Source organism: Triticum aestivum, chromosome 1B (assembly GCF_018294505.1).
Source record: "Triticum aestivum cultivar Chinese Spring chromosome 1B, IWGSC CS RefSeq v2.1, whole genome shotgun sequence".
In the NCBI taxonomy this organism is placed as follows: Eukaryota; Viridiplantae; Streptophyta; class Magnoliopsida; order Poales; family Poaceae; genus Triticum; species Triticum aestivum.
Genome location: NC_057795.1, coordinates 206,752,671 through 206,824,759, shown reverse-complemented (window position 1 = coordinate 206,824,759; position 72,089 = coordinate 206,752,671).

Genomic DNA, 72,089 nt, shown 5'->3' with positions numbered 1-72,089 from the left:
CAATTATTTTGGGCACTCAGAAAATGGAAAATGAATTTTTTTGTCCAAAGAAAATAAAAACTTCCTTAGGCAACATTGTTTGTCATTCCAAGATGCACCCTTATGCATAATATAAGATCATTTGAACAAACTATGTCATGAATGTGGGCATAAGATTGAGCATTTGGGTTGAAAGCCATACATCTTCACACTTGATAGCTCGTTTCTGAGAACATTTTTTTAAATAATTGCCGTATTACAATTTTATAATTTTTGCTGGTAACTTGGCCATATATAATGACACAATGTGAAGGTTTTCCAATTTTTTATGCCCGTTTCAAAATGCGGTCAAAACGGCGGGAATAACCGTTCCTAGCTAGTGGTTGAATCTTGGAATTTTTTGGTGTTTCTCTGATTAAATAGATACTTATGTATCTAGAAATGATTTTTGGAAAAAATAAAGAGCAAACTACGAGGTAGCTACAGTTCAAATTTCACCCGCTTCCAGCTGAATCGGAGGAAATTTCTCTTTTTCATGAGAGGTGGATCGAAACTTTTGACACCCAACCATTTTGTCAGTTGTGCATTAAATATGTCCTAGTATTTTAGAAAATTGATTTGGTCCAATTCTGCAACAAATATATGGTATGCCCTTCACGCAAAAAATTATTTTGGGCACTCAGAAAATGGAAAATGAATTTTTCGTACAAAGAAAATAAAAAATTCATTAGGCAACATTGTTTGTCATTCCAAGATGCACCCTTATGCACAATATCAGATCATTTGAACAAACTATGTCATGAATGGGGGCATGAGATTGAGCATTTGGGTTGAAAGCCATGCATCTTCACACTTGATAGCTCGTTTCTGAGAACAATTTTTTAAAATAATTGCCGTATTATAAGTTTATAATTTTTGCTGGTAACTTGGCCACATATAATGACACAGTGCGAAGGTTTTCCATTTTTTTGTTTTTTTTTGAAATTTTTATGCCTGTTTCAAAATGCGGTCAAATCGGCGGGAATAACCATTCCTAGCTAGTGGTTGAATCTTGGGATTTTTTTGGTGTTTCTCTGATTAAATAGATACTTATGTACCTAGAAATGATTTTTGAGAAAAATAAAGAGCAAACTACGAGGTAGCAACCATTTTGTCAGTTGTGCATTAAATATGTCCTTGTTGAGAAATTTGTCTTTTTCACGAGAGGTGGATAAAAGCTTTTGACACCCAACCATTTGGTCAATTATGCATTAAATATGGCCTAGTATTTTAGAAATTTTATTTGGTCCAATTTTGCAACAAATATATTGTAAGTCCTTCACAAAAAAACTCATTTTGGACACTCGAAAAATTATTTTTAGTCAACTACGACCAATTTAGATGGTCATAACGTCGTACCACATTCTGATTGGTCTGTGGACATATCACGTGGATCATGCATCAAACACTGTCGGATGCTCGCGGATCCAACGGCCGTCCTCAACCCTTCCACACCAACCACGAAACCCTAGATGGTCATTTTGCATCCACCCCCCCCCCCCCCCCCGCCTCCTTTCTTTCCAGTTTCCACATCCATCTATTGATCCCCTTCCAGATCCCCCATCTCCTCGCTGTCTCACCCGATGGAGAGAGCTTGCCTCTTCCCTTCCAGATCCATCGCCGCCGCCACCACCTACCTCCGGTGGAGCTCGCCGTCGTTCATGGCCTCCCCAACGCCCTCCTCCTCTCGCCCCTCCCCTTCCCTCATCACCCAACCGAACCAACCAGCCCACCATGCACCCTCACCTCATTACCGACACGCCGCCATCGTCACCCACGAATGGTGTCGTCCCAACCAACCAACCCTCCTCTCCCCATGATTTGGATCCCCACGAATCAGCCGCTGGCGACCGCGTCCACTCCGCCACCGGTCCCCACCTCCCCTCCCTCCCCTCCTCTCCCTGGATAGAGATCCCCTCCCCTCCCCTCCGACGATGCTGGCCCGAACAGGAAAAAGCCTACCTCCTCTCGGACGTCTCTCCACCCCATGAAAAAGTGAGAGACGGCCACCGCCGCTCGCCGACCACCAGTAGGCGGCGCCGATCCGGAGCCACCGGTTGAGGGGATGCCGCCGTACCTGTGTGCATGGCTGGGAGCCGGCGGCGCCGCCACCGCCGGAGAGAGCGGTCGCAGCAGGCCGCCGAACCCTTGCCCCCGCCGGCACCAGCCAGCCTTAGCTCCAAGTGAGCATGCTCGGCTCGCGCACCCTTACCCTAACCTTGCTCTTAGGTTTCTCAATCCGAAGCTTATTGAAAGAATCTAGCTTGTTGCTGCCCGTCCTGACTCCTGACAGCCATGGTAGGCAGCAGCCATGATCCATGTTAGGATTTTTTTTGTAGGAATGCATTGTTGTGTACTTATTGAGAATGATTGCAATGCCTTGGTTTCTTTCTACATATAGAATACAATTTTTAGTTACTATAGAAACTTTATAAAATGTTTTGTGTGATGTTCACCTACAATTTTGTTTAACTGTTCATGATTAAACTTCAGTCGCTCCTCTTCTTTATACACGTGAATGTGTAGTTCACCTACAATTTTGTGTGCTGCTCACAAATGAGTTTTTATCTCCCCAAATAGGCCGCAGAAATGGATCCTGTTGGGTGCTAATTCTAGTTATTTTATATGAAGAAACACTTACCTTGCAGCCATCTAATATGCAATTCTAATAATATGTGATGCCTGATTTTTTTAGTTGTATATGCCATTCATGCATGAATTCCTGTTCTTATGTACCAACTCCCTAATCATGTTTTGTGTTTTCAGTTCGCTATCTTAGGAGAACCTGGTGTGCTATATGGGAAAGCAAAGCAGCAGCCCACAACTCCAACTTGCGACTCCAAATGAAGGCACCAGGACGCACCATGCTGCTCCCTTGGAAGGTCGATTGAGCGACGCGGTAACGAAGGCAGTGAACGAGCTGCTTCCGTCAGGCGCCTCCGGCAACCTGAGCAGCCTCTGCTCCTGGGCCAACAAGGTCAGGTTCAGGTAATACTGGTCGGTGCCGCTCCACTTCATCGACATCCCCGACAACGTCTGCAGGTACTACTATGTCAATACGTAGCAATTAACCAACACTCTGTTTTGTTGGACTGAAACTGACTGTAGCATAATGGTCTGTGTGTTGTCTCAGGGGACTGCAAGGACGAGGAGGGCGTCAAGGGCCACTGCATCACCGGCGCCATCGACAACTACACCTCCTAGCTCCTCACCTAGGGATCATCATCGCCATCGCCATCTTCTAAATCTTCCGGCCAATGTAATGTTCAGGTACATCATATGAACTTCAGCACATCTCTTCTGGTTGACTAAATCAGTACTAAAGATGCCATGTTTTCCTGCATAGAATACTACAAATAACCTGACGGAAGCGCTCTTGTTCCTATCAAACTTCATGGGCGACATCCACAAGGTAGTACTCCTGCCAAACCCCAAGTGCCAGATTTTTGCAAGTGTTTCTGTTCCGGGTTGCAACTTAAGCTGACGCTTCTTGTTTATGTAGCCACTACATGTGGAGTCCTCCGAAGTCCTTCGAAAAAGAAGGGAACACCATCAACGTCCACTGGTATAGAAGGAAATCTGTACTCCAGCATGTAAAAATGGCTAACTCTGGACCTATTCACCCCACTATGCAATGCTAGACTGTCAAGTACAACATGAATGCCAGGGTTGGTAGATGATTTACACTTGAGGAGCCCAAGGTGATCTCCATCTTTGAATTACCCATGTAGGATGTTGTATCATCGGAGTGATCATTTGGTATACATCCTGACATGTACTTATAAAATAATATGTTGCTTTACAAGATAATAGAATCCACTTGATTACATGCCTTGTTGTTGAACTAATATCTGCATGCCATATCTGCGTGTTTTTTTGCAGATTCATGAAGAGGGACAATCTGGTTTTGTGAAGGAAGGGGCCAGCCATGGAGAATATCCCGCAGGCATCATATTGTCCATGGCAGCCTAGGAGCAGCACCACCTCAGGTTCATCACTTGCTCCTCCCCTTCTATTCTCTTCTTCTTCTCTATCTCAGCATCTGATCCATCCATGCAAATTTTTGCAGGTTGCTCTGATCTAGTTGTGTGAAGGGGAACAAGCAAGGCCAATCTACTCCTGCTGTTGTGCTCCCCTTGAGCGATCTAGTGAAGGACAAGTTGGTCCATAGGTCCTCCTCCCCTGCTATCTCTCTCTGCTGCAAAGATAGGTTCAGGTTTATTTTGTTCTCATTCTAGTCTAAGCATTTGCAGATTCTAGTAAGTGTCTATGCATGTGGATCAGAACTCAGAACATTCTAGTTTCGCCTCACTCTAATATGTATTTGCTGTGTGTGTGGTTATATACACTTGTTTATGTTGTGTCTATGCTGTTGTGATACCTGATAGCATTGTCTGGTGTATCAATTTGTTGTTAATGGAAATGTTAAGAAATCATGAAATTTCTGTCCATGGAGAATGCTTCATATACAGTCTGAAATTTTTGTCAACTAATTTACTTTTAAGCCACTGTACGATTTTTCTGTTTTGGTGTGAGCCTTGTAATTGTATCTCTGTGGTTTCTAACATGATTGTTGGAGGCTACAAGATATGTCTCTGTCGGTTCATCTTGCTGTAGAATATGCCCCTGTTCATTCATTTATGTGTATTGCAATTTTCCTCTGGTGACATGTGAGAAGCACTCATCTATATGTTTCAGTGCGAGCCTTGTAATTGTATCTCTGTGGTTTCTAACATGATTGTTGTACGCTACAAGATATATCTCTGTTGGTTCATCTTGCTGTAGAATATGCCCCTGTTCATTCATTTATGTGTATTGCTATTTGCCTCTTGTGGCATGTGAGAAGCACTCATCTATATGCTTATATTTTGAGCAGCTGGGTACAACTACAGTTGCAAAATCGTCCAGCCAAGTTTTGGGAGGATGGCATAAAAGATAACATAACCCATGCTTTTGAAATCATGGTAAGCTTCACAAGCTTGTAAGGTGTTTTCTATTTTCAAGCGACTTTACATCAAGTTACTGTTTCTCAACAGAAATACTAGACTGTATAGCTCTTTATTGTTCTCTCCACTTATTTGTACAGCCAAGGATGCTTACTTAACTATATAGCTCTTTATTGTTCTTTTCCAGGTATTCTATTTATGCTCCATCCTGAAATCTATTGTGCACTGCCAAGTCCATGAGGTGAAGCACTCACTACTTGACCATTTCTTTACTGAACTAGGAGCAACAGAGGCATGATATTCAAAACAAGTTGAAGTTCTTTCGATTCTTGATTTCTAGCATACACATGCAACCTGATTGGTGATGTTACTGTAGATATCATGTAGGTTTAATGCTTACTATACTTTGTTGTGTTGCATGTTACCTTCGTTCCTGTCTATGCCTTCTCTAGTGTTTTGCCAGCTAACTAGTCTATTGGGTGTTTTGAAATATGGAGATGCATATAAGAACTGTTGCTGGCAATCTGGCATATCATATCAGTCTTATCCCTTGTTTTGTCACTAGCATACACTAAAGTTTTAGATAAAAAGGGGGGCATATAATTTTCTCTATAAAATTGATTGTTTATTAATTTATTTGGACTTGCACACATTAGGTAACAAAGGATCGCCAATCTGGGTGTCCAAATGATAGTAAAACCTAGGCTCCTGCATGGATCTCAGATTTATTGTTAGCATATATTACCCATATTGAGACTGAACATGTGGCTTTTCTTCTCATCTACAAGAGAGTTATATGCTGATTTTTTTAAGAAGCTGGAAGTCCAAGTCAACGACTTGCTTTATATGTTTGTTGTAATGCCAAATTTTCTGGGAATTTGGATGTATTGTTGATCTTGCTGAGAATTTGGTGTAAGTTTGCTTTCTGAACTTATTATTCAAATGCTAGGATATATGTACAAATCCTTGGAATATTATTCTATGTTTACTTGAAATGTATTCTTGGATTGAAAGTGGTCAAAAAGAGAATATATTGGTATTGAATTTGGGTTGATTCTATGTTCGTGCTGTAAATTGTATTTGAAATAAAGAGGTGTGGCCCAAATAAAAAACTGGCTGAAATGTCTATTGGACCAAATAAAAAACTGGTCGGAATGGCTACAGCCCCAAAAGAATTGAATTGCAAAGATGCCAAGGCCCAAAAATTAAATGCAGAGGCCCAAATTTAAAATGGACCGCAAAAAGCCCAAAGCAGCTAACCAAAATTGGCAGGAAAAAAATATAAATGGGCTGAATTAATGGGCTTGGCCCATATAGACACCGAACTGGACCGGGCTGATTCTAAGTTAACGACCTTTTTCAATTGGTCGCAATTTTGCCACGTCAGATTGTCATGTCGAATCCGATGTGGCCTAGGTAGACAGCCAGTGACCAAACAAAAGGTCATGGGTTCAACGACCTTTTTTTTGGTCATAAACATCTACGGCCTTACCCCGAAGAAGGTCGTTAATTTCAGCTTACGACTGCCAGCTTTTGACCTTCTATTTTTGGTGACAAGAAGGTCAAAAATGGAAAACAATGACCATTTAGTAACCAATAGTGGTGGTCACAAGTTGACATATTTCTTTTAGTGGCCATTGTCAATGATGACCTTGTTGGGAACTCCAAAATGACAAACTAATCCTTTAAACAACTTGACGGCTGACTGTGTTGTCACCTTCCTCACCGGCTCTACTTCTGGCCACTTTGTGAACTTGTCGATTACAATGTACAAGTACTCAAAGCCCCTGACAGCGCATGGGAAGGGCCCAATATATCGAGCCCCCAGACCGAGAAGGGCCAGGAGAGAGGGGTTGTTCGAAGAGCTTGAGCTGGTTGATGTGACTATTTGGAATGGAACTGGCATGCTTCACAGTTGGTTACTAGCTTAGTTGCATCCTGGAGGGTAGTGGGTCAATAGAAACCTTGCCAAAAAGCTTTGCCGGCAAGGGCCCTTGATCCTATTTGAGAGCCACATATCCCCCCGTGTATCTCCACCAACAACTTCGGTCCATCTTCCCAATAAATACACTTCAATTTCACCCCATTTGGTCTCTTTCTATTTATAGGTCGCTGCCGACAAACTGATACACACTGGCTTCACGGGCTACTCTTTCAGCTTCTTCCTGATCTTCGGGAAGTTCTCCTGTTTGAAGGAAATCGACAATCAGTTGCACCCATGCTGGAGCCTGCGCCTCGACAACAAGGACTAAAGGCATTTCCTCAGCCGTGGGAGCGCTTGTCTCAAGAGTAAGAACTTCGTTGTTGCCGGAGCCCACTGCTCACCAGCAAGCTTATCGTTGTGTCCGACAACATCCTTGCTGGAACCTTCTGGGAGCTCGGCAGGAAAATACTTGCTGGAGTTCAACTTTCTTCTCTTGTTTTGTCCGACTGATGGTGTTATGGATGGCTGAGTCAAGTGGAGCACAAAAGTCCCTGGTTCCATAGGTAGCTTGAGCGCGGCATGCTTTGACAGATCATCTGCAATTTTGTTCTCTACACGAGGAACATGCTCTATTTTCAATCCGTCAAAGTGCTCGTCTAATTTCCTCACTTCATCAACATATGCCTCCATCAATGGACTCTGAAATCCTTATTAACTTGTTGCACAACCAACTACGAGTCGCCTCTGACGATAAGCTTCCCGATTCAAGATTTGTCGCGATCCTGAGTTCGGCAAGCAGTTCTTCGTACTCGGTAGTGTTGTTTGTCGTCTTCTCCCTGGAGAAATGCATATGAATTACATACTTGGGGTGCTCTCCGGTGGGTGCAACAAACAATACTCCAGCACCGGCGCCTTGCAGCTAAAATGCCCCATCAAAGTACATAATCCAATCCTTAGTTGTTTCCATGTCGGGGAGAGAGGTTTCTGGAATTTCTTCGTCTGGCGTTGGTGTCTGTCGGTCTAGTGGATACTGAGGTACCACGGCTCATCTTCCTACGGCCCAGGAGGAGGCCCTCGCGGCCCAAAAAGGTCGTCCCAAGCTGGGCCCCCTGCAAAGCAAGCCACCTCACGGGAAGCCGGCCTCACGAGGTGACCCCGCTGGCATGCGAGGCGAAGCAACTTTCACCATGTCCTTGGCAGCCTCCCGAGGCCAGCTCGCAGGGCCGTCTCGTGAGGCCCATCTTGCGAGGTTAGCCTCGGGGCTCCAGTCGGGAAGCCTACGCCCGTCACATGGGTGACACCCCGTTGTCAGGATAAGGATGGCAGGGTATGACGGAGAGCAGTTTCCACTTTGGTGCTAAGGGAGCAGCGGTGCCAGCCTCCCTAAAAGCAAGTCCCAAAGCTTTCCACTTTGGTGAATGAAGACCAGGGTGGCTCGGCGTCCAGGACATGCATCGCTGCCGAGCCCACACCAACGTCAGGATAGCACCTTTAGTAGGCGAAGACCACCTTTGTCCAGGATAAGCATGCGCCCTTGTCTCCCTTCAAACTTGCCGCCCTATGCACGCCCTTTTCCCGCTCATATTTCTGGGGAAGAGGCCCTAGGCACTATAAGAAGGGAGGACAGCCATTGTAAGAGGGTATCGACTCCTTCCTCACCTCACCTTGTAGCTCCAAGCGCACCATTCCCCACCAGAAATCCCAACCAAGCAGGAGTAGGGTTTTACACCACCATGGTGGCCTGAACTTGGGTAATTTGTGTGTCCTTGCCATGCTCTACGCTTGTGTGTGTGTGTCCCGAGCCCTCGCCGCCGTCCACGTCTAGTCGAATAGGTTGCGAATTAGAGCCCCGGTGTTCAAACCTCAGTTCATCAGCAAGTCCATGGACGAAGGTCCCAAGACTCTGACATTTGGCACGTCAGGTAGGGGATTTGTTTTCGTGCCACCATCTTCGACCTCAACATAGATGAAGTCACCACTGCTCGCCTTGCGCGCGCCCAGCACATGGCCTCCCAAGCTCACCAGGCGCCGGCCAGCGACGCCAACCGATGCCAGTGCGCTAGCCCTGCCACTACGCCAGTGGGGGCTGGAGAGTGACAGGCTTCCTCCCAACACCCGTCGGTGAACCCGGAAGCACCTCACCACACCTCTACCGCCTCCTCCCTCACGCGTCGCGAGCCACTAGACCCGTACACTGCACTGCTTATTGTGCATGAGCTACTGCGCTACCGCCCGGCTAACGACGGCTACAATGCCTGGCTTGCGCGCGTCACCGAGCTCGTCGATGCCGCTAGGGAAGGGGACGGCCCGGCGCCATCGCGCTCCCTGCCTCCTTCCTCGTCGCATAGCGGACGGGTAGGGCGTGACATGGCGCCTCCTCATCCGCCTCTGGCTCGTGAGGCGGCTCCTCACCACTGCGTCGCGCCGGCTCTAGAGCCTTCCTACGGCTCATTCTCGCCACATGCCAATGGCGACAACCGCCATATCGTCCACAGTAGGGCTCCGGATGCGCGTGTGCTCCTGGAAAAGCAGCACAACCACCACGCCCACGTCCTCCACGAAATCGCTCATGCCAGGTGCCAGAAACAATGCCACTCTTGAGGGAGGCGCCGTCACCAATGGGGGCTGCCTAACCCTTGTGCCTGCGCTACATCGCGTGGTGTGGCCCAATAAGTTCAAGCCCGAGCTCCCTTAGCGCTACGATGGCACCACCAAGCCCATTGATTTCCTCCTTCTATACACCATCTGCATCTAGGCAGTAAAGGGAGACGACCGGGTCATGGCGAGCTGGTTCCCCATGGCCCTGAAGGACTCCACGCATTCTTTGCTCATGAACCTCCCTGAAGCGTCTGTCTCCTCATGGGGCTACCTGTGCAAGCAGTTTGTCTCCAACTTCGTGGGCATGAGCGATCGTCCCCTCACGATGAAAATGACATGTGGTCCTTGTGCCAGTGCTCTAGTGAGACTCTCCGCAAGTTCATCTAGTGCTTCAGCCAGGTGCACCACAAGATTCCCAAGGCCTCCAACGCCGCAATCATCTTCGCCTTCACCAACGGCGTCACTGACGTGAGGATGTGCGTGAAGCTCACCATCAAAGACAAGCTCAATGCCACGGCCAAGCTATTCGCTCTCACCGACCACTGCGCCAATGCCTAGGAGGGACGCTTCTTCCTCCACAACGACCCCGACGTCGAGCTTGGTGCCTCCAAGCTCAAGGCCAAGGACGCCAAGCGCAAGGGCCCCTCCGTGCTTACGGCCGAGCCCGAGCAAAAGAGCGGTCATGACTGTGGCAAGGCCAACAAAGACGACCGCCCATTCTCCGCTTACCACAATGTCAGCTCCCACAACAATGAAGACTACCACGAGCTCAAGCTGCTTCACGAGAACCGTCCTAAGTGCCACACTAGTCGCAGAGAGCACAGCAGGGGCCGCAGTGGCGACCGAGGTAGCGACCGCTAGGGAGATCGCAGGGGCAACAACGGCCACAATGACGACTGTCGCCGGGACGAGCGTGACCAACCGCGGCAGGCCAGACTGCGAACGAACACCAGCGGGCCCCGCGCCCCCAAGGGTGACAACGACTAGCCTGCCAAGAATAGCGGAGGCTACCAAGAGCCTCGTGGGGTGGTGGCGTGCATCCTTGGTAGATCCCAGACCCCTCCCTCCAACCGCCACTTCTAGCAGTTCTCCCGCGAGGTCAATGCGGCCCTTCCACCGGCCGAGTCCATCCGGCATCTCAAGTGGTCGGAGTACCCTATTGTCTTCGACTCCAATGACCACAAAAAGTCCACCAGAGCTATGGGGATCGTTCCTCTGGTGTGCACTCCCACCATCAGCAATGTCGCCGTCACCAGACACTCATCGACAGAGGCGCCGGTCTCAACGTGATCTCCGTGGAGACTTTCGAGACTCTCTAGGTGCCCTACGAGTGCCTGATGCTCACCAGGCCCTTCACAGGAGTGATAGATGGCTCCAGGCTGCCTCTGGGGAAGGTCCGCCTTCCCATCACCTTCACCACCCACAAGAACTACCGCACCGAGTTCATCGACTTCGACGTCTCCCACATTGGCCTACCATACAACATCATCTTGGTCTACCCGGCGCTCGCCATAATCATGTCGGTGACGCATCATGCCTTCGGCCTCGTCAAGATGCAGGGCTGCAGCGGCACCCTCACCATCCGCTGCGATGAGCAAGAGGCATTGTGTGCCCTCGAGCGCGCCTACAAGGTTGCTGCCACCATGCGCCCCGCTATCAAGGATGAGGCGGAGCCTGTCGACCTCCCGAATGTGAAGAAAGAGTAGTAGGTTGAGTGGCTCCAGGATGCCGGAATCGTCGGCAAGGTGCCCCGAGAAGTCGCCCACCCAGTAAACACTCCCAACCCCAGCGTCAACTTTAGTGTTTGCGTCGACTTCACCTCTCTCAACAAGGCCAGTACTCAGAGCCCCTTTTCGCTTCCAAGGGTCATCCAAGTTGTGGGACCACCTCACCACGGCCGCACACCTTTCAGCCTGGAGAATGTGGCGGCTACCTTCCAGCGGATGATGCGCCTTAGTCTGGGGCTTACCGAGTCACCAAGTGTGGGAGCTGCTTGAAGGAGTACACACATTGTGCACCAGTGCCTTCCTTGTTTATATTTCTTCCATAAATGAACCTAATTTCTTAGTATTGCAAGTGAATCTCATGTGGTGCCCTCACAAGAGTTGAGCTCTCATGATGTCGCCCATGTGTGTTACGCGGCCAGGGATAGGCATGGTGCATGTGCTCGGGTCAATTCCAGCAACGCTGAAAAACCCAAGTGACTGAGCTCTGGCTTGCGGGCCCACTCCCGTGCACATCACATCACCAAAAGTCCTTGGTGCTTATATCTTATCGTGTGATACCCACAAGCAACCTCGCGCGCCCTCACACACTAACTCTCTATCCGCAAAAGCTTCGCGGCGCCCTTCTCTACTGATGCAGGATATCGAAGACCTCACAAACAACCCTCGCAAGTAGCCTCGCGAGTGCTGGTTGGTTCCTTCCCCTTAGTAAGCCTAGCCGGTGAGTTTCACAAAATGCGCCCGTGGGTGTCACCTCACCAGGGTTCAATGGCAAGCTATGCATGTCTAAAGAAAGCTAAGTCAAAAGTGACCCTCAAGCACTTTAACACCCGTTAAATTCTCCTCTATTGGTGTACCTCTCGAAGCATCTTTGCCTCCCTGGCATGAGCTGCGTGCATGTCAATGGGGGATCCTCGAGCATCGCGTCTCAGGAGCTCCAGCAGCCCAAGGGCCCTACACCATCTGGCCTTGTCGAGCCCATGCGCTAGCATACCAGCAACGGTCGTAGCCCACTCAGGGGCTGGGTCCCAACGATGAAGGGAAAAAGGGCAATGTAAAAGGGGAAAGGGGGGTTTCAAAGGGAAGTGAAAGCACAATGCAAGCATTAAAAGGTACATAAACAAAGGTGCCAAACGATTTCCTTACGCCCCCGCGTGGCCATACCTACTCGATTATAGATAAAAAGCAAGGAAAGGAGGATCTAGGAAGACGGCGCGCCATCATTGCCACCTCGTCCTCCAGAAGCCTCGTCGCCTACCTCGTCGATGGGCTCCACCTGAAGCATGAACTGCTCGATGCAGCCGGCCACGTGGTCCTCCAAGTTCTTCTCGACGTCCTCACGAAGCTCTGTTGGGACGAATGTCACCACTAGCCTGAAGTCGAAGCCGGCGTCTAGGCAAAGGACGTTGCCGAAGAGCCGCATTATCACCTGGACCAGCAGATCACGGCAGGCCTCCTCAAGGGCAGCGTCCTCCTCCTGCATCTGCTGCTTGAGGTCATCGGCTTGGATGCGGCTGTCGCGAGCTCGCGCTCCCGGATCTCGTCAGCCCCCTCGCAGGAAGTAACCATCCCCTGGCGCTTCATTGTTAGTCAGGGACTAGAGAGGGACTCGAGAGAGTTTTTTTATGCTGCGTACTACCTGCAGCATTTTCTGTCTTCCTTCTTATTAATAGCAACCAAAACAACGGAAACAACGAAAGGAGGGGATCGCACCCGAGCTATCCGGCCGTGCGATCCCACGACCAACTCACCACGCCCTCGATGCCACCATGCACGTTTGATTCGTGCCATCCCACGAAACACGCATGGATACCTAAACTACCTATCTGCTACTGAAAGTTCGGTCAAGGCACAAACAGGCTCATGCACTTGCCGTTTTATTTGCTAAGCCTGAAACTAAAACTAAAATACTAACAGGCGACAGGATTACAAAGTCAACAATTCTCCCCTTAATCCTGGCGCCCTGAAGAGACCTCCATGACACCGAGCTTGAGTCTCATCTCCAGGAACTTGACACGGCCCAGTGACTTGGTTAAAACATCGGCAAGCTGGCCATCTATGCTGATGTGCTCGATGTCCACCCTGCCCTCCTCAATGCATTCACGAATGAAGTGAAAACGAAGATCAATATGCTTATTCCGCTCGTGGTGCACTGGGTTTTTGGCCAGCTCGATTGCAGATCTGTTGTCCATGAAAAGTTTCACTACTGCAGGTGGCTGTCCAAGCAACTCACCCAGCAATCGGCTTAGCCAGACTGCCTGACAGGCAGCGTTGCAGGCTGCGATATACTCTACCTCGCATGAGGAGAGAGCAACCACAGCTTGTTTATGTGAAGTCCATGTGATGATGCTGGAGTCGAGGAAGAAAGCTACCCCAGTGGTGCTCTTCATGTCGTCGACGTCCCCGGCTAGATCACTGTCGCTGAAACCCACCAGTTTGAGCTCTCCACCAGAGCTCTCTTTGTATCTGCAGCCGTACCCAGTTGTGCCCCTGATGTAGCGCAGAATCTGCCTCACTGCCGCCCAATGCGACGCCGTGGGTGCCTGCATATACCTGCTCACCATCCCGACTGCATGGGTGATGTCAGGACGAGTGTTGCACAGGTAACGCAAACTTCGGACGATGCTCCGATAGCCCGTGGCATCCACCACATCGCCAGCTTCCCCCTTGTGCAGCTTGAGTCGATTCTCCATTGGCGTGTGGCAGGGATTGCACTCCTTCAGCCCTGCCGCCTCCAAGATCTTGCGGGCATACGCGCTCTGACAGATGGTCATCGCGCCCGCCTCCTGTTTGACCTCGACTCCTAGGTAGTAACTTAGGAGTCCGAGATCGCTCATAGCAAACAGACTATGCATCTGCTGTTTGAATGTGGAGATGTCGTTGGCGTCCGTGCCCGTGATGATTAGGTCGTCCACATAGACGCCGATGAGCAGCGTCTTCTTGCCCGTGCTCATTCTGAACACAGCATGCTCCAAAGGGCTTCGATCGAAGCCCAGAGATGTCAAGGACGCGTCCAGCTTGGCATACCATGCCCGTGGAGCTTGATGCAGTCCGTACAGGGCCTTACGCAGTCGGAGCACCTTGTGTTCCTCGTCGGAGACGATGTAGCCGGGTGGTTGGTGCACGTAGACCTCCTCCTTGAGATCGCCGTTAAGGAACGCCGATTTGACGTCCATGTGGTGCACTTGCCACCCACAGTGAGCAGCGAGAGCGAGCAGCAACCGCACGGTCTCCATGCGAGCCACCGGCACGAAGACCTCGTCGAAGTCCACCCCTTGATGTTGCACGTATCCCTTCGCAACTAGCCGCGCCTTAAGTTTGATCACCTGTCCAGCAGGGTCCTTCTTCACCTTGAAGACCCACTTCAGTCCAATGGACTTGTGCCTGGCGGGGAGCATGGTGAACTCCCACGTTTCGTTGCTACACATGGAGGCAAGCTCTGCGTCCATGGCCTCCTTCCAGCTTGGCTTGTTCAGAGCCGTGTCCGGGGATGCAGGCTCCTCCGCAGCCACCAGGCACAACTCATCGTCGACGAACTCCTCCGCATCAGCCGTCAACACGTAGTCATTGTAGATGGGGTTTGGCTTGACAATGCCGCCGCGTGCACGTGTGATCATCGGCTGTTGTGGCTGGCGTGGTGGGGCAGCATCCTCCTCGTCCACGCCTGCAGGTGTGGGGGAGAAGATTGGTGCAGAGCGTGGCGTCGTTCCTCCTGAATGTTGGAGTTGCGAGTGCACGCCACCGCTCCTGGGTGTGGCCACGGCATCTTGGGGCGTCTGTGTTGCTCCAGCAGCACTGTCAGGCGTCGAGTGCCGCCCAGCAGGATTTTCTGCTGCATGCTCCATGGTGTGGACGAAAACCTCGACTTGGAACGGCCCCGCCTTCCTTTCTTCTCCAGCCTTGTCCCAATCCCACCGTGCACCTTCGTCGAACACGATGTCGCGCGAGACATGCACACGGTTCCTGACGGGGTCGTAGACGCGGTACGCCGCTGAGCCCGGCTCATAGCCGAGCAGCACCATGGGGATGCTCCGGTCTTCAAGTTTGGCCAGGTTCGGCTTCGTCACCTTGACATGAGCTACACAGCCAAACACACGCAGGTGACTCACGTCGGGCTTGTATTCATGCCATACCTCAAAAGGAGTCTGCCCATCGACGCTCTTTGTGGGCGACCGATTTAGCAAGTACACCGCCGTGGTCACCGCTTCTTCCCAGAATCTCGCAGGGACTCCCATCGACTTCATCAGGCTGCGCGTGGTGGAGATGATCGTCTACTTCCGGCGCTCCACAATGTTGTTCTGCTGCGGCAAGTACGGCACCGTCAATTGACGCCCAATGCCCTCGTCGGTGCAGTACGTGCCGAAAGTGGCCACGGTGAACTCCCCACCACGGTCCGTCCGGAGCAGCCGCAGTTTGCGCCCACTCTCCACCTCGGCTCCCGCCTTGAACTTCTTGATCGCATCCGTGGCCTGGTCCTTTGTTTGCAGCAGTGTGATCCACATGTATCTGCTCTTGTCGTCGACCAATAACAGGAAGTAGCGTTATGGGGCCGCAGAGGTCACCATGCACCAGATCAAGCACTCCCTCTGCCCGCCGCTTTGCCTGCAGCGGGAAGGACGCACTGCGCTGCTTCCCGACCAAGCAGCCATTGCAAAGCTACTCGACATGCTCGATGCACGGGAGACCGCGTACCATACCGAGACGCCCAAGCCTCCGTAGTGCATCAAATTTCAGGTGACCGTACCGTGCGTGCCACCTCCAGGAGTCGTCCGTGTGCACTGCTGCTAGGCTCGCCGGCTTTGCGATGTCGAGGTCGACGATGTACAGCCGGTTGCGCGCCTGTGGCACCCTTGCAAGAAGACGCTGCTATCTGTCGAACAGCCTCAGGATGCCACGGCCGATGTCGATCCGACAGCCGTTCTCGTCGAGCTGCCGCAGCTCACGATGTTGCTACGGAGACGGGGAATGTAGTACGCATTGGTGAGCGCGCGGTGATCACTGTTGTGGCAGCCGAACAGGATCGTGCCTCTCCCCTTGATCTCCACGACGGATCCATCCCCAAATTTCACTGTGCCTCCAATGCTGGTGTCCAGGTCGGCGAAGACATCACGCCGCCCGGTCATATGGTTGCTGGCGCCCGTGTCCAGAAACCAGGTGTCGTCGTCGTGGTCGGAGGAGGTGAGGAAGACACGTTCTTCCACGAGGTCGACGTGCGTCCCCGCCTACGTGCCGGTGCTGGCAATGGTGGCCATCATGAGCGCTGGCCCATCGTCGTCGCTGAGGGTGCACACCCGCGCCAGGTGCAGCGCGGGCTGTTCTTCCTCCGCCGTGGCCAGATGCGCATGCTGCTCCTTCTGCTTGCGTTCACGGCGAGACTCAGGGCAGTCACGGGATATGTGTCCTGCATATTTGTTGCAGTTGTAACACTTGATCCCGGACATGTCATGTTTGTTGTTGCTGCCGTTGGAGCCGCGCCCATGGTTTTCACGAGTCTCCTGCTTGCCACGGCTTTTTCCCTTGCCGCTGTCGCCGTTGGAGCCGGATCCTTGTCCCTGCTCCTTCTTCTTTGCCCGTGCCAGCCACTGCTCCTCCGTGAACAGCAGCTGGGAGCCGAAACCGTCAGTGGTCCCGATCGCGCACCTCTCTGCAGCCGACCGCAACCGGCCGATCAGCTCTTCGACGAACATGTCATTGAGGTCGAGGAGCGTTTTGATCGAACAAGCAATCTGCGAGTACTGCAGTGGTACTTCACGTAGAAACTTCTGGATGATTTTTACCTCATCAATCACGTTCCCAAGAGACCGCAGGGTGTTGGCGAGGTTGGTGATGCGCATGCCGAACGCGTTGAGCGTTTCGCCGTCCTTGAACGCGATCTGCTCGAACTCCTTGCGCAGCCATTGTGCCGTCGCCTCGCGTGCATGGCGCACACCCATCCTCATCATCTTGATCTCCTCTCACGCATCCGCGGATGTGTCCTTGACTACTAGGACCGGCACCATCTCTGGTGGCACTGCACGGAGCAGCGCCGAGAGCGCCGCCATGTCCTCGCGATCGCCCGGCTCGCCCATGCCGGAGACGGCCTCCCAAAGACCTTGCGCGCGCAGGTTAATCTTCATGACCAACGCCCACTCGATGTAGTTCGTGGACGTGAGCATGGGGTACACAATGTTGCCGCCGCCGCGGCTCTCCTGGATGACGCGCTCGTGGACGACGATCTCGTTGTCGCCCCTGCGCACCAGGCTTCGTCCGTGCTCCCGCGGAGGCGGGGGCGCGCGTGATGGCGTACGCGTCGGAGATCTTGAGATCTTGACGTGGCTCCCCTTGGCGCCTTGTCGCTGTTCTCTCCAGCCCTCTCGCCGCCGGTCATGGCGGCCTTGCCGGATCCTAAACACGAGGCTCTGATGCCACTGTTAGTCAGGGACTAGAGAGGGACTCGAGAGAGTTATTTTGTGTTGCGTACTGCCTGCAGCGTTTTCTGTCTTCCTTCTTATTAACAGCAACCAAAACAACGGAAACAACAAAAGGAGGGGATCGTGCCCGAGCTATCTGGCTGTGCCATCCCACGACCAACTCACCACGCCCTCGATGCCACCATGCACGTTTGATTCGTGCCATCCCACGAAACGCGCATGGATACCTAAACTACCTATCTGCTACTGAAAGTTCGGTCAAGGCACAAACAGGCTCATGCACTTGCCGTTTTATTTGCTAAACCTGAAACTAAAACTAAAATACTAACAAGCGACAGGATTACAAAGTCAACATTCATAAGCTCCTCCTTGCCCTTCGCTAGCTCCCCCTCGCGGGACACAAGCCATCCTTCACAGGCATTTGCAGCCTCCTGCCATGCCTGAAGCTGGCGCTAGCGCTCGGTGGCCTACTCCTGGAGCACCTTTGCTTGAGCCTCGGCCTCCTGGGAGACCTCCTGGACCTGCACAAGCTGATCCTTGGCTTCCTGGTAGATCCGTTCACACTGAGCCTGAGCCTTGGTATCCTGCTTGTAGTTGCACGTCATCGACTCCTAGAGCAGATGGCACCCCTCCGCCATGCGCTTGCGCTCATCTTTGCAATACTTCTACTTCGTCCGGAGCTTTCCCTCAAAGGTGTCGAGAGCCACCCTAAGGTCGCTAATGGCCTCGCCCCTATGGATGGGGCCGCCCGTCACCACCACTCAGGCTGGACGTGGCGAGCGAGCTTTCTGCCCGGCTTGCGGCCCACTAAGGACCGGACCGTTCGGTCCTGGCCCGCTAACAGAACTGGCCGGTCCGGTCTGCAGAAACAGGCCCGAAAACAAGTCGGTCCGGTCCTGTTTTTGACCAAGCTGGCTCGGTCGGACCGCGGCATTTGGCCCAGGTGCATAGCCCAGCAGTCCAGTGCAGGACAGCAAGTCAATATGACGCTAGGGCAAAGGCCCCCGCACCCCCAATTCCCCGATCCCCTTTCCTCTTGGCTGCAGAGGGAGCGCCGCCTCCGTCGGCCGCGGTTGGCATCGTCGACCACCACTTCCTGGGCTGCACCTGCACACGGTGAAAGGTGGAGTGGAGGAGCCAAGGAGGGAGTGTCGTGTCTGCACGGCTGCACCTGCTCGCCGTCGTCGTCCGTTGCCGTCTCCACCTGCCCGTCTTCGACCACCTCCTCGCCGGTTAGCCGCAGTCGAGCACGAAGCTGGAGGACGCGGGGGACGGAGTTGAGCTGCTGCACATGCACCTGCAGTCCTGCATGTCGTCGCCGCAAGTTTGTAATTGTTCCTTCTCTCTGAACTTTCTTCAGTTGGTAATTGTTCACTCCCTCTAAACTTTCTTCAGTCTATATTTGTTCACTTCCTCTGAACTTTCTTCAGTTGGACAATTTCCTGTGCTGTTTTTCTAGCAAACTTGCTTAATTTTCGTCCATTTGAACCTCTTGTGCAATCTAATAATCTATATGTTCCAATTTGCTGTCAAAAGAGTTATAAAAAGGCTCCCGGCACACTCCCACGCAGAAAATGTACTCGGTCCAGTCGGTCCCCTCGGTCCGCACCGAGCTGAGGTGCAGTCGGTCCGGTCCTGGAAAATAGGACCGCATGTAAGCTCGGTCCGATCCGGTTCGGGCCAGTTTCGGCCGATCCAAAGGGAGGCTCGGTCAGGGACCGGACCGGCCCGGACCGTGTCCACCCTGAACCACCACCAAGGCATGACCTCGATGCACTCCCTCATCACCCCCCCCCCGAGCTTGAGAAGTGGGAGGTCTTAGCCCGAGGCTCTCGTTCTAGCCCCGCTCCACTGCCACCTGAAGGGGCCAAGCCCCGCGTTGGGCCGGGAGGCTCGGATTAGTCCCCTCCAGCTAAGGAGGTGTCGTCATGCACTTAGTTTCTGCTGCATTTGTCACGGGGCCCGGGCATGGGGGCGGTTACAGGGGTCCGGGCACCACATTTGAGCTTGCATCGCCCCCTTCACCCGAGTGGCGCCCGGCGGGCTGTAGAGCGAGCAGTGTCGTGCCCCCTCCTCCACAGGGCCGCTCGTGGCACCCGAAGCTGCCTCTGGGGACCCTGCCTCAGGGGCCTAGGGGGCACCATGTTTAGGAGGACCACCTCGCTGCTTCCCTCAGGAGCGTGGCACGGCCGTCCCTCTCCTCACCCTCGGTGCAAGCGAGGCGGCGAGGCGGCGAGGCAGGCAGCATGGCCTTCAAGAAGTCTTTCCCCTCATCCTGCCCCTCATCTTTCCACCATCTGGCGACTTTCTCGGCGGTGCTACAAGGGCAGAAGCTCAGTCTAGTCCTAGGGAAGGGGGTGGGGCAAGGCGCGGAACTGAAGGTCACAAGCCAAGGAAACTCACGTGTCATTGATCATCCAGCACATCTTCCTCCGCTTCTTGCCGGCATCGCTTCCATCACTGCCTTGCCACTCTCCTCCGTGTCCTTGCCACTCTCCTCCGTGTTCGAAGTCGCCGAGGCCTCCGTGCTGCACAGGCCTCCCGATGCGGTCTACATCTCCGTGGAGTCCCCGTGAGATCCAAGGCTCCTCCGAGAGCTCTAAGGGGCCTCCTGGATCAGCCCCTGCTGGTCGAATTGGGGCATCGCCTCGATGACCTCGTCCATGTCGGCCCGGCATTACAAGGGGGAGGCACCGTGACAAATGACGCCGACCTTGCCGGGGAACAGGAAGTTCATGGCCTCCTTAGGCCCAGTCCCATCTAACTTCGGCCCAGGGCACAACGCAGGACAGGAGCCCAGCAAGTGGCCCACCAGCGAGCATTACGGACAAGAACCCTCACGAGGCCCTTGACTCACAAGTACCCCATTAGTAGGCATCCCAAGCGGACCGGAGGGCGCCACCAGGAGCCTCGCAAGGCCCTCTCGCTAGGCGGACTCCCAAGGACCCCTCTCGGAGGCGAGCATGTTAGGAACTGCTCAACCTAGTCGCTCGCCCCTGAGGCTTCACGTGGGTGACGCACGTGGTGACGAACTATGCCAGATACTGCGCCAGCAGGCGCGGATGAGGAGGTTTTCCTCTTTAGTGATAAAGCAGCAAGGTCGGCATGTCGTTTCCCAAAGTAAGCCCCAAAAGTTGCCTGATCGATGCAAGAGGACAAGACGGTGGGCGCGTAGAACGGAGGTCATCACCGAGCCCACCGGCGTGTCATGGGCGGTGGCATTGCAGGCTAAGACTGCCTTTTGTCTTGATGGACTGCGCCCATGTCCCCCTTCAAACTGATGTTATGTGGCAACCCTTCCCACCACTGTTCTGGGGGGAAGAGGACCAATGCATGTATAAAGGAGGGCAGGGTGCCACCATAGAGAGGGCGACTATTCGTCCCCTGAACTCTTGTACTCAAGATATCTAGCCAGGAAAATCCAACGACCAAGCAGGAGTAGGGTTTTAAACAGCAAGGTAGCCCGAACCTGGGTAACTGTTGTGTCTCCGACACGATCCTACTAGCTCGCTCTCGCCATAGCTTCGTTGTGGTTTCCTGCATGAAAGAGTAAGGCGGTAGGAACGGGCGCACCCCAGAGTTCGAACCTTTGGGTCCCCGGAGCCCCGATTCCCACATTTGGCACACTAGGTAGGGGTGTGCCGTTGTTCTTCTACTTCGTTCCGCCTTCTGCTTCACCAAGCTCCATGGCTGATGCTCGCCACAAGGGCGCTGAGCAACGAGCAGCGCGCGTCACCCAGATGGTGCCTGTGGGCCGCGACGACCGCCGCTGCCCTGTCGGAGCCACAGCGGCTGCCGCCACCGACCCCGTTGCCCACGAACAGCAGGACTCCTCCATGCACCCCTCTGGGTAGCTGGACGGCCACACCGCTATGACCTCTTCCTCCATCACCCTCTGTGGGCCGCCAAACACGTAGGTCGTGTTGCTCATGGCGTGCAAGCTACTCTACTACCGCCCAGCCAACGCCGGCTATGACGCCTGGCTTGGTCGCATCATCGAGCTCGTCAACACCGCCGGGGACACCCTATCCCCCTCTCACTCGCTCTTCCCTCTACCATCTCATGATGGGCACGTGGCGCATGGTGCGCCTCCGCCGCCTTCCCTGGGGCCGCTTGGAACCTTGAAAATACATCCCGCTTGAGCAGGGTGTGATATCTACTCTTGAAAGGGGCGATATGGAATGTTGCCTCTTCGGATCAGTAGTTACCCGGTGTTCCGAAGACCACATCCACGATGATTTTTCCACTGCAACATGCCTCTTGTCACGGTATTATACCGTTAATGGTGGTTTGGTTCTGTTCGATGCGTGATATATCGATTTGCATCTTTTCCAAAGTATCTATGTATATCAGGTGAGGCTGCTACCTCTGTCCATGAGTACTTTCCGAAGGCGGCAGCTACCCATGATTGGGTCGAGTACTAGCGTGGCGGGGTACCTACTTGGGGTAGACCTCGACTGATCTTTATGATCAAAGGTGATTGGTGTGCCTCGAGTTGGCACTTGCCTAATAGAATTAACTTCCCATAGATCTCGCTTGTGCTAGTTATTAGATGTGAAGTTCTCGTAAATCATCAAGACCTTGTCATCGACCAAGGACTCCTCGACATGCCGCGGCGTGCCGATGAGGAGGGTTGAGCCTCCTTTAGCCACTTGCCTCACCACCCAGCAGTCACGGAGGCTATGAGTGGGGCAGGAATTCTGCAAGATAGAGTATATCGGCATGGTTTATCCAAGAAGCTATCGAGGGTTGTCCCAGATTGTCCGGTGTTTTTCTTATTTTTCCTAGGTCGATCAACTGATGTATACCATGCGTGGGGGTCATGCCGAGGTGCGAGCCTATCATGTTTCAATTTGTTGTCGCAGATTGAATTTGTCTTTTTCCGTGCTAGCGAGGCATCTTCGATATTGCAGAATTTGACACTAGATCGGATAACTGCGGAAGTGTTTGAATGCGGCACCCGGAGAGGGCATTCGAAACGCCTGTATCCTTTCATCCACGTTGAAAAACTGCTATTATATTGGAGTCTTGGTAGTCTGGTATGTCATCTATGACATGCAAAAGCATGTCCTAGAATTACCTGATCGATTCGTCAGATAGTTGCTGCACGTAGGTGAGATTCCAGACATCGGGAGGGCCCAAATTGTTGATACTCGATGTGGGAGATGGGAGGCAGAGTAGTTTCGGTCTTTACGGACCATGGGCTTGACGCCCTGACATTTTCAGCCCATGAGGCCGAGCAGCCGCCGGATTGGACGAGCTGATTTGAAGATCAGACTCGTCGGTCGTCTCTGGATGGCTGTCATCAGAGTCACTTTCCAAGAATTACCTCGGCCCATCGCCCTCTCTGGGGAGTACGCCCGGGGCATAAAAGAGGTCGTGGATCGCATCTTGCATGGAGATCGTGCCTCGGAGGTTGGAGTCGTTAACCAACGAACCCATCAATCCTTTGTTGATCCTTATAGTAGAACTCTCAATGAAAGCACCAGTGTTGGTGTGAAATCCGGCAGACATCGGGGTAGGGGGTCCCGTGCTGTGAATCTCGGATCGGTGGTAACAGGAACAGGGGGAGACAATGTTTACCCAGGTTCGGGCCCTCTTGATGGCGGTAACAACCTACATCATGCTCTCATTTATATTGATGGAGATGTATCAAGTACAAAGTTAATCTACCTCGTGATCATAAGTTGTGTTATACCTCTAGGGCTAGGTGAATGAAATTGTGATTTGGTCCCCTCTACGGGCTAAACCCCTTGGCTTATATACACGCCAGGTAGGGCATCTAGGGTTACACAGTCGGTATCCAGGGGATTGCATGGAGGCAGTAGGAGATGTCTTGGAGTATACGTCAAGTCTTCGGCACAGGCAGTCTCGATCACGTATAGGCTCACAACTTATGGACTCTAGCTTGAAGAGGATGAAGGCCCATCGGCCCATCCGAGGACTACGGGCCAGATTGGTAAGTACCCCCATATCCAGGACACCGTCACATAAGCCTCCTTATATATTCCTCAAAACAGCCACGATACCTACCTATTATGGAATTTTGATAGCCATTCCAAGATATATTGTCATGCACTTCCACCATTCCGTTTATATGACACACATCATCATTTTCATATTTCTTTGGATGATCATATAGCTGACATAGTATTTGTGGCTCAGCCACCGTTCGTCATTTTTATACATGTTACGCTAGATTATTGCATGTCCGGTACACTGCCAGAGGCATTCATATAGAGTCATATGTTTCAGTTTCATTGAGTTGTGACATCGAGTTGTATGTAAATAGGAGTGTGATGATCATCATTATTAGAGCATTGTCCCAGTGAGGAAATAAAAAAAGAGGCCAAAAAGAGCCCGAAAAAATGAGAGAAAAAGAGAGACATGACAATATTACTATCCTTTTCCACACTTGTGCTTCGAATTAGCACTATGTTTTTCATATAGAGAGTGTCCTATGTTGTAACTTTCATATACTAGTGGGAATTTTTCATTGTAGAACTTGGCGTGTATATTCTGATGATGAGCTTCCTCAAATGCCCAAGGTATTCTTGAGTAAGCAAGTTGGATGCACACCCACTTAGTTTTCAGTATGAGATTTCATACACTTATAGCTCTTAGTGCATCTGTTGCATGGCAATGCCTACTCCTTGCATTGACATCAATTGATGGGCATCTCCATAGCACGTTGATTAGCCGCATTGATGTGAGACTATCTTCCTTTCTTGACTTCCCCTTATTAATCTCTATTACTGCATTCTATTCCGCACATACTGCTATGGCCATGGCTTGCACCCATGTATTGTGTGGGGGTTGAAAGAGCTAAAGCACGTTAAAAAGTATGAACCAATTGCTCGGCTTGTCATCGGGGTTGTGCATGTTTGTGTTTAGAAGATGGAGCATGGCAAGACTATATGATTTTGTAGGAATAATGTTCTTTAGCATTTTAATTTAGAAAGGCATGATTGTTTGTTGGCATGCCAGAGTATTGGTGTCTTTATATCAAGCAATAGACTATTGCTTTGAATCATTCGGATCTTAATATTCATACCATAAAAGAAAGATTACATGTTGAACATGTTAGGTAGCATTCCACATCAAAAATTATGTTTTTATCATTTACCTACTCGACGACGAACAGGTATAAGCTTGGGGATGCTTGATACATCTCCAATATATCTATAATTTAAATTGTTCCATGGAATTTTATATCATTTTTCGGGACTAACCAATTTACCTATTGACTAGTGCCAGTTGCTGTTTTTTGCTTGTTTTTGGCTTTTCATAAAATCAATATCAAACGCAGAAAAATCTTTGGATTATTTTTTCAGGACCATAAGAGACCCATGAAGGTTCAGGAGAAGACTAGAAGAGCCACGAGGGAGTGACAAGCTCGCTAGGCGCACCCAGGGGGCGGCGTACCCAAGGGGCGGCGCACCCCCCAGGCTTGTGGGCCCCTCGCGGCACCTTTTGACCTAATTCCGCATCTATATATTCCCAATATACCAGAGAGCCACCCGAAACACTTTTTACACCGCCTCAAGCTTCTTTTCTTCCATGATCCCATCTCGACGCCTTTTCCGGTACTCTGCCAAAGGGGAAATCGATCGCGGAGGGCTTATACATCATCCTTTCTGCCCTTCTGATGATACGTGAGTAGTTTACCGTAGACCTACAGGTCCATAGCTAGTAGCTAAATGGCTTCTTCTCTCTTTTTGATCTTCAATACCATGTTCTCCTCGATCTTCTTGGAGTTTTATCCGATGTAATTTTCTTTTGCGGTGTGTTTGTTGGGATCCGATGAATTGTGGGTTTATGATCTGAATACTTATGAATATTAATGGAATCTTTTCTGAACTTTATTATGCATGATTGTTATAGCTTTGTATTTCTCTCCAACCTATCTGTCTAGTTTGGCCAACTAGATTGATTTATCTTCAACGGGAGAGGTGCTTTGTGATGGGTTCAATCTTGCGGTGCTCTATCCCAGTGACTTTGTGTAACCCTAGCCCTCTTCGGTGTCTATATAAACCGGATGGCTTTAGTCCTTAGGACGAACAACAATCATACCATAGGCTAGCTTCTAGGGTTTAGCCTCCTTGATCTCGTGGTAGATCCACTCTTGTAACACACATCATCAATATTAATCAAGCAGGACATAGGGTTTTACCTCCATCAAGAGGGCCCGAACCTGGGTAAACATCGTGTCCCTTGTCTCCTGTTACCATCCGCCTAGACGCACAGTTCGGGACCCCCTACCCGAGATCCGCCGGTTTTGACACCGACATTGGTGCTTTCATTGAGAGTTCCTCTGTGTCATCACCATCAGGAAGGATGGCTTTTCCCGTCTTTAAAGATGGCACCGTCGTCAAGGGAGCTTTGGCCGCTGGCGAAACTATCTGGCTAGGCAGTTTTCTTATGACCGCCTGTTCGGCCACCGCTCCGACAATGACCTCTCAAGTCATTAAAAGCGATCTTCATGTCAGCTCGGAATTCACCGAGCAGCTAGATCCGATTGAGCTCTCCTCTGTAAACGAGCTCTTGGATCGCATCGCCGCCCTGGGAGTTGCTACCGACTACGATCAGATTGGGCTTAAAACCAATCTGAGAGAAATCAACTCTCCCCAGGTTACCCACCATGTTGTCGTGGTAGAGGAACAATGCGGCGACTCTTCTTCTATGATAAAAACCAACTATGTCCGGATTCCCACGGAGGGACGGACGCTAATCAAATACTGAACCTAAAGTCAGGCATCGGACCAGATTTGTGGGAAAGCGTCCAGCAAACCAAGCTTCCGAATCCGGAAACTTCGTGGCCTTTGAGCCTTAGATTGGATGGGGTTCCGAACTTGATTCCGCCCGCCCACCCAAACAAAAGCGATCTATCTCAAATACGGCAAGAGCCCGATGAAACAGTACATCATTACTGGGCCAGATTCCTCCTGGTTATGGACAGGATAAAGACTGCCGTGAAGAAAGCGCGATTTCAATCTTCTGCAACAATTGCACGGACAAGGGAATCATAAACGCCATCAGTCGTCACGATGTTACACGCTTCGCCGACCTAGCGACCATTGTACAAAAATACTGCGTGATGGAAAGTGCCTGGAAAACCGAAACTAGGTTTTGGGACAATCCGGCCCTGAATACAACCCCAGTCCGAAATAAAAGGGTGCGTCATACTCAAGCACCTGGGTTAAAAACCAAAAAGCAAAAACCCCATAAAGGGTACGGAACCATACTGGAGGGATGGCTCAACGGACCCTGCAAAATCCACAGTACGGAGGGCGCCACTCCAACACATAGCCTTCGAGCTTGTCGGATATTACGGCAGGTGGCCAAAAGTGGCGAAGGCTTTTTTGCCCCGGGCAACCAGCCCATCAGCACTAGTACGGTATTAACAGTCTTCGAGACTTTCGCATCAAATAACATGCGGAAATGAACAATCCGCAGTCTAGCCGAAGTCTACCAAGTAGCAACAACAAATCCATGGAGCGACACGGCTATCACCTTCAATGCCAGCGACGAACCTAAATTCAGAACAGCTAGAGCACCAGCCGCATTGGTCCTCAGTCCGATAGTGGACGGCTTTCGTCTTACCAAGGTACTCATGGATGGCGGCAGCGGATTAAACCTCATCTACGAGGAAACCCTTCAAAAAATGGAAATTGACTGGAGCCGCATTGAGCGAAGCAGCACAACCTTCAGGGGAATAATCCCTAGTCGAGAAGTACGCTGCACAGGAAAAATCACACTAGATGTAGTGTTTGGCTCGCCGGACAATTATAGGTCCGAAGAGGTCACGTTCCAAGTGGCCCCATTCGGCAGCGGATATCACGCTTTGTTAGGGTGAGAGGCATTCACAATCTTCCAAGCTATACCCCATTACGGGTACATGAAGCTCAAAATGCCCGGACCCAATGGAATAATCACTCTCGCCAGTGATCCAGATACAGCACTCCGCGTTGAAAATAAGACAGCCGCACTGGCCCTAGAGGCATTATCCGAAGCCCTAGCGGCAGAGGAATTAACTACGTTGCGCTCCATGGTGGATAAGGACGATGTGATACTCGACAAGAGGTCCAAGTCCACCTCTTTGTAACCAGCAGACGAAATAGTCAAATTTCAGGTCCATCCAACGGACCCCACAAAGACGGCATCCATTGGGGCACAATTAAATCCTGATGTAGAAGCCGCACTACAAGAATTCCTCCGGGAAAATTGGGACATTTTTGCCTGGCACCCTTCAGACATGCCAGGAATCCCACGCAGGCTGGCAGAGCACAGCCTAAATATCCTAAAAGGATTCAAGCCAGTCAAACAAGCTCTTCGGCGATTTTCCGAACCCAAAAGACAGGCAATGGGAGAGGAGCTAGCCAAGCTCTTAGAAGCCGGATTCATCAGAGATATCAAACATCCGGACTGGCTAGCCAACCTAGTAATGGTACCAAAAAAGGACAAATTCTGGCGCCTCTGCGTCGATTTCAAAGACCTTAACAAGGCATGTCCAAATGTAACGCCCCGGATACAACTTTCCATATTCGTAACTCCAACTCTTGCCTTCTCCGGAGATGCGATATATGATTTTTCCTTCATGGTTGGGTTTTGTCTTTTATTTTGCATTTTGTTCATGTCATGCATTTCATCTCATGTCATCATTCGCATTGCATCTGCATGTTTTCATAAAAACTCGTAGCCGTTAGTTGTTGCCGCTTCTTCCTCGCCTCCGTTGACCTTTCTTAGACCAATCGTTCTTTTGTTGCCTGACCGTTTGACCCCTTTGTACAGTGCTCAAACCTCTCGCGCGCGTCTGAAATCTTCCCCGAACCCGAACCGCTCTGTCATCACCGTTGGATTCAGATCATCCCCAAACATCTATAAAACATCTCCGTTTTCTTAATTGGACGTCCTAACCTATTTTTTCTTCAGCCGTCCGATTAAGATCGGAGGGACCCAAACGACCCTTATCCAAATTCATCTGATATAAATATCGGGGCAACCCTAGACCTAGCCGTCCCATCCACCCAGTTCCATCCGCGCCGCCACCGCTCTCATTCTTCCCCTCGGTATCCATCCCCACCAACCGCAGCCAACCACACCCAGATCTGATCCATCCATCCGCAACGCCACCCACCTCCCTCGTTTTCTTCACCGGCCAAATCAGCGCCTCCACTCGATCCCTGGCCGCCTCCTGCCTGGGCGTTTCCTCCTCCCTGCCTCGCTCGAATCCAAAGGAGAGGAGCTCCTCCTCGACCATGCCGACCACCTCGCTGGAGTACAGTACCCTCGGAGCCCCGAGTCCCATGCCCTTCGCCGCCTCCCGTTCGCCTCTGCTCATGCCTAAGCACGGACGCCTCGCCGTCTCCCTGCCTTGCCCGCGTCCGTGCAACGGCAGCAGCACAGCCCGAGCCTCAGTCCGACCGTCGCCGGCGCGCCACTGCCGGAGCACCAGCAGGACCCTCATGCTCCCCTTTGTCTCTCTGCCTTCTTCCCCTTCCCCGTTCTCAACTCTCTTTCTCTCTGTCTCGTTTTGGACAGGGAACCGATGGAGGCCGCCATGGCTTTGGAGTTTCACCACCGCCCCATCGCCTGGATCCGTTGCTCCGCGCCCGTCCAAGGCCTTCCTCGCCCGGATCCGCCCAACTCTGGCCTCCCTCGCCTCTCCCATGTCACCGAAGCCCCGTGTCCAAGCCCCAGCGACCCCTCCTGGACCTGCTGCTGCCGCCAAGTTCGCCTGCCGCGGCCTCTGCTTCCCCTGCTTCGAGCAGCAGTTCGGGATCGAGCGCGCCCGCTCGCCCGATCGTTGACCTCCGCGGCCTACTGCTACCGCTCCACGAGCTGGGCTTAGCCCATGGGTGAGGACGCGCCCAGCCCCTCTCCTATGCACTGCTGGGCCAGCCAGATTCGGCCCACGCATATTTTTTTTCCGTGCCCTGTGAATTTTGCCATTTATCCTAAAAACTGCATATTTACAGTTTCGACCCTAAACTTCATGCATATAATAATTGACAAACCGTGCATCGGATTAAAATGATTTAAACATGAATTTCATCTAGTTTCACAATATGCCACTTTCATCCATGTTTAAAATGTTTAAACTGTTGTTTGTTAAAATTTGCATAAATGCCATGCCAAAATGATTTATTTCATAACTAAATAACCGTAGCTCGGAATTAATTAAACTTTATATGTAAATGGGGTGGAAAAATGCATAGATTAACATGGTCCACTTTATTTTCCTGTTTAACAACATTGAAATTGTGTTTAGGGCAGAACAGTACCAAAACTAAAATATGGATATGAGGGTTTTCCGGAATTGTTGTTTGTTACTTCCGGCCTCATTTAAACTTGCCTAGATAGGTAGTTTCATTATGGTTCGCCTGTTGCCATGTTTAACAACATTTAATATTGTTGCGTACCTAAACAAGATTAAACTAAATATGTCAATGTGGTGTTTTGTCAATATGCAACTCGTGGCATATTGAGCTCCACTTAACTTGTAGTATTGTTTGTTTCACTTTGCCATGCCATGCCTCATTAAACCGGACATGCATCATACCTGATTGTGCATCATGCCATGTTTATGTGATGCTTGTTTACCATGTTGTTTGTTTCTTTCCGGTATTGCTTCTTAGTTCCGGTAATGTTGCGATTGTGAGGATTCGTTCGACTACACCCGTTCGTCTTCTTCATGGACTCGTTCTTATTCCTTGCGGGATTTCAGGCAAGATGACCGCTACCCTGGATCTCACTACTATCATTGCTATGCTAGTTGCTTCGTTCTATCGCTATGCTGCGCTACCTATCACCTGTTTATCAAGCCTCCCATATTGCCATGAACCTCTAACCTTTGACACCTTTCCTATGCAAACCCTTGCTTGGTTATGTTACCACTTTGCTCAGCCCTCTTATAGCATTGCTAGTTGCAGGTGAAGTTGAAGATTGCTCCATGGTGGACAGGATTTTGGTTGGGATATCACAATATCTCTTATATTATTAATGCATCTATATACTTGGTAAAGGGTGGAAGACTCGGCCTTATGCCTGGTGTTTTGTTCCACTCTTGCCGCCCTAGTTTTCGTGATACCGGTGTTATGTTCCCGGATTTTGCGTTCCATACGCAGTTGGGTGATTTATGGGACCCCCTTCACAGTTCACTTTGAATAAAACTCCTCCAGCAAGGCCCAACCTTGGTTTTACCAGTTGCCTCACCACCACCTATACCTTTCCCTTGGGTCGGCCAACCCAAGGGTCATCTTTATTTTAGCCCCCCCGGGCCAGTGCTTGTCTAAGTGTTGGTCCAAACTGAGCAGCCTGCGGGGCCACCTCGGGGCAACTCGAGGGCTGGTTTTACTCGTAGCTTGACCTATCCGGTGTTGCCCTGAGAACGAGATATGTGCAGCTCCTATCGAGATTGTCGGCGCATCGGGCGGCTTTGCTGGTCTTGTTTTACCATTGTCGAAATGTCTTGTAAACTGGGATTCCAAGTCTGATCGGGTCTTCCTGGGAGAAGGAATATCCTTTGTTGATCGCGAGAGCTTATCATGGGCTAAGTTGGGACACCCCTGCAGGGTATAATCTTTCGAAAGCCGTGCCTGCGGTTATAGGCAGATGGGAATTTGTCAATGTCCGGTTGTAGATAACTTGACACCAGATACGAATTAAAACGCATCAACCGTGTGTGTAGCCGTGATGGTCTCTTCTCGGCAGAGTCCGGGAAGTGAACACGGTCTTTGGGTTATGTTTGACGTAAGTAGGAGTTCAGGATCACTTCTTGATCATTGCTAGCTTCACGACCGTTCCGCTTGCTCTCTTCTCGCTCTTATTTGCGTATGTTAGCCACCATATATGCTTAGTCGCTGCTGCAGCCTCACCACTTTACCCCTTCCTTTCCCTTTAAGCTTTGCTAGTCTTGATACCCATGGTAATGGGATTGCTGAGTCCTCGTGGCTCACAGATTACTACAACAACAGTTGCAGGTACAGGTTATGCGATGATCTTGACGCGAGAGCGATGTTACTTCTTTTGGTGTTCTTCTTCTGCTTCTTCTTCGATCAGGGGATAGGTTCCAGGTCGGCAGCCTGGGCTAGCAGGGTGGATGTCATTTGAGTTTCTGTTTGTGTTTTCATCTGTAGTCGGATGTTGCTCTTATGTAAGATGATGTTGTATTCGTGTGGCACTGTATGCCTCTTGTATGTATCCCCATCTATTATGTAATGTTGATGTAATGATATCCACCTTGCAAAAGCGTTTCAATATGCGGGTCTATCCTTAGTGGGACCTTCGAGTTCCTTTTGGATAGGGTCGCATATTGGGGTGACAAGTTGGTATCAGAGCCTCGACCGACCATAGGAGCCCCCTTGATTGTTGGCCGTTGTTGAGTCTAGAAGAAAACTATTTTGAGTCTTAGGATTATATATATCGGAGAGTAGGATTCTTTTTACTCCTCAGTCCCTTCGTCGCTCTGCTGAGGTCTCCTGACGTAGATGTTTTGTCTTTCCTCTCCTCAAATTTCACTAATTTTTTTTTAGGATCACGCGGGTATCTTGGGATCGTTCCGATAGTCTTGTGATGAGAACATTATTCTTGGTGCCTCCTAACATTTAGGGGTTGTGGCAGTGTCCCGGGGAGTTGAGCTCCGAGGTGTTGTCGTCACAATTTTATCGTTGCAGTTCTGGAATACCTGAGTTTTGCCGACATCGAAAATCTCTTTTATGCAGTTGTTGGTGAGATAACCTCGACGTCACCCAGTACTGGGGAGTTTGGGAGTATTGCCATAACTCGTATAACGGATGCTTTTCAAAGGTTGAGGTACACGATTTCCGGAGTTTTCTTGGTTATGTTTAGACGGATGGATACAGCTGGATGTAGGGATTGTTAGTTTGCGTGAGATATATTGCTTCCACTGTATCCCCAACACCAGATTGCATAACCAGAAAGTTTCGGGAGTTTATGGTTGGGAATTCAAGTAGCTCCTAGAATATCTTTCCCACAGATGCATGATATGGGATTGGGTAAATCTCTATCCTTTGTTTTGTTTTATTTGTGGTATTCGAGTTGCTTCGAAGTCAAATGTTGATTCCATACCTTTCCTAAGCAGTGTTCTCATATTTCTATGGGAGTACTAATCCTTTTGATCATCGAGATTGTCATGTCAATTTTTTCCAACCAGTGTGCTTCTCCTCAAGTGGATCCGATCATTTTCAACATCCGCAAGATCAATTCTAAGTTTTTTTTCAACGGTATCCATTCCATCTGCCCCAAGTTGCCTTTGTTTTCCCACCCTCCCACCCTTTTTCTTCAAGGACTCAGATTTCTTAATCATGTATCCTTTTATTTGTGGGAAGTCTCTTCATTCTTTTCTTTCAATGTTCTTATCTGGTGATTTTGCACGAAGATGCTCAATAGTGTTAAGTTCATCATCCTTCATTGTTGTTTCTTCTCCGGTGGATCCAATTAAAGCTTTCAATATTCATCATATTCCTTTCCTCATGTCAAATGCTTTCTCATGCCGGTGCACCTCTCAATCACTCTCCTCTTGCTATTCATTTGTTCCAGAGTGTTGAAGATATCTCAGAAGATTTGTGTTTCCATTTTAATCCGTTCAAGCTATTTGGAGATTTATTATCTCATTCAAGCTATTTAATTCAACCGGTGCAATCTCTCTTTAAAATCATTTCCAACGGTGTTTTCTTTCGAGTGGGCCCTAACCCACAGGTCTTTTTCCAGGATCTTACCTGACTCTTCTAATTCTCCCGGAGCTATTCTCAATTTTTTTCCAAGTTTGACGTAAGAATGAATTTTCATCAGTCATATTCCTTCTCCAAGATCGCTTTCAGAATATTTCCATCGTTGGTTCATCATTTCTATTCTTCTTTGTTCCGAAGTGTCTCAACAATTGGGTGGTGTTTCTCCTCGTCATTCTCGGATTTTGAAGACCAAAGAAGAGTTCCTCTTAAATCCTTACCCGTTCTTCCAAAGATTCATGGTTCTACCTTGATGCCATCCTCTCATAATTGTTTTCGATTGTGACAATTCTTTTCAACCATTTGGAGCATCTCATGAGTTGTTTCCATCTCTTTCCTCCGAAGGCCATCATGTCATAATTCTTCATTCTCAGCGTGTAGCTATCATTCTCCGAATCTTACCGGTGCATCATTCAAATATCCTCTAATCAGTTCATGATCTCTTCGTTCTCATGTATCTAAATCCCCTCAAGTATCTTCATTCGTTTTCCAACTCTTCCCGGTGAATTGTGCCTTTGCTACTTTCATTTCCAATTCTTACGGTGGTTCATCCAAGATTTCTCTTCCTCCGTTATCATATCAATTCATTCGTTGTTTCCAAACCCCACCGGTGGTTCGTGCAATACCTTCTCAAGTTTATGCTATATCTCTCTTTAATCATTTTCAACGGGAATAAGTAGTATGCCAAATCCATTGCTTGTCATCAATTTAATTTGATGAAGGATAAGCATACAATAAATCTTATTCTTATTTCCTCAAGGTGATTCAATTCTTTCCTTCCGGAGATTGTTCATGATGAAGTAATTCTCGGTTCTAGTATTCATCTTTTCTTTCCGGAGTTCCAAGTTCTCTCGATTATATCATCGCGAAGCTCCACCTAAATCATTGCAAGGCTTCACCTTGTGTTTCCAACTTATTTTTCTTTTCATCATCCTTTTATTACCGGAGTTCTTCATGGAGGCTCTACATGATGGTTCGTCAAGGATTCTTTTCATTCTTCAATTGTTCTTCAAGATTTCTCTCGAAGCTATGATTCGCCAAGCTACACTCTAAAATAAACATGGTGCTCAACACATGTTTTGTTTGGAGGAGCTCGACCATTCTTCTTCTTGCATTTCGAAGTGCAATTCTTTCTACCTTATCTTTTGAGGTGGTGTTATATCATTCTTGACAATTTTCATTCATGTTTCGCGATTCACATATTGTCAAGAACGAGGTATTTTAAATCCATCAATATCTTCTTTGGAGTTATCTTGGTATAGATTTCACCTAAAGCCTTCCCTAAGGAATGTTGCTATTTGTGGTGCTTATCAATGATCCGAGTTTTCTCCTATCCTCTCGGCGAAAAAAGTTTGCATCTCTTCTTTGATCTCAAACAAGCAATTGTTTTTCGTTAGTGGCAGAATTTCACCTCAAAGTGTTGAGATGTTTCCATAAGCCCACTACAAGCTTATTCTTTTCATTGTTAGTTTTCCAACAACTCCGTTATAACCTTCTTGGAAGGGTGCTTTCCGAGCTCATTTGTGGTAGAAGTTGGCATTTTCTTCTCCATTCTTTTATTTCAATGATCTATCTTCAATTCTTTCTTCCGGAGGCATGGTGATGTTGCTCTCTTCACTCATCATCTCGAATTGTGAGGATCATGTTCTTTTCATGCTTATCCATTTAACTGGAGTGTCATGTCATCTCTTCAAGTTCTTTTCATCTTATCAAGTTTTCCTTCTTCTTTCAGTCAGAGTGCTGCCCAAATTATATCAATCTTATTCCTTCTCTATCTAGTTTTAACCGGAGTGGTTTCAATATCTATGTTATCACTAAACCTCTTGATTCTCGTCGTATCCCTTGTTCCTCTTTTCTAACGAAGTGTTTTCAACTTTGTTCATCTCTGTTGTTTTATTTCTTTCATTTTGTTCAACCTCTCAAGGTTCATGGTTTCACTCGTTTGTCGAAGAAGCAACTTAGTTTTACCTCCTGTCTTCCTCTTCAGTTTCTCTCCGGTGCCATCCTAGATCTCGGGACGAGATCCTCTCGTAGTGGTGGAGTGTTGTAACGCCCCGGATACAACTTTCCATATTCGTAACTCCAACTCTTGCCTTCTCCGGAGATGCGATATATGATTTTTCCTTCGTGTTTGGGTTTTGTCTTTTGTTTTGCATTTTGTTCATGTCATGCATTTCATCTCATGTCATCATTCGCATTGCATCTGCATGTTTTCATAAAAACTCGTAGCCGTTAGTTGTTGCCCCTTCTTCCTCGCCTCCATTGACCTTTCTTAGACCAACCGTTCTTTTATTGTCTGACCGTTTGACCCCTTTGTACAGTGCTCAAACCTCTCGCGCGCGTCCGAAATCTTCCCCGAACCCGAACCGCTCAGTCATCACCGTTGGATTCAGATCATCCCCAAACATCTATAAAACATCTCCGTTTTCTTAATTGGACGTCCTAACCTATTTTTTCTTCAGCCATCCGATTAAGATCGGAGGGACCCAAACGACCCCTATCCAAATTCATCTGATATAAATATCGGGGCAACCCTAGACCTAGCCGTCCCATCCACCCAGTTCCATCCGCGCCGCCACCGCTCTCATTCTTCCCCTCAGGATCCATCCCCACCAACCGCAGCCAACCACACCCAAATCAGATCCATCCATCCGCAGCGCCACCCACCTCCCTCGTTTTCTTCACCGACCCAACCAGCGCCTCCACTCGATCCCTGGCCGCCTCCTGCCCGGGCGTTTCCTCCTCCCTGCCTCGCTCGAATCCAAAGGAGAGGAGCTCCTCCTCGACCATGCCGACCACCTCGCCGGAGTACAGCACCCTCGGAGCCCCGAGTCTCGTGCCCTTTGCTGCCTCCCGTGCGCCTCTGCTCATGCCTAAGCATGGACGCCTCGCCGTCTCCCTGCCTTGCCCGCATCCGCGCAACGGCAGCAGCACAGCCCGAGCCTCAGTCCGACCGTCGCCGGCGCGCCACTGCCGGAGCACCAGTAGGACCCTCGTGTTCCCCTTTGTCTCTCTGCCTTCTTCCCCTTCCGTTCTCAACTCTCTTTCTCTCTGTCTCGTTTTGGACAGGGAACCGATGGAGGCCGCCATGGCTTTGGAGTTTCACCACCGCCCCATCGCCTGGATCCGTTGCTCCGCGCCCGTCCAAGGCCTTCCTCGCCCGGATCCGCCCAACTCTGGCCTCCCTCTCCTCTCCCGTGTCACCGGAGCCCCATGTCCAAGCCCCGGCGACCCCTCCTGGACCTGCTGCTGCCGCCAAGTTCGCCTGCCGCGGCCTCTGCTTCCCCTGCTTCGAGCAGCAGTTCGGGATCGAGCGCGCCCGCTCGGCCGATCGTTGACCTCCGCGGCCTACTGCTACCTTTCCACGAGCTGGGCTTGGCCCATGGGTGAGGACGCGCCCAGCCCCTCTCCTGTGCACTGCTGGGCCAGCCAGATTCGGCCCACGCATATTTTTTCCGTGCCCTGTGAATTTTGCCATTTATCCTAAAAACTACATATTTACAGTTTGGACCCTAAACTTCATGCATATAATAATTCACAAACCGTGCATCGGACTAAAATGATTTAAACATGTAAAATGCTTAGAATTTCATCTAGTTTCACAATATGCCACTTTCATCCATGTTTAAAATGTTTAAACTGCTGTTTGTTAAAATTTGCATAAATGCCATGCCAAAATGATTTATTTCATAACTAAATAACCGTAGCTCGGAATTAATTAAACTTTATATGTAAATGGGGTGGAAAAATGCATAGATTAACATGGTCCACTTTATTTTCCTGTTTAAAAACATTAAAATTGTGTTTAGGGCAGAACAGTACCAAAACTAAAATATGGATATGAGGATTTTCCGGAATTGTTGTTTGTTACTTCCGGCCTCATTTAAACTTTCCTAGATAGGTAGTTCCATTATGTTTCGCCTCTTGCCATGTTTAACAACATTTAATATTATTGTGTACCTAAACGAGATTAAACTAAATATGTCAATGTGGTGTTTTGTCAATATGCAACTTGTGGCATATTGAGCTCCACTTAACTTGTAGTATTGTTTGTTGCACTTTGCCATGCCATTCCTCATTAAACCGGACATGCATCATACCTAATTGTGCATCATGCCATGTTTATGTGATGTTTGTTTACCATGTTGTTTGTTTCTTTCCGGTGTTGCTTCTTAGTTCCGGTAATGTTGCGATTGTGAGGATTCGTTCGACTACACCCGTTCGTCTTCTTCATGGACTCGTTCTTCTTCCTTGCGGGATTTCAGGCAAGATGACCGCTACCCTGGATCTCACTACTATCATTGCTATGCTAGTTGCTTCGTTCTATCGCTATGTTGCGCTACCTATCACCTGTTTATCAAGCCTCCCATATTGCCATGAACCTCTAACCTTTGACACCTTTCCTATGCAAACCCTTGCTTGGCTATGTTACCGCTTTGCTCAGCCCTCTTACAGCGTTGCTAGTTGCAGGTGAAGTTGAAGATTGCTCCATGGTGGACAGGATTTTGGTTGGGATATCACAATATCTCTTATATTATTAATACATCTATATACTTGGTAAAGGGTGGAAGACTCGGCCTTATGCCTGGTGTTTTGTTCCACTCTTCCCGCCCTAGTTTCCGTCATACCGGTGTTATGTTCCCGGATTTTGCGTTCCTTACGCGGTCGGGTGATTTATGGGACCCCCTTGATAGTTCGCTTTGAATAAAACTCCTCCAGCAAGGCCCAACCTTGGTTTTACCAGTTACCTCACCACCACCTATACCTTTCCCTTGGGTCGGCCAACCCAAGGGTCATCTTTATTTTAGCCCCCCTGGGCCAGTGCTTGTCTAAGTGTTGGTCCGAACTGAGCAGCCTGCGGGGCCACCTCGGGGCAACTCGAGGGCTGGTTTTACTCGTAGCTTGACTTATCCGGTGTTGCCCTGAGAACGAGATATGTGCAGCTCCTATCGGGATTGTCGGCGCATCGGGCGGCTTTGCTGGTCTTGTTTTACCATTGTCGAAATGTCTGGTAAACCGGGATTCCGAGTCTGATCGGGTCTTCCTGGGAGAAGGAATATCCTTCGTTGATCGTGAGAGCTTATCATGGGCTAAGTTGGGACACCCCTGCAGGGTATAATCTTTCGAAAGCCATGCCTGCGGTTATACGCATATGGGAATTTGTTAATGTCCGGTTGTAGATAACTTGACACCAGATACGAATTAAAACGCATCAACCATGTGTTAGCCGTGATGGTCTCTTCTCGGCGGAGTCTGGGAAGTGAACACGGTCTTTGGGTTATGTTTGACGTAAGTAGGAGTTCAGGATCACTTCTTGATCATTGCTAGCTTCACGACCGTTCCGCTTGCTCTCTTCTCGCTCTTATTTGCGTATGTTAGCCACCATATATGCTTAGTCGCTGCTGCAGCCTCACCACTTTACCCCTTCCTTTCCCTTTAAGATTTGCTAGTCTTGATACCCATGGTAATGGGATTGCTGAGTCCTCGTGGCTCACAGATTACTACAACAACAGTTGCAGGTACAGGTTTGCGATGATCATGACGCGAGAGCGATGTTGACTTGCTTTGGAGTTCTTCTTCTGCTTCTTCTTCGATCAGGGATAGGTTCCAGGTCGGCAGCCTGGGCTAGCAGGGTGGATGTCATTTGAGTTTCTGTTTGTGTTTCATCCATAGTCGGATGATGCTCTATGTATTGTGATGTTGTATTCGTGTGGCATTGTATGCCTTTGTATGTATCCCCATCTATTATGTAATGTTGATGTAATGATATCCACCTTGCAAAAGCGTTTCAATATGCGGGTCTATCCTTGGTGGGACCTTCGAGTTCCTTTTGGATAGGGTCGCATACTGGGTGTGACACCAAAGGACCCTTTCCCTCTCCCTCGCATCGACCAAATCATCGATGCTACCGCAGGGCACGATTCATTGTGCTTCCTCGACGCATACTCCGGATACCATCAAATCAAGATGGCGGAAAAAGACCAGGCCGCAACGGCTTTCATTACTCCATATGGGCCATTCTGCTTCAACACAATGCCCTTCGGACTCAAAAACGCCGGCGCAACATATCAGCGCATGTTTCAGACATGTCTGGCTACCCAGATAGGCAAAACAGTAGAGGCATACGTAGACGATGTGGTCGTCAAGACCAAACACGTCGAAACCCTAGTAGATGACTTGAGGGTGACATTTGACAACCTCCAAGCATATGACATTAAGCTCAACCCGGAAAAATGTGTCTTCGGAGTACCAGCCGGAACGCTTTTGGGCTTCATTGTATCCGGTAGAGGAATTGAAGCAAACCCAGCCAAGATCCGAGCTCTGTCACAATTGGATATCCCAAAAGACCTCAAGCAAATACAAAAACTAACGGGGTGCGTAGCGGCCCTAAGCCGCTTCATCTCCCGTCTGGGAGAAAAGGCTCTGCCCCTCTATCGCCTCCTCCGGCGCACCAAACACTTCGAATGGACGGATGCCGCCACGGCCGGACTCGAAGAAATCAAGGCCATACTGGCAACAAATCCGGTCCTGGCCGCGCCCAACCTAGGCAAACCTATGTTATTATATATCGCAGCAACACATCAGGTTGTCAGCGCGGTACTCGTCGTCGAACAAGAAACAGAAGGGCACAGATTCCCTGTTCAAAAACCAGTGTACTACGTATCCACTGTCTTAACTCCATGCAAGTCCCGGTACCCACATTATCAAAAGATAGCGTATGCAGTGTTCATGGCATCCCGGAAGCTGCGACACTACTTTCAAGAGTGTTCCATAACGGTGGCCTCCGAAGTACCTCTCAACGATATTATAAACAACCGTGATGCAATGGGCAGGATTGCAAAATGGGCCATTGAGCTCTTACCATTTGACATAACCTACAAACCACGGCGAGCTATAAAATCGCAAGTTCTGGCTGACTTCGTCGCCGATTGGACCGAAGCCGATCTCCCTAAAGAGTACAGCGCGTACTCCAATTGGATCATGCATTTCGACGGATCCAAAATGTTGGCCGGCTTGGGAGCTGGCGTCGTCTTGACGTCCCCAACTGAAGACACAGTCCAATATGTACTTCAAATAATGTACATGGACTCCAACAATGCAGCCGAATACGAGGCCCTCCTGCACGGCCTCCGGATGGCAATCTCCATGGGCATTCAACGCCTAGACGTGCGCGGGGATTCAAACCTCGCAATATCCCAAGTAAATGGAGACTTTGATGCCAAAGATCCGAAAATGGCAGCTTACCGCAACGCCATCCTAAAAATGTCAGCTCGGTTCGAAGGACTCGAATTCCACCATGTAGCCCGGGATAATAACCAGGCAGCAGACGTGTTAGCACGCATCGGCGCAAAACGTGATGCCGTCCCTCCAAACATCTTCCTGTAATGGCTCTTTAAGCCATCCGTACTATGGGAAGAGGAGTCCGGAAATAACAATCCGGAGCCAGCTGCATCACCTAACTCAGACAATTATGACACAATCAGCGGCTCAGCCAATGAAATAACACCTTCAGCCCACGAAATAATGGCAGTAATTGCCCCATGGATGGAACCATTCCTAGCCTATTTAATTAGGCAGGAACTTCCCGAAGACCAAAATGAGGCCCGCTGCATAGTTCGGCAATCTAAAGCCTACAAGGTCCATGAGGGAGAACTTTATAAGAAAAGCACAACTGGAGTCCTTCAAAGGTGTATCTCCGAAGAGGAGGGGCGAAATCTCCTGGCTGAAATTCATGCCGGACTTGGCGGGCACCACGCCGCAGCCCGGGCCCTTGTAGGCAAGGCCTTCCATACAGGATTTTATTGGCCAACAGCCCGGGCAGATGCTCAGGACTTAGTCCAATGGTGCGTCCGTTGCCAGCTCTTTGCTAATCAGAGCCACATGCCACCCGCCGTCCTCAAAACTATACCCATCACCTGGCCGTTCACGGTCTGGGGGCTTGACATGGTTGGACCCCTTAGAGGGCGAACCCACAAGCACAAATACTTATTGGTCATGGTGGACAAATTCACCAAATGGATTGAAGCCAAGCCGGTTAAAACGGCAGAATTCGGACCTGTGATAGACTTCATATCCAGGGTAGTACACCACTTTGGCGTCCCCCACAGCATCATCACCGATAACGGCACGAATTTCACGGCCGACGAGGTTAAACTCTGGTGCAAAAACATGGGCATCAAGCTTGACTACGCTTCAGTCTATCACCCTCAAACTAACGGTCAAGTTGAGCGAGCAAATGGTCTAATCATGAGCGGCATCAAACCCAGACTAGTGCGGTCCCTCAAGGAATCTAACACGCACTGGGTAGAGGAGCTCGACTCCGTACTCTGGGGGCTGCAGACCACGCCAAACCAAACTACCGGATTCACACCATTTTTTATGGTGTACGGCGCAGAGGCAGTTCTGCCCTGCGATATTATTCGTGACTCACCTCGCGTGCGCATGCACAAAGAAAGAGAAGTCGAGCTGGATCGGCAGGACAGTTTGGACGCCTTAGAGGAGGAGCGGGACATCGCAAAAGCTCGTTCCGCATTTTATCAACAGCAGGCTCGAAGATATCAAAGCAGAAAAGTACGGGCCAAAACTTACAATGTTGGCGAACTTGTTCTACGCCTGTCGGACAAGAAAAAGGACAAACTTAAGCCCAAGTGGGAAGGTCCCTTCATCATCGACCAAGTCCTGACCGGCGGAGCATACCGTCTACGCAACGCATCTGACAACCGACTCGAGCCGAACCCATGGAACGCAGCCCGTCTCCGAAGATTCTACGCCTAACGCCGGACTCAGAGTTCGTATCACTCCTTCGTACATCCTTTTACATTTTCACTATCTCTTGTCCCCCTCCTTCTTCCCACTTTTTTCCAATACCTTTGATAGGCTGATTTGCGCATTGTTCACACACACTCGATGTGCTCCTAGCACTCGTTATACCTGGGGGCTTCTTTAACAGAAGCTTATTTATACGGGCGTCATGCCCAACACATGTGTCATCCTTCCGCATGTACCTTTTATTCACCATTATATGCATCGATATGACTTAAGTTTTGGCCAAGCTGGGTTGCCTGGCTCCTGTGCTTACCCCTACGTTCCCGATTGTTCGGCTAGGAGGTAAAGGGAGCACCTCTGCGATTGTTACTGCTGGGTCAGCCGGATGTGTACCTCAGACTGGGTGAAGCCGAAAGCTAGCATTCTTAAGAGAATATTCGGTCGGTGACTTGAAAGATGATTTATTACTTACTTATTTATTTGCCCCCAGATGCTTTTTCTGCTATTTTCGCAGTCCGGACATGCACTTTAGGGCATGCCTCCCAGGGAAAGGAACCCTTAACGGAACTATTCTCCCTGGAAGATGTTTCTTACTAACCATGTAATATAACATAGCTAGTTGGGCACTTGTCTGATAAAGCAATTATGACCCCGACGGCTTGTCTCCACGCATGCTCCGGTTCTTCTATAACCGTAAGGGTATTCGGACACACTCCGGACTGTTGGGTCTGGAGGTTGAAGCGAAAAGGTCCGCAAAGACAAATGATCTACAATCCGGCTAGAAGGCATTTTACATGTCATTTCAAATTACATCGTCAAACTGACTGATTGTACTCCTCTTCAATCCCATCTAACAGGCTGTCTAATTTACAGTCCTGTTGGGAATATTTCGCGGCCAGTTCTACTTGGTCGTACATCAAGCTCACAGGGATCTCCTTCCCATCAGGCCCCGCAGGTCCGATCTCGGCCATGTGGTTTGGGTCAGCCTTCGGGTACCGCGTCTTCACCATGGCCCAGGCCTCCCTGGCGCCCTGACGGCAGGCCGATATTTTCCACAGACGGAGGCGTCGCCGTGCTCCCTGAAGCTTCTCAGCAAGCTCTCCAAGGCCCTCGGGTAGGGAGACGGAAGGCCATAAAGCCTGAACGACGCCACTCATCGCCTGCCGGACACGTTCGAGCAGTTGAACCAGCTCGGGAAGTTGGTCACCCGTTGAACCAAGCATTTCCTCCACAGGGCGACCTGTGAGCACACCTAAAGACACATTTCTGTCAATCGACTTCCTCGCCGAATTCTTCTTTTCAAAGGAGTTTGCTCAAGCACTTACTATAAATGTCGCGACGAAGCCGTTGATTCTCCTTCATGGAGCCAGATAGCTGGGCCCGAACACCTTTCAGCTCTTCTCCTAGCTGGGTGTGGGCATCTTGGAGCTTGTTTCTCTCCTACTGCACCTTCATAAGCACCCTCTCGCCGGCCTTTAGCTAACGCAGTAGTTGTTGCTTGTCCGGATCTAGTCCGGCGCCCTCTGCAATATTATTGTCAGATTTATGCACACGCCGCACTTTGTTAACTACTTATCTTTTCGAAGAACGTATTACCAGCGGGGGTTTATGTGGCTCCCCCTGAGGTGGCTAGTGCGGCCTCAAGTTGGGCCTTGCACTCTTGGAGCTCCTGGGACAGGTGGGTATTCTTCTCCGTAAGATCCTGCATAATAAATGATCCTTAAATCAGTTGTTTTAACTATTTTAAGTCTCGGGGGCTACTAGCATATATAACTATTAAAATTACTTACCCGTATGTCCTTCACATACTGCTCCGTGGCTCTGGTTAAACCATCTTGAGCAGCACGGAGGTGCGCGTTTCCCGCAACAAAGGCATTCAACGCCTCCGGGGAGAAACACGCGTCACGAAGAACTGTCCGGCGACGCCTGTGATTCATGGCGCTCTCCACCTCAGACCGGGTGGCGGACAGCCTGTCGGCATCCTCTGTCAGAGGAGCATCCGGCTCTTGCCCTGTGTTCGCCTCCACTTACGGACCACGCGATGGAGCATGGCTGGTGGAGGCTTGATTGGCAACCTCTCCGGACACTGTCCGGCGAGCGCTCTTCCTCCTGGAAAGAGTTATGAGCGTTAATATACCTCATAGGGATCCTTCCCTTAAAAACAACGGTGCACCATACCATTGTGGCGACGTTTCGATTTGTGTCGCACTCCTCTTCCGCCTGCTGGGCCGAACTGACCCTTGGTGGTCAGCCGCCGCAGGTTCGGCTTCCCGCCTTAAAGGCACCTCCTGTGATGCACCATCAGTATAGGATGGTCAGAATTGAGCACGGATCAAATGATGGTGTCAAGACCTCGGTCGTAGTCACCTGGGAGGCTAGAATCAAGCCGGGGTAGTCAGCCGTAATGGCGACTAGAGCATTGTCCATGCTAAGTTGGTGGAACACCCTGTCAATCAGCTCCACCTTTATGTCCGGATCCTCTTCGGAGGTCGGATCAAGGGATCGTTCCGGATCCTCGGGCTGTGGAGTTAGGCTTCGTATGCCCTCCACATCCCGGCGCAGCTCCTGCGTCGAAATCACAAAGTAAAATACTTGACTTTGGAAGTATGGATCGGGTAGATAAAACGTCCGCTTACCCAGCTCCGATGGTTATTCATGGAGAATCCGTTCAATGGATTCGTGCGGAGAAAGTCCTCCTCCTCCCCCTTGTACAAGCCGGATAGGATCTTTGCCAGATCGGCTGCCGAGCTTGGCCCTTTACGGCCATGACGGGTGGCGTCGTCTTCCCCGTTGAAATCCCATATAGGGTGGCCCCTATATTGGAGTGGCTGCACCCCTCGCATAATGCACGTGGCCATGATTCCAATCATGGTCAATCCAGAGTGGGCCAGTAACCTAATCCGGCCCATCAGATAATGGACGCTCCCATCCTCCTCCCGTTGAGGGCTCCGCGGGCGCCAACTCAGGCGTTTCTTCAAAGGAGCATTGCTGAACTCCGGGAGGCCGATCCGAACTGGATCCGGCAGAGGGGCGTCCTCCATGTAGAACCATTCCGAAGGCCAGTCTTTGAACGCCTTCTTCGGAGTGCCGGATAGATATCCGGTCCCAGCGATGTGCCATATTTCGGCTCCGCCCACTTGATATATCGACCCCTCATAGGAACGGGGTACGAGGAAAAACAATCTCTTCCACAGCACAAAATGGGGCTCAATGCCCAGGAACAGCTCGCAAAGAGCTACAAAGCCCGCGATGTGCAAAATGGAGGCAGGTGTGAGGTGGTGAAGCTGGAGTCCGTAGAACTCCAGGAGCCCCCAGAGAAATGGGTGTATGGGAAATCCGAGTCCCCGTATTAGATAAGGGACGAAGCATGCCCGCTCTCCTTTGGAAGGGTTGGGGACGCTCTCCGCCTGCTTTCCGCCCTTGAAGGTGGCCAATCCGGCTCAAACCGGAACCATGAAAGCTGGGGGAAGATATCCCTCGGTTTGGAGCGCCACTAGCTCGCTATGTGGAACGGAGCATATCCCCCAATCTCCTGGCTTAGGGCTGGGAGCGCGAGAGGAGGAGCCGCGTCGACTATCCATGATGGAATGGGTTTTTGTCAGAGGCGCTTCGATGAGGACTTGCGGATGGAGGATGGTGTGAGCTGGATCTAGATCCTCGCCTCTCTTATAGGCGGCTCGTTCGCACGGCTAGGGGGTAAAATGTAAAAATACCCTAGCTTTTCGCATTCATACGACACGTGGAAGAAGGCCATTATTGGGCGTAGAAGCCAAGGAGCGCAACATTTATAAGGAAGTCGGACACTATTCGACAGGAACATGAAGTTTGAAGGAGAACCCGCCTTGCAACGCCGAAGACAATATACGCGCCGGACTCGTCGTCGCTGAAGCCCGGTTCGGGGGCTACTGAGGGACTTCCGGACTAGGGGGTGTCTGGATAGCCGAACTATCATCATCGGCCGGACTCCAAGACTATGAAGATAGAAGATTGAAGACTTCGTCCCGTGTCCGGATGGGACTTTTGTTGGCATTGAAGGCAAGCTTGGCGATACAGATATGTAGATCTCCTACCATTGTAACCGACTTTGTGTAACCCTAGCCCTCTCCGGTGTCTATATAAACCGGATGGCTTTAGTCCTTAGGACGAACAACAATCATACCATAGGCTAGCTTCTAGGGTTTAGCCTCCTTGATCTCGTGGTAGATCCACTCTTGTAACACATGTCATCAATATTAATCAAGCAGGACGTAGGGTTTTACCTCCATCAAGAGGGCCCGAACCTGGGTAAAACATCGTGTCCCTTGTCTCCTGTTACCATCCGCCTAGACGCACAGTTCGGGACCCCCTACCCGAGATCCGTCGGTTTTGATACCGACATTGTTCTTCCACTGTACTAGTTCATCCTCAGCCCACCTCAAGGCCAATCCACCACAAAGCAGGAGTAGGGTTTTACACCGCAAGGTGGCCCGAACCTGGGTAAACTGTTGTGTCCCATTTCCTTCCTAATTGTCCATCTAGGCCGTGAGATTGGCGAGTAGGCAGGTTGGGGAGGTTGAGTTCTTCGCACGGACCCCAGAGTTTGAACCTCTCAAGGGTCTGCGGAGCCCGAAACCTGACATTTGGCACGCTAGGTAGGGGTGTGTCGAAGATCTGCCTCTTTGTCCGCTGTGCTCCGCTGTTCGGCTCTCATGGCGGGCGCTGCTCCACTGACCGGACCGATGGGAGCCTGCGGGGGAGTCGTGGGCCTCCAAGCTTTCACCCCCGCTCTGCGATAGGTCCAGTGGCCACCCAAGTTCAGACCGGAGCTGCCGCCCTGATATGACGGTGCGGCGGACCTGGCAGGTTTCCACCGAGCATATGAGGAGGCTGTTTTGGTGGCCGGCAACGACGAAAAGGTCATGGCCAACTGGCCTCCCATGGCCCTCGCGGGCGTGCCGTGCGCCTGGCTTCTCAGCTTGCTAGGATCTTCGGTGGCCTCCTGGGAGGAGCTGTGCGGCCTCTTCATCGCGCGCTTCGCGGCACCGACACCCCACACTGTCGCAGCCCTCCTCGGCGGCTCGCAGGCGCCACCCTCGGACCGCCACGTTAAGCAATTCCTTCGCCAGGTGGGCGCCGCCCATGTCCAGCGGGGAGCTCCTCCGGGCTGGGCGACGCCTAAGGCCAACCTCACCTTTGACTCGAGGGACCACCCCGCGACCACCGCGGGCGTCGGCACGCTCCCTATGCTCTGGACCCCCACCATCTGCAATGTGGCGGTCACCAAGACCCTCATCGATGGTGGAGCCGGCCTCAATGTGCTTTCCGTGGAAGCGTTCGGCTTGCTCCATGTGCCCCATGGCCGGCTCCGCCCCACCAAGCCTTTCTCTGGAGTCGTCGACGGCTCCACCTGCCCCCTAGGGCAGATCCGCCTCCATGTTACCTTCGGCACCTGCGACAACTATCGCACCGAGCTTATCGACTTTGACATCGCCCGCATTGGCCTCCCGTACAACGCCATCCTCGGGTACCCGGCCTTGGTCAAGTTTATGGCAGCAACTCATCCCGCCTACAATCTCATGAAGATGCTGGGAAGCAGCGGCGTCCCCACCATGAAAGGGGACACCAAGGACGCGCTATTGGCCCTCAAGCTCGCCTTCAGGGCCGCGGCGCCCGCACGGTCAAGTGAGGAAGGAATCCCGAAGGCTCCTTGAGTTGCACCAGCAAAGAAGAAGCAATTGTTCTCTCAAGATCGAGCTGAGATGAAGCAGGTGTCGGTTGATGAAGACGGGGCATTGGGCGCCACCTCTAGCATAGGCATCGGCCTCCCCCCAGATCAAGAGGCGTTGGTCAGCTTCTTATGCGCGAACAAAGAGGTGTTCACATGGGAGCCCAAGGATCTAGTCGGGAACCCCAGAGGAATAATTGAGCATCACCTGAGGGTGTGCCCTAACATGCGCACGGTAAAACAGAAGGCACGGCGACAGTCCATAGAGAAGCAGTCGTTCATTGTCCAAGAGACCCGCAAACTGCAAGAGGCTGGTGTCATTCGGGAAGTACGGTATCCGGAATGGCTGGCAAACCCGGTTATTGTCCCCAAGAAAGGCGAGAAGGAGCACATGTGCGTCGATTTCACCAACTTCAGTAAGGCTTGCCCTCAAGACCCCTTTCCACTTCCGCGCATAGATCAGAATGTTGATTCCACCGCCAAGTGTGGCCTACTGAGCTTCTAGGACGCCTTCCCGGGTTATCACCAGATCAAGATGGCGGCGCAGAATGTTGAGAAGACAGCTTTCTTGACCCCATGTGGGGTGTATTGCTACACCTGCATGTCGTTTGGGCTGTGTAATGCTGGAGGAACCTTCCAGGGGCTGATGCACATCGCTCTAGGCCAGCAGCTTGGGAGGAACGATGTGGCCTACATCGACGATATAGTAGTGAAGTCTTGGGAGGCAAGGACCCTCATTGAAGACCTGGAGGAAACATTTGCCAGCCTGCGCAAGGTGGATCTGTGACTCAACCCGGAGAAATGTGTGTTTGGCGTCCCCTCAGGCAAGCTGCTGGGCTTTCTGGTGTCACACAGGGCGATCAAGGCCAACCCGGAGAAGGTCAAGGCCATAGAAAGGATGAGCCTGCCACAAACCCTCAAGAAGATGCAGAAGCTGGCGGGTTGTGTGACCTCACTAGGGTGCTTCATTTCCAAGTTGGGAGAGCGTGCCCTTCCATTCTTCAAGTTGATTAAGAAGAAAGGACCATTCGAGTGGACTTCAGAGGCTGACGCGGCCTTCCAAGACCTCAAGAGGTACCACACCAGCCCGCCGATGATGGTAGTGCCACATCCACTTGAGCCCTTGGTGCTCTACCTGGCCGCCACACCTCACTCTGCCAGCGCGGTGCTGGTGGCGGTAAGGGAAGAGCGCCCGACCAGAGGCTCACGGCGAGACACCTCGTAACCAGATGGGGCGCCGCAGTCTCAGGATGGCGCTCCTGAGGCCTCGGCCGCCCCACCAGTCAACGACGCTCCTGAGACCTCGGCCAATCACCCAGGCAGCGGGGCTCCTGAGGATGGTGCTCCTGAGGCCACGGCTATCATGAAAAATGACAAGACTCTTGAGGGCCCATAGACTCAGGAAGTACAAGACCTCACCGATGCCTCCTCCCTCGTCGAGCACCCATTGCACTTCATCAGCACGGTGCTACGTGACGCACGGGCGTGCTATCCCATGCCGCAAAAGCTCTTGCTCGTGCTCCTCGTTGCCTCCTGGAAGCTGCGCCACTACTTCCAAGGCCACCCCATCAAGGTTGTCTCAGCTTACCCACTGGAGAGGGTGCTCTGGAGCCCCAACACCGCCGGAAGGGTCGCAGAGTGGAACATCGAGCTGCAAGCGTTCCAGCTGGAGTTTAACACCACCAGGGTCATCAAGGGTGCGGCCCTCGCGGACTTCATGGCAGAATGGACCGACGCTCTTGGCCGTGAAGTAGGTGAGGACCGCTCCCTCTCACCCAGAGATGAAGCACCGTACGGTTGGGTCATGTACTTCGATGGTGCATTCACGCGCCAGGGCGCAGGGGTTGGAGCCATGCTCATCTCACCCACCAAGGACAAGCTCTACTATGCCGTGCAACTCTGCTTCCAGCAAGGCGAAAAGGTCTCCAACAACATCGTGGAGTATGAAGGCCTGATCATCGGCCTCAAGGCTACAGCAGAGTTTGGGGTGAAGCGCCTTACCATCAGGGGCGACTCCCAGCCCTCGTCAACTTCTCCAACAAGTAGTACAGACCGTAGGACGAGCACATGGAAGCATACCTTGAGGAGGTACGCAAAATGGAGAAGCGATTCTTAGGCTTGGAATTGCAGCACGTACCGCGTGGCACAAACAAGGAGGCAGACGACATCGCCAACAGGGCGTCCTGGCGATGGCCTCAGGAGCCTGGCATCTTTGAGGAATGGCTCTTCAAGCCGTCAGTAGCTCCCCCCCCCCCCCGCCGTGGAGTCAGCACCACCTCAAGAGGACCTCCCACGAGTCCCCACGACGGGCGCCCCGTCTTGCGGCCCGACCTCGGGAGCTCACCTGCTCCTCGCCTTACAGCCTCAGGAGGGGTTCTGGATCGATGAGTTCTAAGCGTACCTGCTCCAGGGAGCCCTGCAAGAGATGGAGGAAGACACGGAGCGTGTGGCCCGCCAGGCCACCACATACTGCATCCGGGACGGTGAGCTCTACTGTAAATGGCTGAACGGTGTTTCCTTACGATGCATCTCCAGGGAGTAGGGGCACGAGCTGCTGGCCGACATACACGGCGGGGACTGCGGGCATCACTCTTCATCGTGCACTCTCGTGGGCAAAGCGTTCTGCAGTGGGTTCTACGAGCCCACGGTGCTCAATGATGCCACCGAGCTAGTAAGACCCTGTGAAGCCTGCCAGTTCCACGCCAAATAGATCCATCAGCCTGCTCAGGGCCTCCAGACCATCCCGCTCACATGGCCATTCAAGGTCTCGGGGCTGGCCATCTTGGGGCCATTCCCTCGAGCGCCTGGGGGCTACCCCTACCTCTATGTCGCCATCGACAAGTTCACCAAGTGGGCGGAGGTGGAAGCCATCCGCACCATCTCGGTCGGCTCGGCCATCAAGTTCATCAAGGGCCTCGTGAGCCGGTCCGGGGTTCTTAATCGCATCATCACTAACAATGGCTCGCAGTTCACCAGCAACATTTTCAAAACATATTGTGCTAACCTTGGAACGCAGGTATGCTACGCTTCAGTGTGGCTCATCCCAGGAGCAATGGCCAGGCCGAGCGTGCCAATGCAGAGGTCCTGAGGGGCCTCAAGGCAAGGATCTTCAAGAAGAAGCTCGAGGCCTGCGGCAGGGGCTGGCTCGATGAGCTCCAGTCCGTGTTGTGGTCCATCCGCACCACCGCAACCAAGTCGACGGGCGAGACTCCGTTCTTCCTCGTCTACGGAGCTGAAGAGGTTCTCCCTCATGAGGTCAAGCATTGCTCCACGCGGGTCTTGGCAATTGACGAGGCAGACCAGGACACCACGCGGGGGTATGGATCTCGTGCTGGGGGAGGAACACCGCCGCCAAGCCTCGCTCCAAGTGGCAACATACCAGTAGGCGCTCCGGCTGTACCACTGCCGCAGCGTCCGCCCCAGGACGCTCGAGGTGGGTGATCTCGTCCTGAGGCGGGTGCTCTCCAGGGAAAGGCTGCACAAGCTCTCGCCCATGTGGGAGGGCCCGTTTAGGATCTCGTGTGTCTCCAGGCCCGGCGCCACGCGCCTAGAGACACAGGACGAGATCCCCATCCAGAACGCCTGGAACATCCAGCACCTCCGGAAGTTCTACCCATGAAGCAAGTCCTCGTGCATGTGAAGGTCTCCGCCTAGAACATCCTGTACACGCCCCGGAGTCTCCTGTGTGCCGCCCGCGGGCCTCAAGGGGGCTCCCACCCATGTCCTAGTGGCAGCACTTCGCTCCGCGCTAGTGAGAAGACTAGTCTAGGTGTCGGACGCGGCTGTTCTTTTGCTTGCTTTCTATAGCTGGTTTGCAACTTCTTAATGGAATTTGGAGTTTTCGCGTTTCTCGTTTGCCAGAGCTAGAATTTTTCTCTCCTCTTGCTTTGCTCGCCTCTCCAGTCTTGTTCCAGGAAGAGCGGAAGTTGCCCGTCGCTCCTCCTCGCGCGTCCCGCGTGCGGGGGCTAGGCGGGTGTGTACGCTTGGGCTCGCCCGCATCATAAACACACCTTGTCAAAGTCTCATTCCCCGGATCTTCGGCTTCCTTAATTCTCGCGAGGCACTCTTGAATGAGCTCATGGCCATGCGCACCTTCCTAAGTCCATGCCTCCGGGAAGCACGACGCGGTGTGCCAGCCACAATCAACCCTCGCCCGGGGGCTCGCGTGAGAAAGGATGAGACGCTCCATCAAGTTTTCTAATAACCCTGCAGTTGTACAAGGTCTCTTGAGGCCCGATGGCTCTTGAGTTGTCAGGAGGGGAATTTCGCCAGACACTGCAGGGAAGGCGTGCCCTCGCGAGGCGAGAAACTACTGCAAGCATATCAAGCTAAGTTACTCTAACTGCACCTAGTAGAAACATGGGAGCTACGGCACAATATCAAGGTAACAAACAAAGCATAATGGCATAGACGCCATGGTTCATTACACACCCCAGCGGGGCCCTCTACTTGTTTCAAATGCAGGAGAAATGAAAGGTTAAACAAAAGTGGGCCGCGCGGCTGCAGTAGCTCCCGAGGCCAGACTCTAGCGGCGCCTCAGCTCAGCCGGAGTCTTCCTCCTACTTCACTCGAGCACGATGGTGAGACGGCTCGTCGCCTTACTCGATCCGATCCCGACAGCGGATTAGTTGGTCGTAGCCGCCACTGCTCGTACTCTCGCCGGAGGAGGAGCCGCTACTGCTGGAGGAGGCGCGGCCATCGCCAAGGGCAAACTCACCCTCATCGTCATTGTGGTTGTCTCCAAGGGCAAGCTCATTGTCGTCGCTGTCGTCTTCTGGGCAGCATCTCGTATGGCGGTCGTCTTCCCTTAACACCCTCACATAGAGAGTCGCAAGGTCATCGTACCTGAAGTGGAGGGTGCACCTCCCGCTCAGGCCCCGTGCGCGGGCAAACGTGGGTCAAGGACACACCACCCACGATGGTGACTTCGACGCCAACCCATGAAGCCCTGCTACAGCAGTCGTCAGCCTGCAGCTAGAGGTCATAAAGCCCCACGGTCAGCAGCTCACTCGCGAAGAAGCGCGGGAGCGGGAGCCAGGTGCCCGGGGGCCTCTCCGACCACACGACGAACTCCGGGAGCACATTCATCGAGTGGAAGCGCGGCCGAGTAGGCCGGTCGACCACGGCACGCCTACCCTCATCGCAGGGGCTGTCCCGTCCTTGGCGGCCCCCACCACGAGAAGAAGCGCCGCCACGGCTGCCCAAGGCACCGCCGGCCCTCGAAGAAGTGCGCCCGCGCCCCAGAGGAGCTACCACCGGGGTTGCAGCATACTTGTGGGGGCGGCCGTGGCCTCTCTTGGGCGGCGGCGAATTCGGCCCCTCCTTGGGGGCCTTCCCCTTCTCGGCGGTGGAGAACATCCTTGTCTGCGCCATGGATGCTACGGCAAGATGGGGAGACAAGGAAGAAGAAGAAGAAGAAGGAGCAGGCAGCGAGAAGATTGAGATGAGCAAGGGGGCTCTGCCCCTCCCCTCATTTATAGCCGGAGGGAGGCCAACTGCCGGCCTACCTCACAATGATCATCTTTCTCTGCATGCAGCAGGCTCTTATCAAGTCAAATGGTTGCCGAGGCAACATGGGGAAGCAGATACGCCCACGTCCAATCAATCGCCACGCGTCGACCAAGGCCGCAGACGGTTAGGGCTCGCGGTTCTCCGCACTTACCCTTTGGCTTCGCCTTGAAGCCAAGTCCGAGCGCACCTTGGGCCCGGCGACTACTGTCGGCGTTCTGGGAATGGGGGTACCCAGACTTGCCTGCCTGTGACCCACGACGAGGCTCCGTCAACGGCCTGGTACGTCCCAGCTTCGGCATCAACGACTCAAGACCCTCACGAGGGGCCAAGCCTCATGAGGCAGACGACACCAAGACCTCCAGAAGGAGCGGCCTCCTCAGGCTGGCTCCTGAGGAGAGGAGATTCCTATGCAAGCCTCACCTTGCAAGGTTCGGATGACGTCAGCCATGACGACCAAGGCCAGGCAGGCACCAGCAGGCATAGTGCAGCAGTTTCCTCTTTGGTGCTAAAGAAGCAAGCGCAGTCACGGAGTCCTGAGGAATCAGCCAAAGGTTTCCATTCCCGTGCAACAAGACCAAGACCGCAAGGACGGCAGGACGGAGGTCATCGCTGAGCCCACCACAGCGTCACGACCAGAGGCTTTGCAGGTGAAGACTACTTTTGTCAGGATAAGATGTACTAGTTGTCTCCCTTCGAATTTGGCCGTTGTGGGGTCCCTTCCCGCCTTCATTTGGGAAGAGGACCAAGACCACTATAAATAGGATCTAGCCACCACCATAGAAGGGGACGGATCATTCAGATCATCCTCTCCCCAACATCTTAAGAACACACCTCCTAAGGTTGTTCTTCCACTGTACTAGTTCATCCTCAGCCCACCTCGAGGCCAATCCACCACAAAGCAGGAGTAGGGTTTTACACCTTAAGGTAGCCCAAACCTGGGTAAACTACTGTGTCCCATTTCCTTCCTATTCGTCGAGCTATGCCGTGAGATTGGCGAGTAGGCAGACTAGGAAGGTTGAGTTCTTCGCACGCACCCCAGAGTTTGAACCTCTCGAGGGTCCGCGGAGCCCGAAATTCGACAGTACCACATTACAGCAAGGACTTATAAAGCCCATAAATTATTTTTGGACACTATGTTGTGTTGAAACTACTCGAGAGGCACATCTGGAACATTGGAAACAAATAGATAAGTCCCATGATCTCCCAGGTACAACAACATTAGCACATTGACTCCAGTCACCAAGAGTTTTTCCTTCATAATGAACTCGTTCCATTTGTTGACGCAGACACGACCATCATATCAGAAATGGTGTATGTAGTTGACACCCTGGTGTGTGGATGACAAACAATGGTTAGAGCATCTCTAGCAGACCCCTCATATTGTAGACCCTTAAAGTCATTATATGGGCCGAGAAAAACGTGTTTTAAGGGCCGATTTTAGCTGTGGCCGAACAGATCCCATAAAATAGAATATTCTCCGAATATACCCAATATACCCACAGCTAGCCAACTTTTTTTGTGGCCGTCCTCTTCCTCACGCCAATTTGAAATTGGCACATGCCGCAGGCCAGGGCGGCCGCTGATGGACAGGCGAACGAGGAAGACATGGGGCGGCCATGGCGTGCGGGCGGCGGCTGGACTCCTCCGTTCGCCGTAGCGAGCTAGCTAGACGTGTAGCGAGCTAGCTATCCAAATCAATTCTAGCTAGCTCCATTCAAATCAATTCAGCTAGGTAGCTAGATCCTTTGTTAGGATAGCCACGTGCGGGTGGGGTGCACGGCCGGCGGGTGCAGTGGACGGCCAACGGGCGCAGCGGCCGGGGACGGGTGGACAGGAGCAACCCATGAAGGTTCTGATGGTAGTTGGACTACCCCAACGGTCTTTCGCCTATACAGAGCACCCTGAGATTGCCTCTGAAAACCTTATTTTCACGCGTTTGGCGGGGATGTTTTCCGCGCCCCTTAAAAATTTACAGATCGGAGTCGTTTACGGGGTCTATTCGGGTTGTTTTTTCCGCCTAAAACCGTAAACCGGATGTTATTTTACAGTTTCGTGTGCTTTAAGGGGTCTTCTAGAGATAATCTTATGGCACCATATTCATCCATGTGTTCGGGGACAACACATTGAGGCAGTTTCTATTTGAACAACATATTCGTTATGTGACAAAAATTGCAACTTATTGTTCACAAGTAAGGAAAAACACTTAATTTGCAACAAAACTAAATGTACTCAAATGACACAAACAAAAGGAAGAACAAGAAAGTTGGTTACCCCAAAGTTCTTGGTGCAATCTGACCATGTGAAGGTATGGAGGAATTCATAAGCTTCCTTGATCATACTTTTTAGCATCATGATAGTCCACTAACATGTCAAGGTTCATCACTTGGCTTATGACAGTCTCCATCATTCTCCAGTTGATATTTGTTCCGTTAGTGACAGTGAGATTGTCATTAGTATCATTTTCCTCATTAGAAAAATGGTAGTGTGCTACAATATTATAGCAGACACAATTGAATTAAAACCTATGGTATATGATACCATAATAATACTAAAACAAGTAGGAACAAGAATGTAGTTTACTTGGAGGAACGATAGGAAAATTTCCAGTTGTCACAAGGCTAGTTGGTAGATGTGAGTTGACCATACTGAATGTAATCTCCTGCCCCACATAAAGCATGTAAACTCTAAAAAATTCCTTCTAAGAATTCTCAGAAATATAGGTGAATGCATTTTCGTTGGTACAATCACATGGGAATTCAAACCCCTCTATGGTTGTGAAACTTGCATGAAAATTCCCATTTTGGCCCATGGGCACTCTATATTTTTGCCTGAAACTGACCCTGCTGTAGTAGGGGATAAACTGAAAGTAGCATATTTATGATAGTTAATAAAATATAAACTAGCTAATAATAGAAATTTCTGGTCCAATCAAACTATGCCACAAACAGAAGAGTAGAAGAGTAGTTTACTAGTTCAAAATTGAATTATCATATAAGCCCGTAGAAGACTTTGAATTACATGTAAGTACACAAAACCATTTGCTCAACTAATAAATCTACTGCAATATAACTATTTTTGTAGTAAACATTACAAACATCTGACAAGTAAAAATAGTACTAAATTTCTCATGCTAGTTGGTATGAAACATGTAAGATTGAGTCTTACTATTCTATCCGCAAATCCCTCGTGAGGGTGACAACAAAAACCTTCTTCATCCAATTTTCACCAGTGCACAAACGCTTGGTGTCAGAACAAATTCCATACTATGATTCGAGAACAAGCACATCATCAGTACTATCATACCGATTTGTTCTTACTGAAATTAGATTTGACTGATTCTATAGTTCAAATACATACCACATTCTTCTCCTTAATCATTGTGACTCAAATCTGAGTAGCACGAAACAATCCACCAGAGGATGGTCCGACGAGCGCAAGTGAGAGGGACGGCGATGCGGAAGCTTTGATATCTGGGGAGATTTGGTGGTAGGTTATGTGGAGACCTAAAGGAGGATATTATCTACTGGCAACTTAATGTGACAACACACAAATACATCTGCGTGTGGCCCCATTTGTCACACAAAATATAATTACGATAAGGATATTACTTTTGTTAGGAGATTTTGTTGCCTCGGTTAGAGGCTAATTGGTTTGTTGCCAAATGCCAAATTTTGGCAACTACCAAATGTTGGCTAGAGATTGGTTGCATACCAATTTTCATTGGTCCATGCCAAGTTTGAACCATTTCCAGTAAATCTTGAAAGTTTTGTCACATCCGGCCAGTTTCCTTGCATTTTTGATCGAAAAAATTCAGAAACTGGAAAACTTGTCTAAACAGAAAACCATTGTGCATGCGTGCTTTATTTGGTCATGGTATGCACTAGAAAAAAAACTTGGGGCAGTTCACAAAATTAATGATGTAGTTGCTTCACAAAGTGGACACTGTAGCACGGAGGTTCTGGACGGAGCCTGCAGATGTACCGGGCCAATGCTACATGAGGGAATCCGGTGTATAGCTGATACGTCTCCAACGTATCTATAATTTCTGATTGTTTCATGCTATTATATTATTACCAATCTTACATTCTTTTATACTATTTTATATCATTTTGGGGGACTAACCTATTAACCCAGTGCCTAGTGCTAGTTGCTATCTTCTACTTGTTTTTGGTTATCCAGAAAATCAGTACCGAACAGAGTTCAAACGGTACAGAACTTTTTGTCAATTTTTTTCAGGACAAAAGAGACCATAGAAGCTTTGGGAGGAGACCAGACCACAAACAAGGAGACAACAAGGAAACAGGGTACGCCCTGCAGAGTAGGTGCACCCTGTTACCTTGTGGGCCCACGTGGCTCTGTCTGACCTAATTCCACTTCTATAAATTCTAAAATATTGGGAAACCCCCCAGAGAGCCACATGAAACAATATTCCACCGACGCAAGCTTCTGTTCTTCCGCAATCCCATTTGGAGACCTTTTTCGGTACTTCGTTGGAGGGAGAATCGATCACGGATGGCTTCTGCATCAACCTTGCCGCCCTTTCAATGAGATGTGAGTAGTTCACCACAGACCTACAGGTCCAGTGCTAGTAGCTAGATGGCTTCTCTCTCTTTTATCTTCAATACAATGTTCACCTCGATCTTCTTAGAGTTCTATTCGATGTAATCCTCTTTTACGGTGCGTTTGATGGGATCCGATAAATTGTGAGTTTATGATCAGATTATTCATTGAAAGTAATAGAGTCTTTTCTGAACTTTATTATGCATGATTATTATAGCTTTTATTTCTCTCTGATCTATCCATTTGGTTTGGCCAACTAGATTGATTTATCTTTAGCGGAAGAGGTGCTTTGTAATGGGTTCAATCTTGCGGTGTCCTCACCCTGTGATAGAAAGGGTAGCGAGGCACGTATTTGTACATTAAGGGTAAAATGATGGGATTTAATCATATTGCTTGGTTTTATTCTATCTACAACATGTCATCTTGCTTAAAGTGTTATTATGTTTGTCATGAACTTAATACCATAGATGAAGACAAGAGTCGGCCGATTGGTGGATGATATGTCTCCGACGTATCTATAAATTTTAATTGTTCCGTGATATTATAGTTCAATCTTGAATGTTTTATATGCATTTATATGTTATTTTATATCATTTTTTGGGACTAACCTATTAACCTAGTGCCCGGTGCCATTTGCTATTTTTGCTTCTTTTTTGCTTTTCAGAAAATCAATATCAAATGGAGTCCAAACATGATGAAACTTTACAGTGATTTTTTATGGACCAAAAGGGACCCATGAAGGTTAGGGAGAAGACTAGAAGAGTCACGAGGGAGCGACAAGCTCACCAGGCGTGACCTAGGGGGCCGCACCCTGAGCTTGTGGGCCCCTTGTGTCATCTCTTGACCTAATTCCACCTCTATAAATTCCCGAATATTCCCAATATACCAGAGAGCCATCCGGAACACTTTTTCCGCCGCTGCAAGCTTCTGTTCTTCCGTGATCCCATTGGGAGGACTATTCTAGTACTCTGCTGGAGGGGGAATTGATCATGGAGGGCTTCTACATCATCCTTGCTGCCTTCCGATGATGGATGAGTAGTTCACCACATACCTACGGGTCCATAACTAGTAGCTAGGTGGCTTCTTCTCTCTCTTTGATCTTCAACACAATGTTCTCCTTGATGTTCTTGGAGTTCTATTCAATGTAATCTTATTTTGTGGTGTATTTGTTGGGATCCGACGAATTGTGGGTTTATGATTTGAATATTAATGGAGTCTCTTCTGAACCTTATTATGCATGATTGTTAAAGCTTTGTATTTCTCTCTGATCTATCCGTTTTGTTTGGCCAATCAGATTGATATCTTCAATGGGAGAGGTGCTTTGTGATGGGTTCAATCTTGCGGTGCTCTATCCCAGTGACAAAGTAGGGGAGAGACATGTATTTGTATTGTTGCCATTAAGGGTAAAATGACGGGGTTTATTCATATTTATTGGGTTTACTTTGTCTACATCATGTCATCTTACTTAAGGGGTTACTCTGTTTTACACTTAATACCCTAGATGCATGTTGGATAGCGGTCAATGGGTGGAGTAATAATAGTAGATCCAGGTAGGAGCTGGTCTACTTGTCTCGGACCTGATGCCTATATACATGATCATTGCCTTAAATATCATCATAACTATGCGCTTTCTATCAGTAGCCTGATAGTAATGTGTTCACCCATCGTTTGTTATGTGCTCGAGAGAGAAGCCTCTAGTGAAAACAATGTCCCTCGGGTCTACTTTTATCACATATAAAAACACAAAAATGCCTTGCTGCAATTTTCTATTTTCTTTTATTTTATCTTTGCAATTTATCTATCTACCACTACGAGATTTAATCCTTGCAAGTAACCGCCAAGGGGATAGACAACCCTCTTGTTTGCGTTGGGTGCAAGTATTTGCTTTTGTGTGTGTAGGTGATGTTCACGAGGCTTTGGGTGTTATCCTACTGGATTGATAACCTTGGTTCTTAAGTAAGGGAAATACTTATCTCTACTATACTGCATCATCCTCTCCTCTTCAAGGAAATCCTAACGCAGCTCACAAGTAGCAGGAAGAATTTCTGGCACCGTTGCCAGGGAGACATCATCAAAACCAATCAAGTACCTTCACACAAACTATCATCTACTTGCTCTTATTTTTATTTTCCTTTGCCTCTCGTTTTCATATCCCCCACTTCAATTTTTTTACGAAAAACACAAAAATATTTTTGTTTGCTTGCTTTTTGCCTTCATGTCAACACTGAAAAATAGAAAATGAAAGCAAAAATTTAAGATAACTATGGATCCTCAGGCACTTGCTAATCTTTTCAAAAGATCCAATTACGATGAACCATTTGCTAGTGAGTTGAGTGCACTTGATTACCTCTATGAAGTTTTTCTTGAAAATCATGAATCTAAAAATTGTGATGAAGTGTTAAATGAAGAAATTTATAAAGTGATTCATTATAGCTCCTTGAATGAAAAGTAATATTGCAATGATGTCACTATAAATTTTATTAATGTCAATTGTGCTAATGATATGCAAAGCTACAAGCTTGGGGGTGATAATTTTGTTATGCCCACTACTTATTGCAATGATCATGATTGTGGTGATGCTTCGTATGATCTTGAAAGTTTATTCAAGCCTCATGATGAATATGATTTTGATAATAATGTTTGCAATAATAATGAAAGTGGGTTTGGAAGAGTGTCAACTTTAGGAAAAGAGAATCCCGCATATTTGGAGAGTGTTCAATCTTATGAAATTATTGATAAAAGTGGGTTTGGAGAGGTCATGACTTTACTTGATGTTAATGCCACTATCTTGGAAGACTATAAGATTTGGATGCATGTGGATCATAAACAGAACATTGTTTATGATAGCTATATTTTAAATTTGAATATGATCCTACATGTAATTATTGCTATAGAGGGAAAATATGGTTATAGAAATTTTCATGTTACTGAATTACCTCTCGTTATGTTGAAATTATTAATGCTTCATTCTTCCTATTTGCATATGTTAGATATTGCTTGTCTTGGTCATTTGTTTACTCATAAAATGCCTATGTGTAGTAAGTAAGTTAGACATAAATGTGTTTGTCACATGTTTTATATATGATGCTCTCTCTGTGCTTCATTTCTTATCTTTCATATGAGCATCATTGAAATCTCAAAGCCTATCTTAATGGCTATAAAAAGCCTATCTTAATGGCTATAAAGAAAGAGCTTGTTGGGAGACAGCCCAATACCTTTTTTTTCTTCTCTATTTTTGGGTGTTCACACAATTATGCTACTGTTGTGATTATGTTTTTATGTAGTGTTTGCGCCAAGTAAAGCCTTTGGGATGATTTGGTTGATAGATGACTTGATTCTGTGAAAAAACAGAATCTTTTGCGCCTAGTACTAGAATTTTTTAAATTCACTGGAACGTGATAAAATTCTATTTTTATACAAATTATTGATATACAAATTGCCCATGTTTTCCTAATTTTTAAAAATAATTGGAGTTACATAAGCATTGCGTTTGTTCGGATCATTACAGATTGTTCTGTTTTTGACAGATTCTGATTTCGTTGCATAATTTGCTTGTTTTGATGAATCTATGGAATATATCGGGGGTATAAGTCATGGAGAAGTTAGAATACATTAGGTATTATGCAGTAATAAAATATGAATGGGTTTACACAGTACCTGAAGTTTATGATTTGCTTGTTAGACTAACGGATCTCACGAGGTTTCTGTTGAGTTTTATGTGCTGAAGTTTTCTAGTTTTGGGTGAGATCATGATGGATGAAGGAATAAGGAGCGATAAGACCTTAAGCTTGGGGATGACCAAGGCACCCCAAGGTAATATTAAAGGAGAACCAAGCATCTAAGCTTCGGGATGCCCCGGATGGCATCCCCTCTTTCGCCTACAATCCATCGGTATACTACTTGGAACTATGTTTTTATTCATCACATGATATGAGTTTTGCTTGGAGCATTGTGTATTATAGTAGTCTTTTCTTTGTTTTCTTAATAGTTTGTCACAATCATTGTTTGCTGCACACACCTTTTGAGAGGGACACGCATTTGTTCGTGATTTGTTAGAATACTCTATGCCTTTCACTTATATCTTTTAAGCTAGGAAATTTCTCTAGTGCTTCACTTCTATCTTTTAGAGCATGGCGGTGGTTATATTTTAAATAAATAGTTGCACTCTCATGCTTCACTTTTATCTTTTTGAGAGTCTAATAAATAGTAATGGCAATATGCACATGTTATGAAATTGGTCCTGATATGATAGGCATTCAAGAGGGATATAATGATAATTTTCATGTAGATCACTGAATACGATAAGTTTCATTCCTTGCAATATTTTTGGGATATTGAGATGGTATTATGTAGGAGGTACTCGTAAAAGATTGTGGTTTAATAAGAACATTGGTGTTAAGGTTTTTGGTTCCCAATGCATGCACGTATAGTCTATAGTTATGCTAATAAGTTGGAGCATCATTTCCTATTGATTGTATTCCTTATGAGTGATGGTCAGGGACGAGTGATGGTCTTTTACTACCAATATATCCCCCTAGGGGCATGTGCAGTACTACTTTGCTTCAAGGGCTATTAAACTTTCACAATAAGTATGTGAGTTCTTTCTGACTAATGTGAATCCATGGATTATACGCGCTCTCACCTTTCCATAATTTGCTAGCCTCTTCGGTACCATGCATTGCGCTTTCTCACCTTGAGAGTTGGTGCAAACTTCGTCGATGCATCCAAACCCCATGATAGGATACGCTCTATCACACATAAGTCTCCTTATATCTTCCTCAAAACAGCCACCATACCTACCTATCATGGCATTTCCATAGCCATTCCGAGATATATTGCCATGCAACTTCCACTGTTCCATTATTATGACATACATCTTCACTGTCATATTGGTTTGCATGACCATATAGCTGACATAGTATTTGTGGCTCAGCCACCATTCATCATTATCATACATGTTAAGCTAGCATCATTGCACATCCTGGTACACTGCCAGAGGCATTCATATAGAGTCATATTGTTCTAGTATCGAGTTGTAAGTAAATAGAAGTGCGATGACCATCATTATTAGAGCATTGTCCCAGTTAGAAAATATATAAAAAAAGAGGCAAAAATATACCAACAAAAAAATGAGAGAAAAAAGAGAGAATGGGCAATGTTACTATCCTTTTCCACACTTGTGCTTCAAAGTAGCCCCATGTTTTCATATAGAGAGTCTCCTATGTTTTCACTTTCATATACTAGTGGGAATTTTTCATTATATAACTTGGCTTGTATATTCTGATGATGGGCTTCCTCAAATTCCTGAGGTCTTCTTGAGCAAACAAGTTGGGTGCACACCCTTAGTTTTCTGTTTGAACTTTCATACACTTATAGCTCCTAGTGCATCCGTTGCATGGCAATCCCTACTCCTTGCCTTGACATCAATCGATGGGCATCTCCATAGCCCGTTGATTAGTCGTGTCGATGTGATACTATCTTCATTTCTTGTCTTCCCCTTATTAATCTCTACCACCGCATTCTATTCCACCTAAAGTGTTATGTCCATGGCTTACGCTCATGTATTGCGTGGGGGTTGAAAGAGCTAAAGTGTTTTAAAAAGTATGAACCAATTGCTCGGCTTGTCATCGGGGTTGTGCATGATAAATACTTTGTGTTAAAAAGATGGAGCATGACAAAACTATAATTTTCTAGGGATTCTTAAGCATTTTTATTTTGAAAGGCATGATTCTTTATTTTGAAAGGCATGATTGTTTGTTGGTATGCCTGAGTATTGATGTCTTTACATCAAATTATGGACTATTGCTTCGAATCATTCGGATCTTAACATTCATACGATAAAGGAAAGATTACATGATGAAAATGTTAGCTAGCATTCCACATCAAAAGTTCTATTTTTATCATTTATCTACTCGAGGACAAGCAGGAATTAAGCTTGAGGATGCTTGATATGTCTCCAATGTATCTATAATTTTTTATTGTTCCATGCTATTATAGTATCAATCTTGGAAGTTTTATATGCATTTATATGCTATTTTATATCATTTTTTGGGACTAACCTAGTGCCCGGTGCCAATTAATATTTTTTGCTTCTTTTTGCCTTTTCAGAAAATCAATATCAATCTAAATCCAAACATCATGAAACTTTGCGGTGATTTTTTATGGACCAGAATGGACCCACGAAGGTTCGGGAGAAGAGCAGAAGTGTCACTAGGGAGCGACAAGCTCACTAGGCATAGTTCGGGGCGCGCCCCCTGAGCTTGTGGGCCGTCGTAGCACCTCTGTGATCTAATTACCCCTCTATAAATTCCCAAATATTCCCAGTATACCAAAGAGCCACCCGAAACACTTTTTCGCCGCCATAAGCTTCTGTTTTTCTGTGATCCCATCTGGAAGCCTTTTTCGGCACTCTTTTGGAGGGGCAATCGATCACAGAAGTCTTCTCCATCTCCTTTTCTTCCTTCTGGTGATGCGTGAGTAGTTCACCATGGACCTATGGGTTAATAGCTAGTAGCTATATGGCTTATTCTCTCTCTTTGATCTTCAATGTAATGTTCTCGTCGATTTTCTTGGAGTTCTATTCGATGTAATCTTCTTTTACGATGTGTTTGTTGGGATCCGATGAATTGTGGGTTTATGATCTAAATATTTATGAATATTAGTGGAGTCTTTTCTGAACTTTATTATCCATGATTTTTACAACTTTGTATTTTCTCTCTGACCTATCATCTGGTTTGGCCAACTAGAATAATTTATCTTCAGTTGGAGAGGTGCTCTGTGATGGGTTCAATCTTGCGGTGCTATATCCCAGAGACAAAGTATGGGACAAGACACGTATTTGTATTGTTGCCATTAAGGATAAAACGACGGGGTTTATTCATATTGATTAGGTTTATGGGTCTACATCATGTCATCTTGCTTAAGGCGTTACTCTGTTTTATACTTAATACCCTAGACGCATGCTAGATAGCGGTCGATGGGTGGAGTAATAGTTGTAGATGTAGGCAGGAGTCAGTCTACTTGTCTCGGATGTGATGCCTATATACATGATTATTGCCTTGAATATCGTCATAACTATGCGCTTTTCTATCAATTGCCCAACAATAGTTTGTTCACCCACTGTATATTATGTGCTCGAGACAGAAGCCTCTAGTGAAAACTATTTCCCCCAGGTCTTCTTTTATCATATATAAAAACACAAAAATACATTGCTACAGTTTTCTATTTTCTGTAATTTTATCTTTGTAATTTATCTATCTACCACTACAAGATTTAATCCTTGCAGGTAATCGCCAAGGGGATTGACAACCCTTTTGTTTGCATTGGGTGCAAGTATTTGCTTTTGTGTGTGCAGGTGCTGTTCATGAGGCTTTGTGTGATTCTCCTACTGGATTGATATTCTTGGTTCTTAACTAAAGGAAGTACTTATCTCTACTGTACTGCATCATCCTCTCCTCCTCGAGGAAATCCCAACGCCGCTCAAAAGTAGCTATGGAGTAATAGTAGTAGATGCAGGCAAGAGTTGGTCCACTTGTCACGGATGTGATGCCTATATATGTGATCATTGCTATGAATAACATCATAACTATGCGCTTTTCTATCAATTGCCCAATAGTAATTTGTCTACCCACCGTATGTTATTGTTTCGAGAGAGAAGCCTCTAGTGAAAACTATGGCCCCGGGTCTATCTTAATCATATTACTAAAACCAATAATACCTTGCTACAATTTATTTACTTTTGTTTTGTTTTGCAATTTATCTATCTACCACTACCAGATTTGATCCTTAAAAGTAACGAGTTCAAAGGGGATTTACAACCCTCTTACCCGCGTTGGGTGCAAGTATTTGCTCTTGTGTGTGCAGGTGTTGTCCACTAGGATTTGCATGGTTCGATAACCTTGGTTCTCACCGAGGAAAATACTTATCAACTACTATACTATTGCTTCACCCTTCCTCTTTGGGGGAAATCCCAACGCAGCTCACAAGTAGCAGAAATAATTTCTGGCGCCGTTTCCAGGGAGACATCATCAAATCACTACAAGTACCTTCACTCAAACTATCATCTACTTGCTCTACTTTTTATTTGCCTCTCTTTTTCATCTCCCTCTACTTCTCTAAAAATTGAAAACACAAAAATATTTTGCTTTGCTTGTTTTGCTTGAAGTTGTTATCATGTCTGACTTTGAGAAAGTGATTGTTGAAAGTTCTAGTGAGTCCCTTGAGGAAAAACCTAAATTATTTGATCTTAATCATGATCGTTCGGAAAATAAATCTCTCACAATCTTTAAAACTAAAACTTATCTTGCGGGTAGTGGGAATATAATTGGAATGAATGGCATTCAAGAATTCTTTGATTGCACGGGAGTCATACCAATAATTAAAGGAACTATTCTTGATAAACAAATTGCTATGTGGATGCTAGTGATGTGCATGTGCTAAATTAGAAAGAAAATTCTTGCATATTCATCATGCGTTACTAAATATAATCTTTGAACTTCCTACTATCCATAATCCAAAGGCTAAAAAGATCGCCACTATCATCCTTATGCATGAATTTGACTATATAATCCGAGATGCTAGTGATATCTTTGCCTTTTAAAAATAGATTTTGAGCATCCTCCAATAGAATAAATCCTTCATGACAAGGACACCATACGTAGGTTGGAATATAATGATTATTTTGCTTATGGTGAAAATATTAGGAAGAAAGTTCCTTATGTTGAATTAATCAAAACTTTGTACCACAACGCTTGTGATAAATTTGAATGGATCAGGAATTTATGAGGGATTTTGTGAAGAATGGTTTGAGAATACTGCTAGAGATCCTATTGATGATGAAATCCATGTTTTATATGAGGATCTTTATGGTGATGATTCGGAATTCGAAGTAACGAACGTTAAATTACTAAACTAAATCCCTTCAACTATTTAATTTCCCCTGCTAAAAAAGTAGAACATGATAGTAGGGAATTAATGAGAAAGGTTTTTGAAGATTTAATTCGAACGGATTTAGAAACAAAAGATGACTATACTTGAAACAATGCATTATGCCTAGCTAGGGGCATAAAATAATAGCGCTTGTTGGGAGGCAACCCAATAGTTATCTTAATTTTTTTTGCTTTTGTTTCTTTTTTGGTGTGATGACATGATTACTGCTACTGTAATGATTGTGCTTTTATCTTTTGATTAGTGTTTATGCCAAGTAAAGCCTTTGGGATGATTTGGCTAATAGTTGACTTGATTTTGTGAAAAAATAGAAACTTTTCCTCTAAGTCCAGGAATTACTATAATTCACTAGAATGTGCTTTTGATCTGAAATTTTACACAATATTGATATAGAAATTACCCATGTTTTCCTAATTTTTCTGCATTTTTAGGTTGCAGAAGTATGATTTTTATTCATATCATTACAAATTGTTCTCTTTTAGAAACAATCTGTTTTTTATTTGCATAGTGTGCTTATTTTAATGATTTGTGTGTTCATCATCATATTGCTTTTCATGATCATATAGAGCTAACATGATATTTGTGGCAAAGCTACCGTTCATCATTGTTATACATGTTACGCTAGATCATTGCACATCATGGTACACTGCTAGAGGCATTCATATAGAGTCATCTTGTATCAGTTTATTGAGTTGTAAGTAAATAAAAAATGTGATGATCATCATTATTACATCATTGTCCCAGTGTGGAAAGGATGATGGAGACAATGAATCCTCTAGAAGTTGGGATGATACTCTGGACAAAAAATAAGAAAAAGAGAAAAAGAGAAAAAAGAGGGCAAAGAGCCCAACAAAAGAATGAAAAATGAGAGAAAATAGAGAAGGGGAAATGTTACTATCCTTGTACCACAGATGTGCTTCAGAGTTGCACCTTGTTCTTCACATAGAGAGTCTCCTAAGTTATCACTTTCATATACTAGTGGGAATTTTTCATTATATTACTTGGCTTTTATATTCCGATGATGGGCTTTCTCAAATGCCCAAGGTCTTCATGAGCAAGCAAGTTGGATGCACACCCACTTAGTTTCAGTTTGACCTTGCATACACTTATAGATCTAGTGCATCTGTTCCATTGCAATGCCGACCCATCGCATTGATATGGATTGATGGGCCTCTCCATTGCCCGTTGATCCGCTGAGTTGATGTGAGACTTTCTTCCTTTTTGACTTCTCCTATATATCTCTATGACCGCATTCTATTCCACCTTAGTGCTAATATCCATGGCTCACGCTCATGTATTATGTGGAGTTGAAAATGCTGAAGCGCGTTAAAAAGTACGATACAGTTTCTTGGTTTGACACCGGGGTGCTCGTGATTTATACTTATGCGGTGAAAGCGAAGTCATGCAATGCTTACATAATTCAATGAGTAGGATAACATTCGTTGAGCGTCGTCTATTTTGAAACTGTAATGATTATGTTCTTATATTCGTGGATATTATTATGTTTATATCAACTACTTCATCGTTTCTCATCGTTTATAGCGTAAAGAGATTACATGATAAACATGATAGGTAGCATTTAACATCAAAATTCTGTTTTTATCATTTACCTACTCGAGGACGAGCAGGTATTAAGATTGGGGATGATGATACGTCTCCAATGTATCTATAATTTTTTATTTTTTCATGCTATTATATTACCAATCTTAAATGCTTTTATACTAATTTATATCATTTTTGAGACTAACCTGTTAATCCAGTGCCAGTTGTTGTTTTCTCCTTGGTTTTTCAGAAAATCAGTACAAAACGGAGTCCAAACGCTACAAAATTTTTTTGACGATTTTTTTCTGGACATAAGAGACCCTAGAAGCTTTGGGAGGAGACCAGGCGACAAACAAGGAGACAGCAAGGCAACAGGGCACGCCCTGGGGGTAGGCATGCCCCGTTACCTTGTGGGCGCCACGTGGCTCCATCTGACCTAATTCCACTCTATAAATTCTCAAATGTTGGGAAACCCCAAGAGAGCCACACGAAACAATTTTTCTGCCACCGCAAGTTTCTGTTCTTTCATGATCCCATCTGGAGGCCTTTTCCGGTACTCTGTCGGAGGGGGAATCGTCATGGAGGGCTTCTACATCAACCTTGCTCCCTTCCGATGATGTGTGAGTAGTTCACCACAGACCTACGGGTCCATAGCTAGTATCTGGATGACTTCTCTTCTCTCTTTGATCTTCAATAGTTCTATCTGATGTAATCTTCTTTCGCAGTGTGTTTGTTCATATCCGATGAATTGTGGGTTTATGATCATATTATTCATTGAAAGTAACTGAGTCTTTTCTGAACTTTATTATTCATGATTATTATAGCTTTATGTTTTCTTCGATTTATCCATTTGGTTTGGCCAACTAGATTGATATATCTTCAGTGGGAGAGGTGCTTTGTAATGGGTTCAATCTTGTGTTGTCCTCACCCAGTGACAGAAAGAGTAGCGAGACACGTATTTGTATTGTTTTCATTAAGGGTAAAACGACGGGGTTTAATCATATTGCTTGGTTTATTCTACCTACATCATGTCATCTTGCTTAAAGCGTTACTCTGTTTGTCATGAACTTAATACCATAGGTGCAGGCAGGAGTCGGTCGATTGATGGAGTAATAGTAGTAGATGCAGGTAGGAGTCGGTCTACTTGTCATGGACGTGATGCCTATATATGTGATCATTGCCATGAATAACATCATAACTATGCGCTTTCTATCAATTGCCCAATAGTAATTTGTCTACCCACTGTATGCTATTGTTTCGAGAGAGAAGCCTCTAGTGAAAACTATGGCCCCGGGTTTATCTTAATCATATTACTCAAACCAAAAATACCTTGCTGTAATTTATTTACTTCTCCTTTATTTTGCAATTTATCTATCTACCACTACCAGATTTGGTCCTCTTGCCCGCGTTGGGTGCAAGTATTTGCTCTTCTGTGTGCATATGTTGTTCACTAGGATTTGCGTGGTTCTCCTATTGGTTCGATAACCTTGGTTCTCAATGAGGGAAATACTTATAAGCTAATATATTGCTTCACTCTTCCTCTTCGGGTAAAATCCCATTGTAGCTCACAAGTAGCAAGGCCAATGCTCCAACTTGGTTTGGTATGTCAACTAGGTCCACCCTAACACAAACAAAATGGAAGGCATCTTGTGCTACCCCTTTGGATGGATGTCTAGGGGGTAGACCGTGTGCTACCCCTTTGGATGTATGTCTAGGGGGTAGACCGTCCGAGAGTTGTTTATTGGTCTTTTTTGATCGAAAAATGAAAAAAAAACATGAAAATGTTGTCCAAACTGAAAACCATTGCGCATGCATGCTTGATTTGTGCACATGGTAGAAGATCTGAGTTTTGCTAGAATAATATGTGTCTGCATAACCTTGTCAATTAGGACCAGTAGAACAATCATCATATAATATACAGTCTCACAAAGAAGCCATGTACTTATTGATACATATCAATGATGATGTTCAAGCACAATACAAATAACTCATGAATACATAAGGAAATAACATCATTACAGGATTGACTCTAGGGTCTACTACAAACAATTTGCACACGGCCTGCCACTACTCCATTCACGGTGGGAGAGGTGGCGGGTCGACGAGAGGAGGGAATAGCGGCACCCGGGAGAGGAAGGAACTAGGGTGCGATGTGTGGTGGGGGCATGCATTGATGTGAGGGGCAAAGGAGATTGTTAGAAGGGAGAGAGAGAATTGGTGAAATAGTTTTATGTATTGCTTGAGTCTTGTGGGCATATATATAGGAGTACAATGATCAGCTTGGAGTACAAGACAAGGCAGGACCAAATCCTAGTCTATCCTATACTTCCTAATAATCATATACTCAACATCCCCCCACAGTCACAATGGTAGCGACGCAGACGGTGAGACTGGAGAAGAATCCGAAGGCAAGCCGACGGACACCCCCCTCCCCACACAGTCGTAACGGTCCGTGCATCACAGAAGTTGTGGCTGGAGTGGAAACCCGACGAGGTTGCTCAAACAAGGCGGTAGGCCTTTGTGTCGTTTGTCGAGGTAGCCAAGAGCATAGGTGGTGGAGCCATAGTCGAGGTAGCCGTGCGAAGAACATCGTGGTTGATGTCGATTCGGGGTGGCCGGTGTCGAGGAAATCTTCGTGGAGCCGCAAAAGAAGAGCTGCGGCGACAGCCTGAGGAGGCGGCAGCGGCGGCAAGGTAGGGAGCACGGCGGCGATGCTCGAAATAGGCGAGAAAGAACCCAACAGTGTGATGAAGACTGGCACGGAAAGTGGCGTTCCCGCCCAAGGGAGGCGGCGCGGCGCATACCACTTGAAGTCGGCGGGCAGGTCAGGACAATGGCGGGGAAGACCTCAGGGTGGTTACAGTGATTGCGTGCCACACTCGCTACTTCCTAATGGGGCGACGCAGCGGCAACACGAGGGTCGGTACAGCCTCGGGGACGGCCTGGAGCAGACGGCCTCGGCGCGGCGGTTAGCCGCGGGCCACGGCACTACATCCCGAAGGGGTCATGCAGCGGCACCTCGCAAGTTGGTGCAACCACGGGAACGGCCTCAGGGCAGCGGCGGAGACCATGGGCCGCGACGCTAGGGCCCGAAGGGGCGACGCAACGGCGGCGCAGATTGGTGCAGCCATGGAGAGAACCACGGGGCGGCGGCCCGACGGGGCGACGTAGCAGTAGCCCGTTGCTCAATCGGTGGAGGGGCGCACTGAACTCGGGGACAGCGCGGTGACGCCTGGCTTAAAGCGACGGGCGAGCAGAGGCGCGAACGACGGCCATGACGGGCCGCCGCGTCGCGCAAGGCCACCGGGTCAGAGAAGAGGTCGAGTGTCACGCCAGTGTCGGTGTAGGGCACACGGGGGTCGACGGCGACGGCAGGCGATGCAAACCGATCAAGCGTAGATCGAAAAACCAAAAATAAAACACCTATCAAGATGACCGACAAGAGAGAGAGAGAGAGAGAGAGAGAGAGAGAAAACCCGGAGCAAGGGCTCGGGAATAAGACTCTCTAGGGGAGCCGGTCAATACGACCAGCGAAGGAACCCTAGTTACAGGCAGCGCGGCCCCCGACGGCGGTCATGGAGGCCGGCCGCCACAGGGGCGGCGCGCGGGTGCAGAAGCGGCGGTGCCTAGGGTTTAGGATCGAGGTAAGGCTGATGCCATGTTAGAAGGGAGAGAGAGAATTGGTGAAATA